The sequence below is a fragment of the Oncorhynchus mykiss genome, chromosome 17 (assembly GCF_057628025.1).
Source record: "Oncorhynchus mykiss isolate SJ-2025 chromosome 17, ASM5762802v1, whole genome shotgun sequence".
Taxonomy (NCBI): Eukaryota; Metazoa; Chordata; class Actinopteri; order Salmoniformes; family Salmonidae; genus Oncorhynchus; species Oncorhynchus mykiss.
In genome coordinates, this window is record NC_143038.1 from 930,954 (window position 1) to 1,003,042 (window position 72,089).

Genomic DNA, 72,089 nt, shown 5'->3' on the forward strand with positions numbered 1-72,089 from the left:
ACTCATCCATCACGCAGAACTACATCTTCTAGTGCTTTTCCCAAACAAATGGCACACTTATTACCTATATAGTACGCTACTTTTGACCTGGGCCCATAGGGTTCTGGTCAACACTTTAGCACTACATAGGGAGTAGGGTGCCATTTGGGACGTTCATCTCGTCATCTGCTCCCTGGCTTTATCAAAGAGCTTTATTGGGTCTCTAAAGTCCTGTGGCTCAGTGTGTCTGGTCCTGTTGATGGGCCTACTTAACGTTATGGATCTACCAGCTGTGTGTGTGTGTGTGTGTGTGTGTGTGTGTGTGTGTGTGTGCGTGTGTGTGTGTGTGCGCGTGCGTGCGTGCGTGCGTGCTTGCGTGCGTGCGTGGAGGCTATCTGACCATCTATAAAGCATTAAATAAGGTTGGGGTGGGGTGGAATGGTGCTTGTTATTTTGGTAATGACCCCCCATGGCCTCTGTATCCCGTCCACCTCTCTAGACTCTCGCTTCCACCACGATCATTTATTACTTTAGAGACACACGATGCCCAAGTTATATTCACGTCTCTAGACTGGCAATAAGGCTTGCCAACGAGGGCCACACAGTTAGTCTGACTCCCCCAAATCCCTTGTCTACGTACCCTAACCCCCCCCCCCCCCCCCTTCCCTCCTCTTTCTCTCTCTCTAGAGGTTTGTCTGCATCACTATGGGGTCGGCATTTTCCAAATCTAAAGACTCATCAAAACATCTCACCAACTCCTACTTTCCCAGTAAAACACGATGTTTCTTCAAGGAACACATAGTCTATACAGCCTACATTCTGTGTGAATTTGAATTCACTGAGAGGGTACCAGTACTGAGAAACTGTCATTCATTCGTCCTTGTTCTCGCTCACATCCTATAATAGGTTGTTATAGTTCTCTAGAGGCCGATTTAGGAGGGACTAAACTTAACCATACCACCCAAGGTAGTCTTATAACCTTTGACCCTTGCGCCGTCCTTATATGTCAAACCTGCGTCACATCAGGAGGGACCGGACCGCGCTACGCCTCGATTCCTGCTCACTGTAGCGTTTTACCATCCTCTCTACTGGGTTTATTTGTCTACCAACTAAAAGCGGATTATCTTCAGCCCCTAGACTACACTAGAAGATGCTGGGACTGTTTGTGTATTTGGGTCTTGGTCCTTGTGGACAGAAAACTGTCCTCTTGAGGAGAATGTTTTCACTAGATGGCTCTGAGAGTTGAGCAGTAGGGGATATTCATCATTTGATATCAGAGAACATTTACAAAAATAGCTCCAGAAAACCATGTGATTGGCTCAAAGCAGGTCTGGTTCTATCCGATGTAGAACAGACAAGAGTCCATTGAAACACTGCGGAGAGAAACAATGACGACAATAAGCAGTAGTTTATTTTCTCCGTTTTCCACTGGACTTATACTGATGAGGGACATGGCCTTTTTGATCTGTCGGTCTGTCACAGCGTAAAATAGAGACAGCCAAGGTGTGACCACATCGATACTTAATGACTGGCTCATTTTGAGAACGTTTATGCCATTTCAAAGAAACCGTTTCTGTACGTGAGTTTTCAGAAACGTAGTTTGAGAGCAAAAGGAGAAATGTGCGAAATCTTGGCAAACACACTGAGTGACCCGTCCTCCCTCCAGACTGATGAGAATTTGTGCACAGTGTCTTTCCAAACCAACGTATCTAAAGTAGAGGCTTTCTGGCCTAAAGACTAAAACCACTATGTACTGAGTGCCAAGATACAGCACATGTTGAGGATTGTTTTGACACAACTAAACGGCTGCTCTATTTAAGTTGTCAGAATGTATCTCTGGGGAGGGATATTACTTAAATATGTTTGCTTGTATGTTTGGCGGGACGATTGGATGACTAAACTGATCTATTCCACCCATACGGTAAATCCATACAGTATATCCATACAGTACATCCATACAGTATATCCATACAGTATATCCATACAGTACATCCATACAGTATATCCATACAGTTTATCTATACAGTATATCCATACAGTACATCTATACAGTATATCCATACAGTATATCCATACAGTATATCCATACAGTATATCCATACAGTTTATCTATACAGTATATCCATACAGTACATCTATACAGTATATCCATACAGTATATCCATACAGTTTATCTATACAGTATATCCATACAGTATATCCATACAGTACATCTATACAGTATATCCATACAGTATATCCATACAGTATATCCATACAGTATATCCATACAGTTTATCTATACAGTATATCCATACAGTATATCCATACAGTACATCTATACAGTATATCCATACAGTATATCCATACAGTATATCCATACAGTATGTTGCACCTCTAAAACCAAGACATTGCCTTCTTTTTCGCTGTAGACTCTTTTATAACCACTAGTGTTTTTTAGAGATCTCAAGCACCTCTTTGGTGCCAAGAATAAGTTCACATTCTGGGGTTTTCATTCAATTAAAAGTACTGGTCTGAGTTAGAAAGAAACGTAATCTCTGTAAAGTCAGCCAGATATGTCCAAGCTATTTCTGGTTGTGGGCTTTTCCAGTAAAACACTAACGGGAATTAACGGGAATTGTCAGAAGGCTGATTTCTGGTTTGAGTCAAAGCCTCTGGATCGGATCTGAAGAAGCGGGACTAAACGTATCACCTCTATCGTGTTATAAATTCTGTGTCCTCTCCGGTTCGTTGTTAGATGCTTGAATCCAAAGAAAAGTAATGTAGCTGAGAGGGATGTAAATGTAGGAAGATATAGGAAGCCCACCTGGCTTAACTTAACCTATGATTGGACCCTATCACGTCCTATGATCCATTCTCTGGAACCCCTGACTCCTCTGTGACCCTGCCTAGAGAGACCACATCCCTGTAGACCAACAACTCTGATCCCCAAACATCAGACTAAAACATTCAAATGTGCAGACATGAACACCCAGTTTGCTGTCAGTTTTCATGCGTTGGGCCGAGCAGAGGGTCTTAGCTGTCCGGAGTGATCAGTCTTCTCATTTCAGAACTCTGGGAGAATTCACGGCCCGGGTCAACGTTGAGGAAGAAAAATGCCTCCTTCAGGACAAAATAGTTCACAGTTCCTGACACCACCACCTCGTATCCCGCAAGCCCCCTCTCTTTAATTAAATGGTCCGTCCGACGTCAGCTTAAAGAGATTCCACAGCATTCTGGAACCTTCTGTGATCCGTCATGATTAGGGGGGTAGAATTAGAATGTTTCTCTATCCTTGGGGTTTGAAAGAGGGGTCAATGTCATCCCACAACGCTATTGGAAACAGGTTGATCATTAGCATTTTTTTGCAGAAAGAAAGAAAAGAAAACCATGCCTGTAGACAGGAGAAAAGAGGGAGAGAAAAGAGGGAGAGGGTGAAAGAGAAACTCGTTATCATCCTTCACAGTTTATTTGCTCTCTGAGAGAGAACGAGAAAGGGGGAATAGAAGAGAAAGAAAAACAATATCATCAATCTCCCGTAATTTGCGATCGGGGGAGTTTTATACAATACACCGCTATTGATTCTTATTTAGTCCTTTCGTTCCTGAGATCAATGACAAAGACATTATCGCTTTGTTTCCTGTCAGACCTCTTACTCAGAATCCAACATACATCATTAACTCAGTATTACCCAGAATCCCCTGCTATTTCCTTTACCAGACAGACCAAACCAGACTCATGCATTGGACGCAATTACACACCAAATAATTCCAAACAAGACCATTCAAGGATTGAGGCCCTCGGACATTACATCTCTGTGAACTCAGATGAAACAGAGTTCAGACTCCCTTTTAAAGACAGTAATAACAGAATAATATTCTCCCTTGGGGCTGTATCAACAAGATAAAACTACTGTCTAGATTCTCAACCCCCTATCGTTGTTTACTGATATGAGAGAATTTGCTACATTAATATCTGTTCTGTTCTGTCGTGTCCTCATGTTCATGTTTCAACACATCTGGACAGCTGCCAGGTGACAGAGGAAGTTAACTTGTTGTTGTTCTTTGATCAAGTGCTTGTTGTTTGTTGTTGAGACCCCTCCAGTGTGACTCCCTGGTCAACCCATTATGAGAGAAATAAATGAGCTATAATGTGGAGAACTGGCCATACTTATGAAGGATGACTGATATGACCATCCCAGAACGGGTTAGGGCATAGCCAAGCTGTACGGTGTGCTTTTGAATAATTTGATTATTTTTCACCTTCTTGCTCAGTATAAATTCCCTACTGTGTCTGTCACCTCAGAACTCGTGCCAAAGGGATTTACAGTAAGGAACACAAACCCGTTCTGCGTTGTTGTAACACCTTGTTGACTACTGTAAATGTTTCAATATTATATAGAGGAGGGGTGGCAGTGTGTGTGCGTATGAGTGTGTGTGTGTGTGTGTGTGTGTGTGTGTGTGTGTGTGTGTGTGTGTGTGTGTGTGTGTGTGTGTGTGTGTGTGTGTGTGTGTGTGCATGTGTGTGTATGTGCATGCGTGTATGTGTGTCTGTCTCCCTTAGTGACAGAGAGGGATGTCAACCTTGTTGGGTTTAGAATCAGCATGTAATTCCTCATGTCCGTCCAGGAACAGGGCCTCACTGTGTGAAAACACAGCCAGAGGAAGAGGCCATGACACTCTCTGTATCCTGTCAGGTATGGAACTGATGATGAGAGTGAAAGGGTCCCTCTCCGGTCTGCACACACACACACACACACACACACACACACACACACACACACACACACACACACACACACACACACACACACACACACACACACACACACACACACACACACACACACACACAGTCTTGCATAACTAACCTTATGGGGACACACATAATTCAGTCCTATTCAAAATCCTATTTTCCTTAACCCTAACCCTTACCCTAACTTTAACCATAACCTTAACACCAAAACCTCACCTTAACCCTAACCCTGAACCTAACCATAGCTCCTAACCCTAAACCTAATTCTAAACCTAAACCCCGTAGAAATAGCATTTGCCCTTGTGAGGACTAAAAAAATGTCCCTAGTTGGTAAAGTTTTTATTTGTTTACAATTCTTGTTGAGACTTCTAGTCCCCACAGGTATAATTAAACACGTCTACACGCACGCACGCACGCACACACACACACACACACACACACACACACACACACACACACACACACACACACACACACACACACACACACACACACACACCGTGTTGTTTTCCACCCTACCTGTTTCCTATTAGCTCCTAGTCAATGGGTCTGGCATTAAGTTGTTCAGAGATCTACAGTAAAGACCTCCAAATCACACCGGATTACCCATGATCCTCGGGACTCAATCACTTTGTTGTCCAACCTCGTTATGTTCTCCGTCTCAGGTGATTTGAGTTGAAGTGTGTGTGGGTGTGTGTGTGTGTGTGTGTGTGTGTGTGTGTGTGTGTGTGTGTGTGTGTGTGTGTGTGTGTGTGTGTGTGTGTGTGTGTGTGTGTGTGTGTGTGTGTGTGTGTGTGTGTGTGTGTGTGTGTGTGTGTGTGTGTGCTGAAATACCCTGATTCTCTTGTGGTTGCTATTTGATTTGAAGCTGGGGAACTTGATAGAGCATCTAAAGAATCTCTCTTTCATTTGATTGTGTCGTTGTGCTCTTTTATCAGTCCAGTGTAATGCCCCTGGCATTGGTTTGTGGTATAGTCAGGGATACTTAGCCAGGTTTCTACAATTAATTCAGAGGGTTTGTTGGACATTACAGCTGTTTTCAATCCTCTGTGAACTAGTCCCAGTGCTTGTTATTCACACAACACAATACATGTTCAAGTACAGTTTGTGAGTCTCTTTGGACCAGGCAAGGCCTTCAGCTGGTATGGGTGTGTGTGTGTGTGTGTGTGTGTGTGTGTGTGTGTGTGTCCACTAATCATTTCTGAATGTGCCCAAGACCCCAAAACGTAACTCGTGACCCTTTAAACGGTTTGGTCCTTGTCTAAACTCCAAGCCACCAGCTCTTGTTCTTGTCCATTATGTGTTAACATCAACATCCAGCCAAAACAGAAAGCCTATACCGCATCCCAAATAGCACCCTAATCCCTATATAATGGGCTACATTTGACCAGGACCCATAGGGCTCAGGTCATAAGTGGTGTAGGGATTAGGGTTCCATTTGGAGCCTATAACATGAAGTTAATCTGCTCTACATGGTTCTACTTGATTAAAGTAGACAGGTTTATGTATCGGTGCTAAATCCCCTCGGTGCAATGGACGGGTAACGAACCAGGACTAATGAATATATTCAATTACACACACACACACACACACACACACACACACACACACACACACACACACACACACACACACACACACACACACACACACACACACACACACACACACACACACACACAACACTACATGAAGCGGAGGTGTTAAACTCAGACAGGGTTGTTAATGGCTCTGGCTCGTTCCTTTACGTCTAAATCTTTCTGCTTCTTTCTGTTTTTCCACCAAGCTTAAGTTTTAAAGGGGAAGTGTCAAGTGACATGGTGCGTCCCAAACGGAACCCAAACTCCCTATTTAGTGCACTGCTTTTGACCTAGAGCCCTATGGGGCTCTAAATGAGAATTAGGGTGCTATTTGGGAAGCACACATAGTCTAGTTGAATTATTCAAACGGCTGGCCACAGATATGTTGCAGTTCTGTTGGAAGCTGAGGTTTAGGCTTAAAGGGCAATTCCGCCACTTTCAACCTCATATTCATTCTCTCCAGCACCACATCAGTGTCTACATCGTGTCAACACGGCACGTCTCTATGATCTGTGGTCAAAAAGATCAGAAGACGGGTCCTGGAAAATGCGTCTCTGTGACATCACAGGGTAGGATGGAAGGTAAGACAAAGACAATGAGTGTCTAGCCAGATGGAGGGTAAGACAAAGACAATGAGTGTCTAGCCAGATGGAAGGTAAGACAAAGACAATGAGTGTCTAGCCAGATGGAAGGTAAGACAAAGACAATGAGAGTCTAGCCAGATGGAGGGTAAGACAAAGACAATGAGTGTCTAGCCAGATGGAGGGTAAGACAAAGACAATGAGTGTCTAGCCAGATGGAGGGTAAGACAAAGACAATGAGTGTCTAGCCAGATGGAAGGTAAGACAAAGACAATGAGTGTCTAGCCAGATGGAGGGTCACGTCACAGACAATCTCATGGTGTTTGAAAATCACTGTAAAATGTTTTTACTTTTGATGATGTCATCGGGTAGAACATTTTAGCGTTGTACTTTTTTCTACACAACGTAGAAATGCGCCGTATTCACATATGTTGACACTGGTATTGTGCTGGAGATACTGAAAATTAGGTTGAAAACGGGGGGAATTGCACTTTAAGTCCTACTGTAGCCTATGGTTTCAGCAGGTATACTGTAGATTCATATGGTGGCTGTCGCCCTGAGCTGCTAACATAGACTTCCCTGGGCCTGGACTCTGTGGAAAACAGAAGGTGTGTGTGTGTGTGTGTGTGTGTGTGTGTGTGTGTGTGTGTGTGTGTGTGTGTGTGTGTGCGTGCGTGCGTGCGTGCGTTGGTTTTATTCCACCTGTCTAGGTTGTGTGTGTGTGAGAGTCTGGTATCCAGCATCTATTACCATCAAACTGGTCTGGGTGATTCTAAGTGAAGTTATTTTGAAACAGAAATATCTACATCCTTCAGTCTTATCTAATGTGACATTTTGTGTCAGTAAGTCTGTAGTCATAATGAAACCCAACTGTGATGGTTCTGCAATGAAGACAGAACAGTAACACTAAAGGAGAAGTAAAACAGTCAAATAAAGTGGAGATGATTCCTAACACACTTCTCTATTGATGCCACTTTCAATAAATACACAAATTATCATTTTCTTAAAAAGAAATGAAACATTCAATTTGATTTTATTTTATATGTTTATTGAAAAAGAGGGTGAGTATCATATCGTTATCATATTGCCCCTTGGTTTATACAAACAGTGAACATACAGAGTTGAATTAAACAATCCCTCGTAGATGAAGGATACTTGTGTCGTAAGCTGCCTCAAAATAATTGAAGGTTTTAACATTTTATTCACATTGTCTGGGGAGAGCACCCATACAGAACAAATACACTTCTGACAAAACACATTTCCACTTGGGATGTTATTGCTTAATGCAATGATTTATTTGCACATGTGGTCCAAATAACAGATATGATAAGTAAAATGGTAACAGCCATGTTGTTTGGTTTGGTTGTGGATCTAACTGTAGCATGGCATTGAACAGAATGGTTCTCAAACACTTAAATAATCACCAAATTCCCTTCCTTTATGACAAACCTTACAACGATGTGATACAGATACTTAATAACCTCTGGACCAAAACACCTGCACTTAGCTCACAGACTAAGATGCCTGGAGATTTGAATGGACCTGGAGCTCTATTTTGACAGTAGAAAAACAATGGCAACAGTAAAACAGTAGAGAAACCCACATCATTGAGGAATGGCTATATCTGGGAGGGAGGGGCTTGATTGAAAACATGTGTGGGTCCCCTGGCTCATACTTAAATGTATTGCTCTCTGTCTTGGCTCAGTGGTACTATTGGCACTTCATATTTTAAACTCTGTGGAACGCTGTCAGGAGAAATAGAACAGAATCCCAACGACATTGTGTTCTAAGGGGTCCTAATGAAGAATTAATTGACGTCTGCCTGAGCTGAATCTGAATTTGAATCGGCCTGAGCTGAGATATCCTAATGACAACAGGAATGTTTGTTTTAAAGTATCTCAGTACGTAGCGTTACATTCCAGATTTATTAGATTTGCCCATCTTGCATCAGTGGATGAATGCCGTCAGATTATTGGTTGATTAGAATAAACCTCCTCAAGGGAGGAGTGAATCAGGGAAAACTATGGCAATGAACCCTGTATCTCTATAATATTCTGTTGTTGTTCAATCTAGACCTGTCGCCACAATTTAATCTGGGGGACTATAAATGTTCATTACATTAACTTCAACATGTTGCAGCTGCACCAAATGAAGTTAATAGACACATAACATGTTTTTTTATGATATGGCAAATAAACGTTTTTGGAAAAGTGATAAATGTGTAAAAATTTGATTGGATAATACAGTAGTACTGCGGTTGGGATACAGTACTCTCTGGTTATGCCTTCATCTAATACTGCTTAAATGTACTTACAAATACTGTGTTACATCTCATTATCTTAGAATATATAAAATATACAAACATATAAAAATCATTACAGTAAAAATACCAATTTAAAAGACTTAAAGTCTTAAAGTGGCTCAACGATCAAAGTAGAATAACTTTATTTCGCCCCCAGCTCAGCAACATTCAGTTTCAATGTGATAGTCAATACTGTAGTATAGTAACAGGTATTTCATGTGGCCGTATACTGGCTTTAAATCCTCAGGATATGTGGTGGTTTATAACTATGGAGTAGGCCTAAAGTGAGCTCCTATGCAATTGATGAGTGAAATCCAATAATCCGACAATGTGATCCTGTATCGAAATGTATGTAATGAATCTTACTATACTTAATATAATACAGCAATTATTTTACGCCAGTATTTGTTAGTAAATACCCAGAATATTGAGGTGAATTAATTTCACATCGCTTGTGTTGTTGAAAAATGACTTGGTGTCTCATTCAATGCCTTTACAGCCTAGACTATAGCAACAAACAACATTACATTCACACAAACTGTATAAAAAGCTGCATTGATATGGAGTTTTATCCCTGTTTTGCATTACAATCTTATCCTACAAGGCCATCGTTCTTACAACCCTTGGCTTTTGCTGAGTTGCTTAAGTTACTTCTAATTGTGTGGGCTTTCCTGTTCGGCACAGGACTCAACTGTAATACAGAATTGTCTGCCTCCAATAAAGGCTGTCGGCTTGTATTACAGCAGATAACCTCCCCTTTATTACAGCAGATAACTTCCCCTTCATTACAGCAGGGGTTTTCAAACCTCTCCTCGAGGTCCCCCAGTCGTTCCATGTATTTGATCTATTCCACAGCTAGCACACCTGATTCAACTTGTCAACTAACCAGCCTTGAATAGGTGAATCAGGTGAGTTAGTTCTGGGCTACAACTAAATTGTGAAACGCCTGGTGGTCCCCGAGGGGAGGTTAGAAACCGCCGGCCTGTACGCATCGTCTGATTCGGATCTTCACTGGTCTGTTCTGGTGAATGGAAACTCCATGTGATTCAGTGCACAGCCTCGCTTCCTGAAAAGTTATGTATCAGTTCAAACTAATGTCTTCTGATCCCCAGAGTTGAAACACCTGAATCAATGCATGTCCTTTGTTATCGTTTGAGGATCTCCATTGTCTTGGCTAGACTGGAATGCTTGTTAAGGCTTGACACAGAAGTTGCCCCTAACCACAGATCTAAGATTTCCTTCCCTACCATCCTAGACTTAACCATCAGGGATTCAACAACATCTGACCTTGGATCAGTTAAGGGTGACTATCTATTTCCCCTGTTATGAATGTTTGACCAGCCCTGATTGGTCGCCTCTTACAGAGTGGGCTCAAGCCATTGGACGGCTCATTCCTGTTCCTATCCTATGACCCCTCAGTCAGAGCCCACCCCTGGTGATACCCACAAGCCCTTGCTGAGCACATTTGAGACGGTGAACCGGGTGTAAAAACTTTAAATGTCCCTTTACTGCCTCTTATAAAAGTAGGAAAAATACTTTATATACAGACGTACACTTACACACTCAGTTCAGACACACTCAGTTCAGACACACACACACACACACACACACACACTAAGAACAACCACACCAAATAAAACACACTGTGCTCACACACTCTTTACACACGTACTCACACATTCCGATATAATTAGGTATATGCACTTGGTGCTAACAGCGTGAGGAGAGGTATCTGCAGCGTGGGGGGCAGGGTGGCTGCGGGGGGACAGCAGCAGCAGCAAGGCATCATGGTCGGTCTGGCGGTGAAGTGCTGGTTTTGCAAGCGTTCCAGAATGTTCCAGAGCGTTCCAGAGTGTTCCAGAGCAGAGACGTGTAGCTATAGAGTTACATATCTGAGTAGTGGAGGAGGAGAGCTGGCCTGGGACTGGGGCACTGCAAGCCGGTCAGGATGGTGTCTCCTTTACTGAGCACGTCTTCTGGACTTCTTCACCCTGGAGAGACAGAAAGAGAGGAATAAGACACTGGTTGAAGAGGATTCATGGGTGTAACTTCATTTTTCCGTGTGGCCACTTGACATCACCTGATTAGGAACAACTCTGGGCCCTAATGTCATTTTATGGTAAATACTTAGTACGGTGCTCATAGTTATATTGATGCTATGTTCTGCATCATGCAGGGTTTTGAAACATGCTTTCTTAGTAAAAGGGTTCCAAAAGGGTACTTTGGCTGTCCCCATAGGATAACATACTTGGTTCCATGTGGAACCCTCTGTGGAAAGGGTCCTACATGCCCCCTAATTTTTTTATACAAATAAATAAATAAATAAAAACAAATGGGTCCTACATGGAACCCAAACGGGTTCTACATGGAACCCAAACGGGTTCTACATGGAATCAAAAGGGTTCTAACTGGAACCAAAACTGGTTCTTCAAAGGGTTCTCCTATGGGAACAGCCAAAGAACCATTTTAGGTTCTAGATGCACCTTTTTCTCTAAGTGTGTAACATGTCACATAGACCTCCAGTATCTACTGTAGTTGTGTAATAATATAGTTGGTTTGTCTGTCAGACTGGACTTATAAACATGATACAGTTCTACGAGAGCATATATACTCAAGCCTTCATAAAGATCATCTGGATATGCATTGTCTTAGAAAGATTTGTACACAGTTTTTTTAGCTCGCTATTTTGAGCAAATGCAATCTTTTGTAAAGATGCCACATTGGGAACTAAACAGCAAGAAAATGCCTAATTTGTGGTAAAATGTTCCTCCATTATAGATGTATTTACTATAGGCGTTTTAAGAGGCAGACATTTTGCATGGTTGGTGAAAACGATCACCAGAGGAATGAGGAATGCACATTTAACACACATTTTAACACATTTAGATTCATTATAATATTCTGTATAGTGTGTCTGTTATTGTTTATTGTAGGTTTTTACAGTTTACTCCTTGGGTGTAAAACCTAGTGGAATTATTTTCCCTTAGTGGAATGAATTTTACTATTTGTAGACAAATTAGTCCTGATCATTTTGTGAAAGTGCCTTCAATTTACACATATTTGTTTATTTATACATAAACTGCTGTCTTTTAGCCATGAAATTAACGAAGTTAGTTCAATTGTGAAAGTAACACCTGTTTTTTGGGCCAAAAGTTTTAGGTAATAAATCTGTAATAAAAAAATAGAAAAAAGTGATGTCATGACATTCTACTCCGTCCCTGATTTCCCAGATACATTCTGATTGTTTACTGAAAGACCTGGAATGCTCCGAATGCCACGCTTAAATTATCAGAGGGATTGCAAGGCATGAGCAGAAAGCCTTCTTTCCCAGTCTTTAATTCACATCTCAGTAGCCATCTGAGTAGCTAGCACGCATAATGAGAAACAAGCACCCAGAAACACCAGTCATTTTCATCTCTTTTAATGAGACACACACATAGCAACAGTTCTAATCATACCGATAAATGAGCGATTTCAGAATGCTATGTGGACAGGTGGCCATAAAATCACACTTAACTGTTGTTACTGTACTTAAGCAGTCCCATTTCTCCCATTTCATTTGGATTTTGCAGATGAAAACAGCAGCGCATTTCATTCCGTGTCTCTCACTGTTACCAGCGAACTAGCCTGGTCCCAGATCTGTTTGTGTTGTCTTGCCAACTCCTATGGTTTGGCGTGACAATAATAAGAGTCGGCAAGTAAGCACAAGCAGATGTGGGACCAGGCTACCCTGCGATCAGCTCTTACTTGTCAAAGAGGGAAGTAAGGTTTCTCCTTACTTGTTAATGGCATTCTTCAGGTACGTCTGCAGCCATTTGGTCTCGGGGTTAATGCACACCTCCCTGTTGTTCTTCAGCTTGGCACTGTGACCGGGAGAGGGATGGAGGGAGGGATGAAGGGAGGGAGAGAGAGAGAGAGAGAGAACGTGAATTAGGCAGAGACTCACTTCAGTGTTCTCCGAGCATCCACTTTCTCTGTTTTCTTATCTGATTCAAGGATGGAATGATCCGAAAAAAAAGTCCAGTAAGCTCTCATGAACTGGCCTAGCGTCTTCTCACTCTGGTGAACATCCAGGGATAGTGTGCTGTGTAGCTGTAACACACAGTAACACACATGCCTGATACGTGGCGTCAACTAGGGTGAACTGTGGCCGTGTTTCGGTCAAACTGTAATGAGACTCGTGGGCCTTGGAGTAGCGAGTTGAATAGAACGAGTGGCACGTTTTTATGACACTTAAATGATATACATAGATAAATAAATATAGATCATTTATAGGTTTCTTTTGAACTAAGCATTCTGAATGCAACTATTTCAGTTGGACCAGTCTGTCTTTATAGACTCAGATACAGTGTGTAATCTTATATATTTGATTTATAAAAAATAAAAACATTTCCAAAGGGTTACATTTGAGGTAATGTTTTTGAAGCCATTAATTTCTGTTTGACACAGTTTTTATAGGTTACTGAAATCTAGTCTGTATAATTCATGTATCTGAAGATTGAAGAGACATCCGATGAACTCTGTGTACTGTAATCTAAAAGTAAATGTGTTCCATCATTTCGATATCGTCTATCTGCTCATTCAGGGTCAAAATAAACAAACACATTAAGATAAATGAAGTTCACTTTCCTTTAAACCAACTACTGTACTGGACTGGACTGTTCACACAAAACAAACATCACTCTATATGATATAAGGCTGCAAAGTCAACAGTAACATAATGCATCTGGAAAAATAAGTTATTTGACCCAAATTATATTTATCAAGTTTATTTATATGTCGCTAATTTCCAGGGACATTTGCAAGACACATATGCCAGTGAACAATCAACACTTTATTAAAATCCCAAACATATATTTTTAAGAAGAACAAACATATTATGAACAAGTTGTAAGAATAACAATTATTAAAACGTGTATTCACAGCATATTTTAACCCACAAAACATGCTTTGCGCCAGTTGTAAGAATCACAATGCATTCAATCACATCAAGTCCCCCCACCACCTGCCACAGGTGGAAAATCCCATCTCTCTCCTTCCACTTAGACAGCTGTTGCAGTGATAATAAAGCATGGTAACACTGATCTCTTTGTTAAGCCGGTGGTACCATCAATAAGGAGGTTTTGATGTCAGGCCATTTAGCCTGGGATTTACAGACTGTGGGGTGTATGTGGGAGTAAGTGGTTCACCTGTAGCGGACTGTAGTGTGTTGATAGAGGGTTGACTTGAGTGTCGACTTGAGAGAGGGGCATTTGTCCCGAGATCGGACACCTCTGTGAGTGTTTCTGATCCATGAGCTTTAGGGGGAGACGGGCTAGTGTGTGTGTGTGTGTGTGTGTGTGTGTGTGTGTGTGTGTGTGTGTGTGTGTGTGTGTGTGTGTGTGTGTGTGTGTGTGTGTGTGTGTGTGTGTGTGTGTGTGTGTGTGTGTGTGTGTTTGTGTGTGTGTGTCAGCACTCTCTCCTCTCCTCCCCTCCTTCCCCAAACATATGGTTCTAACACTTCTGTGTCAAAAGGTCGTGTTTGAGAGTTAACAACTCAGGTAGCGCCTCACCACCTCCCCTCCCTCCCTCCTTCTCTCCCTCCTTCTCTTCCTCTCACAGCCCTGTAAATTAGACACATTCCTCTCCACCTCTGATTCTCTCCTTCATCACTCCTTTACCGCTTTTCTGATTCAATTTCACCTCCCCCAAACTCTCCATCCCTATTTAACACCAACCTCTTCAATTGACCAAATGGCCTACCTACTACCCTTACCCCAATAAGATGAAAGAACAGCTCAAGCGCATCAAACCCCTTCAAATCCCCCCCAAAACCAACATCCCAATCGTTCAGATAAATAAAAGCCGGTAACTGGATTCCCTGTTTGTTTATCTCTAGGATACCCCCTTCCTCCCTCCCTCCAACCCCCATCCTGTCCTCTTTTATATATTTAGTGCAGCTAATCCATTTTACTGTTTTGTTTTGATGTTTCTCCTGGTTTAGGTTTATCCCTCTAGGGTGTGTGTGTGTGTGTGTGTGTGTGTGTGTGTGTGTGTGTGTGTGTGTGTGTGTGTGTGTGTGTGTGTGTGTGTGTGTGTGTGTGTGTGTGTGTGTGTGTGTGTGCGTGCGTGCGTGCGTCTGGACTATCTAGCGTCTGATTGACTCTGTTGGAATTCGCGGCTCTGGGAGTCTGGAGCTTCTAACCCAGTAGGTAGTAATTACTTCACAGCAAGCTAATGCCAACAAGCAGGAGGAGACAGGGGCGTGTAGGGAGGGATGGAGGGGGTGAGGGGGGTGTAGTGTTACCCCTGTTGTCTTTCATCCAAGGACAATAGATATATCAGAAGAGATGCGAGCTCTCTGCCCCTCTCTCCCCTGCTGCTCAGTCATAAATAACTTTAGGATGGGCTTTGGAGGGAATAAGAGGGAAAAGGGGAAGCTTTTGGTGGCGTATGTGTGTTCTTTAATGCCTGTGTGTGCAAATGTGTGTATCTCTTGATGATTGTGGGTCCTGACCAGATTTGTATCCTTACTGACCCCTTGCCATGAGTTAACCCCCTAATGCCCCTTCCCAACCCCCCAAACCCCTCTGGCTTTTTGGCTCTGGCCACCTGGTTTCTATAGGTTACAAATAGGCAAAGCATTTTGGCTTAATGTGTTCCAGGCCATTTAAATTACACTAAATGTGGGCGGCTGGTGAGCGCAGGGAATAAAAGAAAGAAGGATAGAGAGGGTCAGCTGCAACATAAAGGTCATCACATTGACCCCTAATGATTGATTCCTTAACAAGACTAAAATCCCCCCTAGAGCTAGCTTGGAGAGAGACACTCCTCTGTCAGCTTCCTTTCTCCTCTCCTGGCCATTTATCGTGTTGTTCTAATCTAAACATCTCTTTCCATTTGGGGAGAGCCATAGTAACTGCATCTCTTTTCTCCACTCTCTCTCTCTTGCTTTCTCTCGCTTTCTCTCTCGCTTTCTCTCGCTTTCTCTCTCGCTTTCTCTCTCTCTCTCTCTCTCTCTCTCTCTCTCTCTCTCTCTCTCTTTCTCTCGCTTTCTCTCTCTCTCTAGCGCGCTTTCTCTCTGTCTTTCCCTCCACTGTGGTCCTCCAACTGCAATCATTAAAACCTGACAATATGGGACTGATGCTTAGCAGAATGGAATGGGACCCAAAGTTAAGCGCCATTAGAATCCACATGGGATCTTATTAACAGAGGGGCCTTACTGGGCTGAATCAGGCTTTTCTGAACAGGTTTTGCCCTAGGAGATGACTATAGGAGTTGGCAAGACCACCCAAACAGATCTAGAACCAAGTTAGTTTCGCTGTAGCAGCTGATAATAGGAGTTGGTAAGATAGCACAAACAGATCTAGAACCAAGTTAGTTTTGCTGTAGCAGCTGATAATAGGAGTTGGTAAGACAGCACAAACAGATCTGGAACCAGGCTAGTGTATCCCTACTTGACTAGACGTATCAGGCCAAGGTCCTTCTGGTTTCAGCCATGCAGGCTTGTGCTGTGTTAAAGTAAAGATGGTAGATAAATGAAGATGTCACATCAGTCTGCTTAAGGGATGGCTCTCCCATAGGCACCAATGCATTAGCAGCTGGGTCTGGTCTGCTTAGTTCATTGACTATATATGAACAAGAAAAAAACGAGGGAGTGGGATGAGTCGCTTCCTCTTCCACCTCTGGTTAAACTACATTGCAGTGGTCCCGTAGAGCAACATGGACCGTGGCATTGATAGGTGTCTGTCCAGCCCTGAAACAAACACCTGATTCAACAACAGCCTTGACGATTAGTTGATAAGTTGAATCAGGTGCTTCAGTGCTGAGCCCGGGAAGCGAAGCTAACTCACACACTCAACATGCAGCTGTCTCAGACCAGGGTTGCTTACCACTGCTTCACTGGGCCTGTGTAGTTCTGGTTTATCTCCAGGAAAAGTCTGTCTAAAAATAATGAATAGCTTCCCCTTCTGTGAGCAGCAACACTGTGTGCGCTGTGTGGGATGTCCAGTGTTGGCCACCATAGTATTTTCTTATCTGTGCAGTGTAGTGCAGGGCTGAGGAGAACATGGGGTTGTCTCCTACAAAACGTCCCTGTTACTCCCCAGCCTTGTAATGAAAACATTGACTTTTTGGGAGAAGCACTACAGCGATCTAGTTGTTCTTATGAGGGGTGTGGAAGGTTTTTCACATGACAAGCTAAGGAACTTAGCTGTAAGTCTTCTAAAACACAACCCAAAATCAGGGTTAAAAAGCATCCCATAATGCACCAGCAGGTTACTCACATGACTTGGAAAGGGCAGTTGGGTGTGTGAAGGAACTTGAGCTCTCTGATGCTCCTCTGAGGGACGGTGTTCAGAGTGGAGCGACACCAGCACCTCTCTACCAGGCTGATGGGCTTAGCTGAAAACAACAACCACAAACATAGTAAGATACTGTACCAGGTACCAGGTACCAGGTACCAGACACTGAGAGAACGTGAGCTCCGACCATTTCTATGTCTTAAAACTAAAACAACCACAAACATAGTAAGATACTGTACCAGGTGCCAGGTACCGGACACTGAGAGAACGTGAGCTCCGACCATTTCTATGTCTTAAAACTAAAACAACCAAATCCCAGCTCACAACGCATGATGATAGTTAGAGCTGAACCAACAACATGAGACTCAACGCCTCCAAAATGCAACAACTCACAATCACTGCAGGCAGGAAACGAGGATGAATTTGTTCATTTCATATCAGAGTACTTGGAACAAATATGTTTAAACTACTGTCTCTAACCCCGACACTGCATGGGAAAGTATACAGTACATTTAGCTGACTTTAGTCCCAAACTGGGAGGAATTTGTTCATTTCATATTAGAGCTTGTAAGAACAAACAGGATAAAGTAGAAGACAGATTTCTGTTGCAGCTGGACATTGGGGATTAAATCCATCTTCACTGTTACTCCATGACAGCAACAGCTCCTAGTCAGTGGTGTGTGAGATTGGTTTACGCAGTGTTACAACCAGGTCTCATAAATAGCTCACACACACTCTCACCAAACTTTCACGGTACACACTCAACACTACTCTACTTTTACCTGTTGTTAATCATCTTCACATTCACTGGGGTAAACCCCAGTATTTCTGTTAAATCTGTGTACAAAGCTGGGGGAAAAGTCCCGGACTTTCAACTGGCCTGCTGAGCATGACAGAAAACTACACTTTAGATAAAACTAGCAAAAAGAAGCATTTGAAGACGATTACTTGACTCTGTTGTTCAGGGTCAAATACCACTTTGAAAGCTCTGAGAGGAAAATGCATGTCATTTAAATATTTCAATCAAACTGTTATCAGTTATTTATACATTTCAAATAAAATACTGTTAAGACAAAACAGCATTTAAATACATACCTCAAATAATCAACACACATTCCCACCAAGTACAAACTACTGTATTTAACCCGGACAATGCATGAGAAAGTATAAATTTACCTGCCTTTAGTTCCAAATGCAAGGCAATTAAAAAGAGATTAGTCTGCCACACACACGCACACAAGCGTATGCACGCACACATACACACATGCCTACGCACATGCCCACACACACACACACACACACACACACACACACACACACACACACACACACACACACACACACACACACACACACACACACACACACACACACACACACACACACACACACACACACACACAGAGAGAGACTGTCAAACCAGCGCTCATTGTCCCATCCACCGTCATACTGCCTTTTCACTATGAACATTCACGACACAGCACTCTATCCCAGAAGAGTCCTTATCGTTCTACTCCACTGGGGCTCCCAATGTTTTCCTCCTTTCTCAAAGCTCCAAGAGCACAAAGCTTAGATTCTTATCAAAAGAGTCCCTTTAAGAAGTAGGCTACATTCTTCGAATGATTGCATATCACCCCTGGTTCCTACTGGTTCCCGAAACTAAGAATCTTTTTACTCAATAGCACATACTCTGGCTTTTGCCTGAAATGTTCTTAGATTCAGGGATTTCAGAGGGGAAACCCTGCTGGAAATATCACACAAGATTAACATGAAACGTGACATTCTTGATAACCTGTTTCCAACAATGATTTTTATTCGTTTTTCTTTGAAGATGGGAAGAGGTCCATTGGCTAAACATATATACATGTCTCTTCTCCAGTTGCCTTGTGGTTGTAAAACCTTCACGAAGGACTCTCTCTGTTTCCTTTAAAACACTTTGATATTTACATTCTTTTCATTTCTCGAATCTTACATCTTAAACGGAGTACAAACGGCCCCCTTGTTTGACTGTGGGATTAAACCGCGATCACATTAAAACACTGCAAAATAAACAACAACAGGAGAGAGAGAAATCCGAGAGAAGAGTTGAATTGAAGTTAGCTCAACCTCTGCTGTGTTATGCTAAGCATGTTGTTACTACCCCTAGCCAGGGAGACCCTGACTGCATATTAAAGACGACAGGATGGCCGGGGTGATGGAGGGGGTAACTTGTATATTTATCTGCTTTTTTTGTTGCTTTCTTTTAACTAGAAACTAATTAGGGGCTAAACAAGGCGGGTTGTGAAAGAAACTAACTAAAGCCCAAATGGAACCCTATTGCCTATTTTGTGCACTTCTTCTGACCAGAGCCCTATGGGTTTCCCTGTGGGCCCTGGTCAAATGTAGTGTGCCGTATAAGGGAATAGGGTTCTATTTGGGAAGCAAAGGTTGTAGCTAGATGCTCACTTGTGGCCGGGTGCTGTAAGCAGTATGCATAATGACCCAGTATTAGCATGATAATAGAGCCTGATAAGGTGGAGGGTCATTGCTGTGATATTGGTATGGGGGAGACTTAGTCATTTGGGACACTGACTCCCTGACCCATCATCCTATAAATCGTAAGATCTTTCTTTCTTTATTTGACAAATAGTTTTAAATGCTCATTTGTATGCCGTTAAGATGTAAGATTTGAGGAATTAAAGTGGTTGGAATATCAAAGTGTTAAAAGCAAACGTTAAAAGTTTTACAACAGAAGGCAACTGAGAAGATACATAAATAATGGCCAAAGTCAATACAAACCTAGACATTTCCAGAAGAATCCAAATAACTATCTACTTACAATCCAACTATACAAACAACAACAATTCAACAAATGCAACCAGTTTGAGTATAACATCCCCATCACATCACAACAATCACTTACCTATTTTACCAAAACCAGTCAAACATCAAGGAGCCAAAAGACAACCTCCACAACCACAACTCATAACCACAAGTTGTTCTGCTGGGTATCCCTTCTCTCAGCAACACCAGCCAAATGTCACAACCACATCTATTCTAACAACACCTAATCAAATTCAACAAAAATATCAAGACAACCTCCACAACCACATCTATTCTAACAACACCTATTCAAATTCAACAAAAATATCAAGACAACCTCCACAACCACCAAAACGTCCTCCTTTTCTAAAACAAATCACATCCCCAGACATTCTAGAACACATACATAAAGTCTCTCTTTGCTAAGTTACTAAAATGACTCAAATAAAGAGATAGATAAATAAAGATAGATAAAACACTAGAAAGAACACACTAACAGTCTTTAAAAAAGGGTTCCAAAAGGGTTCTTCGACTGTCCCCATGAGATAACACATATTGGTTCCAGGTAGAACCCTTTTTGGTTCCAGGTAGAACTATTTTGGGTTCCATGTAGAACCCTCTGTGTAAAGGGTTCTACATGGATCTCAAAAGGGTTCTTCCTGGAAGCAAAAGGGTTCTACCTGGAACCAAAAAAGGGTTCTTCAAAGGATTATCCCTTTTATGTTTGAGATGGCACCTTTTCTTCTAAGAGTGTAGAAGACATGCCCAGACAGATGAACCATCCCCAGACCAACTCACCCGTAGAGGGAGGTACATCCATGGCCACAGCCAGTAGGGCCAACACAGCCAGTACTTTGACATCCATGGTGGGCTGTATGTAGTAGGATGGAGTTACAAGAGGCTCAGGGCTCAGCTTCTCACAGCTACTATCCAGCAGGGCTCAGTGTAGACTGACTGTCAGCTCCTCTCTACACACTGTTAAAGCTCGGAGGCTGAGGGAGAGAGAGAGGGAGGAGAGAGAGAGAGGAGGGAGGCTCCTAATTTCTCAGGAGGAGGCAGGGGGGGTGGGGGGGTGAGCTGCACTGGCTATATGAAAGGCAGAGACTTTCTTGATTGTAAATGTGCTGGCTGACAATCAAGAAGAAATTCTCTTTCTATTACTTTCATTCTCTTTCTCGCAATGTCTCTCTTTACGTCTCGTTTTCCTTCTCTCTCTCAGGTCTCCTCTCTTTTGCTTTCTGTCTCTTTTTCTCTCCCTCCTTTCACTTTCCCTCCTTCACCTTTCTTTTCCCAAACTCCCAAACTACCCCCTCTCTCCATTTTCCCCCCTCTTTTCCCACTCTCTCTGGGCCTGTCAGTCAGTCTATTTGGAGAGCCTGAGCTCCCTGCTGCTAGCCTAATATTGTTCCTATTACAGCTGAATGGCTGGAGTGTTATTGTTTACAGGGACACTGCCTGCTCCCCCACCTCTCTGGCTGGCCTGTGTCTTCCCAGTCATCTGTCTCTCTGGCTGGCCTGTGTCTTCCCAGTCATCTGTCTCTGGCTTGCCTGTGTCTTCCCAGTAATCTGTCTCTGGCTGGCCTGTGTCCTCCCAGTCATCTATCTCTCTGGCTGGCCCGTCTTCCCAGTCATCTATCTCTCTGGCTGGCCCGTGTCTTCCCAGTCATCTGTCTCTCTGGCTGGCCTTTTATCAGTGTTTCTCCTGGTCAGGATACTGTACGTGGTCAGGAAAAACTGGTCAGGAAAATAATAATAATAATAATTAAATACTAGTTATAGGCTAACTAGGACACATCATTTCCTCTGGTCAGGTCATGTTGCCAGGAAAAACTCTTATAATGATCAAATCGAGAGGATGTAAAAAGCAGCCAAAAATGACATTACAAACAAAACAAAAATGGTTGTACTTTAGAGGGACATTAAGATGTGATGATATGCAGTAATAACTAAATAAATGCTTCAAGTAACAGGTGGGGAATAAATGAAGAAATAACCAATTGAGAAACAGATGTATTTTCTGTACTCACTGGTTCCCAAAGCAATTATCTGGAACCTTCTGATAAAACTAACTTTCCATGAGGGCTAAAAAAAGGGAACTACTAGTGAGGCGCAATCTAACGGGACACAGATGTGTGTGTATGTGTGTGTGTGTGTGTGTGTGTGTGAGTGTGTGTTTGCAAAACAGAGAGAAATATAGTGTTGATTTCACTTTTATTTATTATCTATTTCACTTGCTTTGGCAATGTTAACATATGTTTCCCATGCCAATAAAGCCCGTTGAATTGAATTGAGGGAGAGAGGGAGAGAGGGAGAGAGGGAGAGAGGGAGAGAGAGTGAGTGAGAGTGAAAGAGAGTGTGTGTGCACATTTCCTTATAATTGGCTATTACCACACTGTATCTAAACTGGAGGTCTTGCCAGAGCCAGACGTCTGACAAAGCTGTGGGTGTCAGTGAAAGGTAGGTCTACATAGCCTGGTTAAACCAGATTGACGTAAAGTGAAACAATGGTGAGCACAGCATTCAGTGTGGTTTAACCAGTCTAGGTCTACTTGGCCACCATGCAGTAAAACAGTAGATTGTGTAGTTAGAGAACCATTCCTTCTGTTTACTGGCTCATAAACCTCTCCCTCACTGGCTCAATTACCTCTCCCTCAATGTCAACAACACAAATGAGCTGATCGTGAACTTCAGGAGACAGCAGAGGGAGCCTGCCCTCATCCACATCGACTGGACCACAGTGGAGAAGGTGAAAAGCTTCAAGATCCTCAACATACACATCACTGACAATCTAAAATGGTCTATCCACACAGACTGTGTGGTGAAGAAGGCACAACAACGCCTCTTCAACCTCAGGAGCCTGAATAAACTTGACTTAGCCCCTAAGACCCTCACAAACTTTTACAGATGCCCCATTGAGAGCATCCTGTTGGCCTGTTACGGCTACTGTACCGTCCACAACCACAGGGCTCTCCAGCGGGTGGTGCGGTCTGCCCAACGCATCAACGGGGGCACACTGCCCGCCCTCCAGGACACCTACAGCACTCAGTGTCACAGGAAGGCCAAGAAGATCATCAAGGACCTCAGCCACCGGGCCTGCTACCATCCAGAAGGAGAGGTCAGTACAGCTGCATCAAAGCGGGGACAGAGAGACTGAAAAACAGCTTCCATCTCCAGGCCACTACTCTGGACTCCGACACAGCTCGTCCTAATATTTCAATATTTCTTAATTCCATTATTTTACTTTTTAGAGTTGTGCGTATTGTTGTGTATTGTGAGATATTACTGCACTGTTGGAGCTAGAAACACAAGCATTTCGCTACACCCGCAATAACATCTGCTGAATATGTGTCTGCGACCAACAACATTTCATTTGGTCTGAGGCCGTTAGATGCCATATAAAGCTGTGAGTGTGAGTGTGAGTGTGAGAGTGTGCGAGTGTGTGAGTGTGTGAGTAGATCTAGCAGGTCTGAGGCCTTTAGCCTCCATATAAAGTGAATAAAGCAGACATGGTGTTTATCTCTAGGAGCAGAGAGGGTTTATATACAGTATGTTTATATGCCACCACTAACAGCAGGGAGATCAAACCATGACAAGAATATAAAAAAACTAAAGATTCCACTCCTTTTGTTCTGCATAGCCTAATGTATGTGCATGTTTAGTGTTTTAAAGCTAGAATATTTTATGGAATGAATTGCTAAATATGTGTACAAAATACACGATTCAGACGCGTTATAGACATTACCAAAATTGTATGCAGACTAAGTGCCATATAAAACACCAGGAGTGATCCATTCCCTGATCCCCAGACGTCCCTCATCATGGCAGGCATTAGTGGTAGGCTGTCAATCAGTCCCCGTCTCAGTACAAAGCCTGAGAGCTCCGTTGGCCCTGTTTCCCCGTAACTCTATACAGGGACATGAAACGCTGACCTCTGACCCCATGTGTGATACAAGTGGCAGCGTTGCCACAGAGGTCAGCCCTAACGTGCCGCTAACGCATTCTCAGCCTCTCTTTGCGATTGCCCGACATTATAGGCAAACCGTCAGACACGAAGTGTCCTGCTTTACTGCAGAACAACAGGAGTAGAGTCACTAAACCCATGATGACCTCGGTTTGAGGTCTGTGAATGGATGTCAGTGATTGTGAATCTAGATATATTTTGATAGGGTGTGTTTTAATGCTTATTTCTCATCTATGTTTCATGTCTGACTAATAATACTGACGACATTAGTACAGGCAGAATAACTTTGGTACTGAAAAACAGGAACATTTGGAAAGCCCTAGAGCCCGTTTAGAACAATACACATTCTCAATGTGCTCTATTTGAAGCGTGAGTAATCAAAGAATAATGTATGCATTATACTAGTATATCGATAATCATCTTTTATAAGCAGGTGTGTCATAGCACTCCTAACGTACCCAAACAAACTGACCTTATAATCTTTTAACCATTTTATAATCCCTTATAAAAGGGAAGGCTGCTTCCTTTTTCCTGTTTAGATCCATACTTTGGTTGTGTCCCAAATGGCACTCTATTCCCTATGTAGTGCGCTACTTTTGACCAGCGCAACAGTGGTGCACTACATAGGAAATAGGGTGGAATTAAGCGACGCAGACATTATAATTTCAACAGGATCTAAGCGTTTATTATGTTTGTCTGGTGGCTTTAAGTGTTTGTAAGGTCTGGAGTGGAGTTTATTGTGTGTGTGGGGGGAGGAGGGAGGGGCGTGTGTGTGTGTGTGTGTGTGTGTGTGTGTGTGTGTGTGTGTGTGTGTGTGTGTGTGTGTGTGTGTGTGTGTGTGTGTGTGTGCGTGTGTGTGTGTGTGTGTGTGTGTATGTGTGTGTGTGTGTGCAGTGTGTGTAAAGTCTTTAAGGACTGGAACATGGTTTATTGCAGGATGACAGGACATGTTGAGTTAAGGATGAAAGGTTTCCCTCTGCTGGTCTGTACTGTGGTTAAATAAATAGAAGTACATCATGGTTGGTCTGACAAATCATCCTGTTCCCTTGATTGTGAAATACTTTAGACCAGGGCCCATAGGTTTATGGTCGTAGGTAGTGCACTATATAGGGTATACTTTAGACCAGGCCCCGTAGGTGTATGGTCATAGGCAGTGCACTATATAGGGTATACTTTAGACCAGGGCCCATAGGTTTATGGTCATAGGTAGTGCACTATATAGGGTATACTTTAGACCAGGGCCCATAGGTTTATGGTCATAGGTAGTGCACTATATAGGGTATACTTTAGACCAGGGCCCATAGGTTTATGGTCATAGGTAGTGCACTATATAGGGTATACTTTAGACCAGGGCCCATAGGTTTATGGTCATAGGTAGTGCACTATATAGGGTATACTTTAGACCAGGGCCCATAGGTTTATGGTCATAGGTAGTGCACTATAAAGGGAACAGGGTGCCATTTAAGACAGAGACAACCAGTGCTAGCAGACATGACAGGAACATAACCCAGAATAAACAGGTATGAATCAACATCTGTTAATACTGTTACATCTACAGTATAGTCTGTTAATACTGTCTACAGTATAGTCTGTTAATACTGTTAAGTCTACAGTATAGTCTGTTAATACTGTTTAGTCTACAGTATAGTCTGTTAATACTGTCTACAGTATAGTATGTTAATACTGTTACATCTACAGTATAGTCTGTTAATACTGTCTACAGTATAGTCTGTTAATACTGTTACGTCTACAGTATAGTCTGTTAATACTGTCTACAGTATAGTCTGTTAATACTGTTAAGTCTACAGTATAGTCTGTTAATACTGTCTACAGTATAGTCTGTTAATACTGTTAAGTCTACAGTATAGTCTGTTAATACTGTTAAGTCTACAGTATAGTCTGTTAATACTGTTTAGTCTACAGTATAGTCTGTTAATACTGTTTAGTCTACAGTATAGTCTGTTAATACTGTTAAGTCTACAGTATAGTCTGTTAATACTGTCTACAGTATAGTCTGTTAATACTGTTAAGTCTACAGTATAGTCTGTTAATACTGTCTACAGTATAGTCTGTTAATTAATACTGTTACGTCTACAGTATAGTCTGTTAATACTGTCTACAGTATTGTCTGTTAATACTGTTAATTCTACAGTATAGTCTGTTAATACTGTTTAGTCTACATTATAGTCTGTTAATACTGTTAGTCTACATTATAGTCTGTTAATACTGTCTACAGTATAGTCTGTTAATACTGTTAAGTCTACAGTATAGTCTGTTAATACTGTCTACAGTATAGTCTGTTAATACTGTTAAGTCTACAGTATAGTCTGTTAATACTGTTTCGTCTACAGTATAGTCTGTTAATACTGGTAAGTCTACAGTATAGTCTGTTAATACTGTCTACAGTATAGTCTGTCAATACTGGTTAGTCTAGAGTATAGTTTAGTAATACTGTTACGTCTACAGTATAGTCTGTTAATACTGTTAAGTCTACAGTATAGTCTGTTAATACTGTTAAGTCTACAGTATAGTCTGTTAATACTGTTAAGTCTACAGTATAGGCTGTTAATACTGTTTAGTCTACAGTATAGTCTGTTAATACTGTCTACAGTATAGTCTGTTAATACTGTCTACAGTATAGTCTGTTAATACTGTCTACAGTATAGTCTGTTAATACTGTTAAGTCTACAGTATAGTATGTTAATACTGTTTAGTCTACAGTATAGTCTGTTAATACTGTTAAGTCTACAGTATAGTCTGTTAATACTGTCTACAATATAGTCTGTTAATACTGTTAAGCCTACAGTATAGTCTGTTAATACTGTTTAGTCTACAGTATAGTCTGTTAATACTGTCTACAGTATAGTCTGTTAATACTGTTAAGTCTACAGTATAGTCTGTCAATACTGTTTAGTCTACAGTATAGTCTGTTAATACTGTCTACAGTATAGTATGTTAATACTGTTACATCTACAGTATAGTCTGTTAATACTGTCTACAGTATAGTCTGTTAATACTGTTACGTCTACAGTATAGTCTGTTAATACTGTCTACAGTATAGTATGTTAATACTGTTAAGTCTACAGTATAGTCTGTTAATACTGTCTACAGTATAGTATGTTAATACTGTTAAGTCTACAGTATAGTCTGTTAATACTGTTAAGTCTACAGTATAGTCTGTTAATACTGTTTAGTCTACAGTATAGTCTGTTAATACTGTTAAGTCTACAGTATAGTCTGTTAATACTGTCTACAGTATAGTCTGTTAATACTGTTAAGTCTACAGTATAGTCTGTTAATACTGTCTACAGTATAGTCTGTTAATTAATACTGTTACGTCTACAGTATAGTCTGTTAATACTGTCTACAGTATTGTCTGTTAATACTGTTAATTCTACAGTATAGTCTGTTAATACTGTTTAGTCTACAGTATAGTCTGTTAATACTGTCTACAGTATAGTCTGTTAATACTGTTAAGTCTACAGTATAGTCTGTTAATACTGTCTACAGTATAGTCTGTTAATACTGTTAAGTCTACAGTATAGTCTGTTAATACTGTTTAGTCTACAGTATAGTCTGTTAATACTGGTAAGTCTACAGTATAGTCTGTTAATACTGTCTACAGTATAGTCTGTCAATACTGGTTAGTCTAGAGTATAGTTTAGTAATACTGTTACGTCTACAGTATAGTCTGTTAATACTGTTAAGTCTACAGTATAGTCTGTTAATACTGTCTACAGTATAGTCTGTTAATACTGTTAAGTCTACAGTATAGTCTGTTAATACTGTTTAGTCTACAGTATAGTCTGTTAATACTGGTAAGTCTACAGTATAGTCTGTTAATACTGTCTACAGTATAGTCTGTCAATACTGGTTAGTCTACAGTATAGTTTAGTAATACTGTTACGTCTACAGTATAGTCTGTTAATACTGTTAAGTCTACAGTATAGTCTGTTAATACTGTCTACAGTATAGTCTGTTAATACTGTCTACAGTATAGTCTGTTAATACTTTCTACAGTATAGTCTGTTAATACTGTCTACAGTATAGTCTGTCAATACTGGTTAGTCTACAGTATAGTCTGTTAATACTGTTACGTCTACAGTATAGTCTGTTAATACTGTCTACAGTATAGTATGTTAATACTGTCTACAGTATAGTCTGTTAATACTGGTACGTCTACAGTATAGTCTAGTAATACTGTTAAGTCTACAGTATAGTCTAGTAATACTGTTAAGTCTACAGTATAGTCTGTTAATACTGGTAAGTCTACAGTATGGTCTAGTAATACTGTTAAGTCTACAGTATTGTCTGTTAATACTGTTAAGTCTACAGTATAGTCTGTTAATACTGTTAAGTCTACAGTATAGTCTGTTAATACTGTTAAGTCTACAGTATAGTCTGTTAATACTGTTAAGTCTACAGTATAGTCTGTTAATACTGTTAAGTCTACAGTATAGTATGTTAATACTGTTAAGTCTACAGTATAGTCTGTTAATACTGTCTACAGTATAGTCTGTTAATACTGTCTACAGTATAGTCTGTTAATACTGTTAGGTCTACAGTATAGTCTGTTAATACTGGTTAGTCTACAGTATAGTCTGTTAATACTGTCTACAGTATAGTCTGTTAATACTGTTACGTCTACAGTATAGTCTGTTAATACTGTTAAGTCTACAGTATAGTCTGTTAATACTGTCTACAGTATAGTCTGTTAATACTGTCTACAGTATAGTCTGTTAATACTGTTAGGTCTACAGTATAGTCTGTTAATACTGGTTAGTCTACAGTATAGTCTGTTAATACTGTCTACAGTATAGTCTGTTAATACTGTTAAGTCTACAGTATAGTCTGTTAATACTGTTAAGTCTACAGTATAGTCTGTCAATACTGCTAGTCTCAACTTTTGAAGTGATTTGTATAAGAAACCTTTAGAGATGTTGAACACTTGAACGAGAGCTGAATGAGAGCATTATGTGTGTGTTTGTGTTTATGGCTAGGGGGACAGGACTCCTAAGGGGGTTAGATGGGTGGATGGTTAAGGTAAGGGGGGTTAAGGTAGGTGGGTTAGACAGGGGGATGGGTGGTGGTGTGTTTTTTGGGGTCTGTTGTTATCAGTTAACCCCCCCCGTGCAGCCAGAGAGACCCTCTGGTGCCCCACAGACACCCCCTACACCCCTACCCTCACCCCCATGGCTGGGGGGGGGGGGGGGGGGGCAGGATGGAGGTGTGTGTGTGTGTGCGTGCATGATGATTCAGCTGAAAACAGAAGAAATTCAAAGTCCATGACACTTTTGGGCTCAGTTTTATGAAGGACTTTGATGTGTCGTATTGCATCTAGTAAGGATTTATTAGCCTGAACCATATGGAAACCATTTTTGAAGGACTTGGTCAGGGGTGGTCGGGATAAGCTTTCCTCTTGTTATCCCATCCATCGTATGGAGAACACACACAACACACACACACACACACACACACACAGAGTGAAGAGCCCGGGCTGTCATGTTTTAAGAGCTGGATAATACATTTTTGGTGTTGAGAAGACACTTAAACGCAACTAATGCCTCCTCGTTAGGATCCTGAGTGGCCAATAGTGAGAAGCGGCCGGATTCACACAAAAAACTGCCATCCAGGTTGGCTCTTGTTTATGAAAACTTTGTAAATATTGTGGTATGAACGCTTACTCTCAATTTAACATTTGAGTCACTTAGCAGAAGCTCTTATCCAGGACGATTTACAGTAGTGAATGCATACATTTTTGTACTTTTTCAAACTCACACTCCTGGCATTGCACGTGCCATGCTCTACTAACTGAGGCACACAGGACAGAGAGGGGAGAAGGGGAGAGAATTATCATCAAATAAGTTATTTGAGTTCGTTGCGACATTGTTAGAAGTTTGGCCAACTTTTTATTTCCAGTATATGGTACTGTAACTTTTTATTTCCAGTATATGGTACTGTAACTTTTTATTTCCAGTATATGGTACTGTAACTTTTTATTTCCAGTATATGGTACTGTAACTTTTTATTTCCAGTATATGGTACTGTAACTTTTTATTTCCAGTATATGGTACTGTAACTTTTTATTTCCTGTATATGGTACTGTAACTTTTTATTTCCTGTATATGGTACTGTAACTTTTTATTTCCTGTATATGGTACTGTAACTTTTTATTGACAGTATATGGTACTGTAACTTTTTATTTCCTGTATATGGTACTGTAACTTTTTATTTCCTGTATATGGTACTGTAACTGGCTTCAAATCAAGGATTATATATCATCTCTGAAAACGAAAAACAATGTCTAAAAAATCCACCTGTTCCTGTAGGCTACTTGACAAAGAGTGTCTGTCGACATCACTGACGTCTCCATGGGGACCACAGACCATAGCCCGTGAGGACGGTTGCCAGGTTACGTGCATCTACAACATCTACAATGTTCCCGAGACTCAGATTGAGCAACGTTTCAGACCAGTAACTTTGTTTACTTCCAAGAAAGGAACATTTTGTCATGTTTTCCAACAATGGAAAAATATTCTTCAAATTCCCAACATGACCTTAAAAACTGTGAGTCTATAACAGTCCATTAACCTGATAAAAACACAAGGGTAAACAGAAATCCTGCGTCACCTACTAGTCGTACTGGGTCATGAGTCATTTGAGAATTACATAAACATTCGCAATATTTGTAACGCCAATAATACCTTGAGCAGAGCCCCAATCTGCTTCACGGCCAAGAGCACGACTTTAAAACATGAATCTCTTCATCTCCTTGTCTTTCATTCAGAGAGAGGTCAACAATTATTTCAATACAACCACGCTATCCCTATCATGGGCTAGAAAACCTCAAACAATTGTAATCACCAGCTCTAACAAATGAGTGTACGGCCCGTTACATTAAAAGACTTATCACTGCCTCTGAGAGGAAAGTGCAGAGTGAGATCACCATCTTCTCTGTTGATTTATCTGACGATGTCCTCTGCTGAGAATAGAGACTAAAGTATAGAATCTTCACGGAGAGCTTCGCTTCTCTGATAAATGGACGCTGCCTGCTTCCAACGTGTGTGTCTGTCTAACTGTCTGATGCTGTGGTATTAAGCCTGCTTGGAATTGAACAATCAGGAGAGGAGGTGAGGAGGATGAGGTGAGGGAGCAGAAAGAGGAGGGGAATGGAAAGCGGTAGAGATAGAGGAAGGGCAGAAGGAAGTGGAAGGGGAGATTACAAGAAAATAGGGAAAGGGGGAGGAAATGGAGGACAGAAAGAGGAAAAGTAGAACACAAGAGGGACATGGAGGAGAGGAAGTGGGGATGGAGAGAGATGGAAGAGAAGACAGGCTAGAATGAATAAGGGGAGGAAGAGAGTGATAGAAAGAGGGGGAGGAACATACAAAGGAAAGGAGAGTTTAAAGTCAGGAAGATGAGCTTGAGGACTATCCCTCTATCATGTCAGAGTGTGAGGTCTGACCAGAGAGGGAGTGGTGAGGAGAGCAATGTGAGGAGAGGAGAGCTCACACTGAGTCTGGCCGTCCCATCTGTAGAGGTCACGACCTCAGCCTGGTACTGGGACACGGAACATCTCATCCACGATTGGCCTCGGCACCACCTGGTCCCAGAATGCCGCTGTGCTCGTCCGTGTGTTCCTGTCAGGAGGGCCGCCATGCGAAGCTGTGTGTGTTCTCTATACGTCTCCACAACCCCATTATAAACCAACAGAGTAGTCCTGATGTGCCAGACACACATCACACAGTCTGCCTCATATCTAAAATACAGGAGAAACACAAAGTTAACTCATAAAACACTCAGGAATATCACACAGTCTGCCTCATATGTAAAATACAACTGAAACACAAAGTTAACTAATATACCACTCAGGACTTACAGCTTTGTTCCATCAGAAAATGAACCAATAGCAGAAATCTATATGTTGATGATATGTATTTAATGTATTGTGAGGGATACCAGTCCAACCGCTAACAGTCATCTAGATGGCAAGGCTTGAAATGACTTTCATAAGTCACCTGTTATGTAGTGTATTCTGCCATCAGAACCAAGGCTCTAGTCCATGTTTTCAGTTCCTTTCTCTTTCTATCAGTGTTTTCTTGGCTCATGTCAACTCCAGCTTAAGCAAATTTCGGGGGAATCAGACTTGTCACTTTGAAAGTGAACCCTCGAAGAGACGGTTACCATGGGACTGCTTGACAACGAGGGAGAAACACGAACAGCGATTTGTTCGTCTTCTCAGAGAGAATTTAAAGAGCTGATGAAGAAATGTTACGTTCAGACAGGTTCTTTTGTGTGTGTGTGGGGGGGGGGGGGGGGTGCATGTGTGAGTGCAATGGGACTGCTTGACAATGAGGGACAAACATGAACAATGACTTGTTCATCTTCTCAGAGAGAATTTAAAGAGCTGATGATACAATGAAGAAATCACATTTTTACTTGCTTTCATTCGTAAAAAGAGAGCAGACACCAGAACACGTCCCCACCCCCCGTCCCCCCCGTCCCCCCCGTCCCCCCCGTCCCCCCCGTCCACCCCGTCCCCCGTCCCTTCTCCTCGCCCCTTGACTAACCTGGGAGAGGAGGGTACGGTTGGAGGGCACGATCAGACCGCACGTTCTCGGTCATCGAGCGTGCACAATCCATCTAATCTAATTAGAATTAGAGTCATGATGATTGACCTTGGTCTTGGTCCTGGCCTCTGAAGTTCTGGGGAGGAAGCCGTACTCCCAGGCCTCAAAGACACACACACACACACACACACACACACACACACACACACACACACACACACACACACACACACACTGTTCCCAGACCAAATAGGTCCCCTCAAGACCACCCTCTCCCTCCCCAACATCCCATAATATATACAGTAAACACAGATCCCGTCCAGTAGATTGACAGTAACCACGGCAACCATGGCATTGGACACAAACTCTGCTCTTGACAAACACACGGTAGACTAGAGGATCTCAATGTGTTGTCAGGGAGGTGAGGGGCTAAAGGGGAGGAAGGGGTGCCTTATTTTCTGTGTGTAATAAAAAGCATCCATTGACTGGTGCTTGGTGAGAAGCCAGGTTTCTGTCTATAGTCTATACAGCACTAAGTAAACTTGGATTGTCTTTGAGGAGGCTTTTCTTCCTGACAACCAAGAAGAAATCACTTAAAATATTTAAAACAAGTCTATCTAGGCTGTTCTATTTGTGAGTCGTAGATTGAGAAATGCTGATACAAATTGAAAGGGGGTTATGAAATACAGAACGGGATTTATTTTCTAAAGTTAACATCATTATGAAATTACCATTGACAAAAACACAAACCAAACATTTGTTACACTCATCATGGCTCTCTATCTTACAGTCTGCGATTAAAAAAAATAATCTATATTGTATGGCTTGGCCCATTAATCAGAGGCTAATCTCTGGGGTCTGCAGTGAGGTGTTTAGGGGCCACGCGTACAACATGAGGGATAGCTTTTGAGCACAGAGAGAAAATAGACACACACACACACAGTAGTGACGATGGCCTAACTAACATAAACATTTGTTCCATAAAGGCCGTTAGCACAGGCTTATGAATCACAAAGCTCGTTAACTAGATTCATAAATAAACAGAAAGTAAGACCAGGCGCCCTGCGCTGAGCCCTCTCTCCTTCTCTTTCCTCCCTCTCTCCATCCCTCCTTCCATATTTCAGTCTGCTCGTTGACTGGCCGCAGACGGATATATTCCCCTCATCCACCTGAAAAACAGGTCTTGTTTAGTTTTTTAACCTGCTAGGCATGACCAGCCCAGAAAACAGGATGTTAATGAGTTTGATTGTAAACTCGTGAAACAGTTCATTTAAGTTGTTTTCTTTCTTAAAGGTAAATGTATTTTACAGATGTCACAGTTGGGACGGGGTCATGACCTTTATGGCTCAGAAATGATGTGGTCCTAACATGGCCATTATGGAGAATAGAGGGAGAGGGGTGAAGGGCTCTACAGGGGGTGCTTGGAGGGTGTTTATGGGCGCACACTCACGCATATATACACCCACGCACACATACACTCACACACACACACACATACACACACCTAAACACACACACCCAAACACACACACGCACACACTCAAGCACACACACACACACACACCCACACACACACGCAGACACACACACACACACACACACACACACACAAACACACACACACACACACACACACACACACACACACACACACACACACACACACACATAGGTATGTACGGTAGGACCAAATCGGAAAGATAGGTAGGAGCAAGCCCATGTAATGCTTTGTAGGTTAGCAGTAAAACCTTGAAATCAGTCCTTGCCTTAACAGGAAGCTAGTGTAGGGAGGCTAGCACTGGAGTAATATGATTTTGGGGTTCTAGTCAGGATTCTAGCAGTCGTATTTAACACTAACTGAAGTTTATTTAGTGCTTTATCCGGGTAGCCGGAAAGTAGATCATTGCAGTAGTCTAACCTAGAAGTAACAAAAGCATGGATTAATTTTTCTGCATCTTTTTTGGACAGAAAGTTTATGATTTTTGCAATGTTACGTAGATGGAAAAAAGCTGTCCTTGAAACAGTCTTGATATGTTCTTCAAAAGAGAGATCAGGGTCCAGAGTAACGCCGAGGTCCTTCACAGTTTTATTTGAGACGACTGTACAACCATTAAGATTAATTGTCAGATTCAACAGAAGATCTCTTTGTTTCTTGGGACCTAGAACAAGCATCTCTGTTTTGTCCCAGTTTAAAAGTAGAAGGTTTGCAGCCATCCACTTACCAGCGATTTTGGGGCTTCACCATGTTTCATTGAAATGTACAGCTGTGTGTCATCCGCATAGCAGTGAGAGTTAACATTATGTTATGGTTGAAGTACAGTACTTCATCCATCAACTCAGACATACCTAGGCCTAGTGTAGGTGCCCATATAGAGAACTCTGCATTGATGAATGGCATGAGATCTTGAGCTGTGTGACATACAGTATGGCTCATTATATTGCTCTTAGGAATCTTGAAATATAGCAAAGATCCTACTTTAAGTATGTCAAACGCTTGATAAAATATCATAGACATACCACACCAGGAAAATAATTGACCTGTTCAATTCATCCATCTATCCATCCATCCATCCATCCATCCATCCATCCATCCATCCATCCATCCATGTAGGTGTCAACAAGATGACAGCTACACTAATAGACATCCTCCAGTCCAGAGCTTTAGTAAAACAACTTAACAAATTGAGAGAACTAGTTTGAAATAGTTTGACGCCCACAATACAAACACTCTTGTCTTTGGACCATATAATCCACCCAACTATTTTCTCCTCCATTCACACTAAGTGCCCTCCTTGGTGTGACTATAGGGCTCCTAGTCTTACCTCCAACGCTCTCTAGTTTGTCTGGCCCTGTTTGGTTGACGTGTTGACCTCGTGACCCCTGCTGTGATTGTCTGCTCTGCTAAGTGCCTCCTGTCTGTGGGCATACCAGAGGAGAGATAATGTCTACCAGACAATCTAGTGTGTTCTCATGTTCTCGTGCTCTCTCTGTCTCTCTCTCTCTCTGTCTCTCTCTCTCTCTCTCTCTCTCTCTCTCTGTCTCTCTCTGTCTCTGTCTCTGTCTCTGTCTCTCTCTCTGTCTGTCTCTCTCTCTCTGTCTCTCTCTCTGTCTTTCTCTCTCTCTCTCTGTTTCTCTGTCTCTCTCTCTCTCTTTCTGTCTCTCTCTCAATTCAATTAAATTCAATTCAAGGGGCTTTATTGGCATGGGAAACGTGTTAACATTGCCAAAGCAAGTGAGGTAGATAATATACAAAAGTGAAATAAACAATAAAAATGAACAGTAAACATTACATATACAGAAGTTTCAAAACAATAAAGACATTACAAATGTCATATTATATATATATTATATATATACATTATACAGTGTTGTAACAATGTACAAATGGTTAAAGTACACAAGGAAAAGTAAATAAGCATAAATATGGGTTGTATTTACAATGTATTTACAACAATCTCTCTCTCTCTCTCTCTCTCTCTCTCTCTGTCACTCTCTCTCTCTCTCTCTCTCTCTCTCTCTCTATGTCTCTCTCTCTCTTTCTCTCTTTATCTCTCTGTCTCTTTCTCCCTTTGTCTCTCTCTCTCTCTGTCTCTCTGTCTCTGTCTCTCTGTCTCTCTCTCTCTCACTGACCTCACCCCCCCCCTTCACTCTCTCAACCATCAGTAAATAGGTTGACTAAGCCTGTGAGGATTCTGAACATTTTCACATGGACAGAAGTGCCCTTGTCAACAGTGAGCAGAACTCATGTTGACGACCAGATGCTGGGGCATGTCAACTCTTATTCTGATGTTTGCTTCTGGTGGTAAAACAAACTCATTTTCTCAGTCTGCCTGGATGTCAGTGAAGTCAGTAAGCCCCCCTCTTGACTTGAGTGAAGCAGGAGGTGTTACTGGCTAATGCTACTTCATGCCGTTCAGAAGTGGTCTCCTGCACTTCGGCTGAAGCTGCTGACCTGAAAACCTCCGTTCTGCTTGGTAGCTTCACCATCTACTGTGTCATGACATAACTATGACAATTCAGATAGTCTTCCAGGCAAAGTGATCTGAAAGGATTGATAAGGTGGTTCTGTCCAGGTGAAGGTAGAATGTTGGAGTACTCTGTTGTGTCCTTTAGAGACCGAGACCTTCGCCTCTCCGTTCTTATTCTGGCTCCCTGCTGTCGGTGACTCAGTTGGGACATTCCTTCAGGTTTAGTGACACCAACGGTGTAGGAGACGGGAAGAGGGGGGAAGGGGAGGCTCATCACCCCCCCCCCCCCCCCCCACCCCCATACACCCCCCTGACTTGTACCCTAACCCCAGTAACCCCCGCCTCCACAGTGGTGACTTTAACTGTCAGCAGATGGTTGATCCCACACTGCTAGTGTTGACTGGCAAAGACAGGAAAACAAACCAGGTGCCCTTCCCATTCTTCCCCTACCCCTGTCCTCCTCTCCTCTCACTCCTCCAGTACCCCTGTCCTCTTCTCCTCTCACTCCTCCAGTACCCCTGTCCTCCTCTCCTCTCACTCCTCCAGTACTCTGTCCTCCTCTCACTCCTCCAGTACCCTTGTCCTTCTCTCCTCTCACTCATCCAGTACTCTGTCCTCCTCTCCTCTCACTCCTCCAGTACTCTGTCCTCCTCTCACTCCTCCAGTACTCTGTCCTCCTCTCACTCCTCCAGTACTCTGTCCTCCTCTCACTCCTCCAGTACCCCTGTCCTCCTCTCCTCTCACTCCTCCAGTACTGTGTCCTCCTCTTACTCCTCCAGTACTCTGTCCTCCTCTCACTCCTCCAGTACTCTGTCCTCCTCTCCTCTCACTCCTCCAGTACTCTGTCCTCCTCTCACTCCTCCAGTACCCTGTCGCCTCTCCTCTCACTCCTCCAGTACCCTGTCGCCTCTCCTCTCACTCCTCCAGTACCCTGTCCTCCTCTCACTCCTCCAGTACCCTGTCCTCCTCTCACTCCTCCAGTACCCTGTCCTCCTCTCCTCTCACTCCTCCAGGTCTCTGTCCTTCTCTCACTCCTCCAGTACCCCTGTCCTCCTCTCACTCCTCCAGTACTCTTTCCTCCTCTCCTTTCACTCCTCCAGTACTCTGTCCTCCTCCCACTCCTCCAGTACTCTGTCCTCCTCTCCTCTCACTCCTCCAGTACTCTGTCCTCCTCTCACTCCTCCAGTACTCTGCCCTCCTCTCCTCTCACTCCTCCAGTACTCTGCCCTCCTCTCCTCTCACTCCTCCAGTACTCTGTCCTCCTCTCCTCTCACTCCTCCAGTACTCTGTCCTCCTCTCCTCTCACTCCTCCAGTACTCTGTCCTCCTCTCCTCTCACTCCTCCAGTACTCTGTCCTCCTCTCCTCTCACTCCTCCAGTATGTCCCTGTCACTCTGTCACTCCTTAAACATGATTTTGAATCCTGTGTGGTAGTCAAAATTGCCACTGTTGGCAATACTGGTTGATGATTGACAGGAAGTCTTAATCTCCCATTATTGAAAAAAACACAGGTCTAGGGTAAATGTATCCTCCCGTAATCCTAACCTTAACCATTAATGGGTACTCTGTCCTCCTCTCACTCCTCCAGTGCCCTGTCCTCCTCTCCTCTCACTCCTCCAGAACTCTGTCCTCCTCCCACTCCTCCAGTACTCTGTCCTCCTCTCCTCTCACTCCTTCAGCACCCTGTCCTTCTCTCCTCTCACTCCTTCAGCACGGCGGCAGCGTAGCCTAGTGGTTAGAGCGTTGGACTAGTAACCGGAAGGTTGCAAATTCAAACCCCCGAGCTGACAAGGTACAAATCTGTCGCTCTGCCCCTGAACAGGCAGTTAACCCACTGTGCCTAGGCCGTCATTGAAAATAAGAATTTGTTCTTAACTGACTTGCCTGGTTAAATAAAGGTAAAATTAAATAAAATTGCAAAACAGACCCTAGATCAGTTTCTACAATTCTGTGTTGTGATGGGAAACCATGGGGTTCCGTGAGGGTTGCCAAAGCAACCATGGTGTCATGGAAACATAGTGCTGAAAGGCAGAGCTAAGGTCAGGACGGGCCATCTCAGGGCTACTTTATCATACTAGGCATATCTGAAAACTCGGGGGATTCACAGAAAAATTAATTTAGCCTTAATTCAATGGAAACTTTGTTGTTGTGGGGCTGTTTATAGCTGTAGGGTGGAGAGACAGGGATGGGATGGTGCATGGGAATTATACTGCTAAGTTTCAGGATGAGACATCAATGAAGTGAAGATTCTGAGCTAGAATCAATGCCAAGTTCTCTGAGAATGTTCAGTTACCTGCCAACTTCTGAATCCCCTCACTTCAATCCATTCACCCTTTATAATCAATTAGACTACAGCTCGAGCCAAACAGTTTAGGACATTGATATTGTGTGTGTGTGTGTGTGTGTGTGTGTGTGTGTGTGTGTGTGTGTGTGTGTGTGTGTGTGTGCATCTGTAATACTGTATGTGTGTGTGGTTCTGTAAATGTGTGTGTGTGTGTGCATGTGTGCGTGCATCTGTAATACTGTACGTGTGTGTGGTTCTGTAAATGTGTGTGTACGTGTGAATGGTGGTGATACATCGAGACAGACATCAGCGGATATGTTAGATATACCACTCTGGCTCACCTTTAAAAGAGTCCACAGCCCATTGGTATAACACCAGTAGATAATCAGTTAGTGGGTTGGTTACACATGCTTGGGCTTCATCAGCCTATAGTTGAGCAAGAGCCTGATTCACAATGAGGCTTACTGCAGCAGCGGCAGCTGTCTTCAATACAATTCCCCAATGTGACACTGAAGGATTGAGACTGACCCATATCCAGCTCCAGATGTCTCCTGTGTGGGCTATGAACCAGGCGTTTCATGAAGTCATGCACACAGGTAATATAATTCACATAGCAAGGCTATTCTTCCCCATTAAAGGCCCCCTCTGTGATATTTACTGCCATTTTAGATTTTCTTCAAATATGCCTATTAAAATACAGCCAAGCACTGTGGTCCGGGTGGGGGTGCTTTGGGGTCAGCTTTAGGGTCAGCTGACCAACCTCTTTAGAACACCCTTTATGTCGGCCATCTTGCTGAGTCTTTCTTCCTCTTCTCCTCCCTGTTGGTTTTCTTCTTTAGGTTTCTATGGAAGCGACGCCTTCACCATCTGTTGTTTCATTCAGTAGAGTGAAGGGTAGAGAGGTGCATGGCTATAAGGGGTCACTCTCTGTAGAACTGGACAATGGGACCACGACCCCCAGCCACTTCAAACACACTGCACATGAGACCCTATACAGGGCACTGCAGAGGGCAGCCTAGTGTGTGTGGAGTGGGAGGGTTATGAGTGTGTGTGGCGTGGGAGGGTTATGAGTGTGTGTAGAGTGGGAGGGTTATGAGTGTGTGTGGCGTGGGAGGGTTATGAGTGTGTGTGGAGTGGGAGGGTTATGAGTGTGTGTGGCGTGGGAGGGTTATGAGTGTGTGTGGCGTGGGAGGCTTATGAGTGTGTGTGGCGTGGGAGGGTTATGAGTGTGTGTGGAGTGGGAGGGTTATGAGTGTGTGTGGCGTGGGAGGGTTATGAGTGTGTGTGGAGTGGGAGGGTTATGAGTGTGTGTGGCGTGGGAGGGTTATGAGTGTGTGTGGCGTGGGAGGGTTATGAGTGTGTGTGGCGTGGGAGGGTTATGAGTGTGTGTGGCGTGGGAGGGTTATGAGTGTGTGTGGCGTGGGAGGGTTATGAGTGTGTGTGGTGTGGGAGGGTTATGAGTGTGTGTGGCGTGGGAGGGTTATGAGTGTGTGTGGCGTGGGAGGGTTATGAGTGTGTGTGGTGGGAGGGTTATGAGTGTGTGTGGCGTGGGAGGGTTATGAGTGTGTGTGGCGTGGGAGGGTTATGAGTGTGTGTGGCGTGGGAGGGTTATGAGTGTGTGTGGCCTGGGAGGGTTATGAGTGTGTGTGGCGTGGGAGGGTTATGAGTGTGTGTGGCGTGGGAGGGTTATGAGTGTGTGTGGTGGGACGGTTATGAGTGTGTGTGGCGTGGGAGGGTTATGAGTGTGTGTGGAGTGGGAGGGTTATGAGTGTGTGTGGCGTGGGAGGGTTATGAGTGTGTGTGTGTTGATTGTCTCCTGTGTTCCTCTGCAGTATGCTCCAGATATAAGAACTGCAGATACAGTATATTAGGTAGAGAGAGAGGGAGAGAGAGAGAGAGATAGAGAGAATGATGTGAAAAAGACAGGAATAGAGATGGAGATAGAGATGGACAGGGAGGGAACGTAATAGGAGAGGAGGATGATGAATAAGGTGAGAGAGAGTTGGACCAGAGAGAGACACACAGTAATGATACGGTCTTTGGAGGAAACGAAAGAGAGGGAGACAGAGGGAGACAGAGAGTGACATAGAGTGAAAGAGAGAGTGTAAGAGGGAAAGAAAAAGGGAGGTGATCCCTGGCTGTTATCCAACGCTGGGATTCTCAGGAAGCCTTAGTGCTCTGCTTCCCATTCACTCCAGCCCATGGTGATTTCTCTCTGTCCCTGTCTCCCTGTTCAGTGGCTGCAGGGGGGTAACATGATCAGACCTCAGCTGCTGAACACACTGGTGGAGTCTCTGGTGGGCCAGAGAATAATGATATAATATAGTAATAATAAAGTCATCTGTAGTACTGAGATAACACACAGTACAAAGGCATGCTGGACACATCCATGCAAGCAACCCTGATTTAGGAGGAGTAAGGAGGCAGTCATGGTGTTGATTAATGACAGATGAATATTCCTCTATCTACCTAATGTAGAACTTGGCTCTCTCTTAGCTCTCTCACACAAGCAGATGCAGTGATCATTTACTAAGTGATGATAATGACTGTTTCCAGCTGTAACACCACAAAGCCATAACCTCCAACAGTCAATGTATTTAGATGATTGCACACAATTATCTGGACGTTAAGAACAATGCATGTCGCTTTCAATTGGTTTATTCTTGACTGATTTTTATTTTCACTTTGAGCCAGAGAGTTGAAAAGAGGATTTCCTCAGACATGTGTTTTTTTAAATCCTTTATAACCCATGAATGACCCCTTAATAAACCCTTAATAACCCGTTATAACCTTGTCCAGACCTCTCTCTGTATCCTTATCACGTTGGAGCTGGTCTACCTACTTAGTTCCAATCTGTCTCCCATCTCATCCTCTTTGATCTAAAACGACCTCGATTTCCAGAGGCTTCCAAGGCTTGGAGATATGACTAATCTGAGTATAATCAGGACACAAAAATCCTTCCTCTACCTCACTATATACTCCGTCCTGCCCAGTCACCCCAGCCAACCCACCCATGTAACACTATGGAGTTAGCCTGTCCTTCCCAGTCACCCCAGTCACCGTAAGCCTACGGAGATAGCCCCTGTGTTCCGAGGGGTCATCGTAATTTATAGGGGGAGGACAACCCTAAAACTCACTGCTCTGCTCTGTTCTATTCTAGGACTTTACAAGTATAAAATAAACAAATATCTGAGGTAATGTGACTGACAGTCACTTATTACAGCAATAACTCATGAACACATACCCAATATCACCAGACTACAGTATATACCAGACACTACACATCCCCATATCGCCAGACTGCAGTATTTACCAGACACTACACATCCCCATATCCCCAGACTACAGTATTTACCAGACACTACACATCCCCATATCCCCAGACTACAGTATATACCAGACACTACACATCCCAATATCACCAGACTACAGTATATACCAGACACTACACATCCCAATATCGCCAGACTGCAGTATATACCAGACACTACACATCCCCATATCTCCAGACTGCAGTATATACCAGACACTACACATCCCCATATCACCAGACTACAGTATATACCAGACACTACACATCCCCATATCACCAGACTACAGTATATACCAGACACTACACATCCCCATATCACCAGACTGCAGTATTTACCAGACACTACACATCCCCATATCCCCAGACTACAGTATTTACCAGACACTACACATCCCCATATCCCCAGACTACAGTATATACCAGACACTACACATCCCCATATCACCAGACTACAGTATATACCAGACACTACACATCCCAATATCACCAGACTACAGTATATACCAGACACTACACATCCCCATATCACCAGACTGCAGTATTTACCAGACACTACACATCCCCATATCCCCAGACTACAGTATTTACCAGACACTACACATCCCCATATCCCCAGACTACAGTATATACCAGACACTACACATCCCCATATCACCAGACTACAGTATATACCAGACACTACACATCCCCATATCGCCAGACTGCAGTATATACCAGACACTACACATCCCCATATCACCAGACTGCAGTATATACCAGACACTACACATCCCCATATCACCAGACTACAGTATATACCAGACACTACACATCCCCATATCTCCAGACTGCAGTATATACCAGACACTACACATCCCCATATCCCCAGACTGCAGTATATACCAGACACTACACATCCCCATATCACCAGACTGCAGTATATACCAGACACTACACATCCCCATATCTCCAGACTACAGTATTTACCAGACACTACACATCCCCATATCACCAGACTACAGTATATACCAGACACTACACATCCCCATATCCCCAGACTACAGTATATACCAGACACTACACATCCCCATATCCCCAGACTACAGTATATACCAGAGACTACACATCCCCATATCAACAGACTACATTATATACCAACACCTACACATCCCCATATCACCAGACTACAGTATATACCAGACACTACACATCCCCATATCACCAGACTGCAGTATATACCAGACACTACACATCCCCATATCCCCAGACTACAGTATTTACCAGACACTACACATCCCCATATCCCCAGACTACAGTATATACCAGAGACTACACATCCCCATATCAACAGACTACATTATATACCAACACCTACACATCCCCATATCCCCAGACTACAGTATTTACCAGACACTACACATCCCCATATCCCCAGACTACAGTATTTACCAGACACTACACATCCCCATATCCCCAGACTACAGTATTTACCAGACACTACACATCCCCATATCCCCAGACTACAGTATATACCAGAGACTACACATCCCCCATATCCCCAGACTACAGTATATACCAGAGACTACACATCCCCATATCAACAGACTACATTATATACCAACACCTACACATCCCCATATCCCCAGACTACAGTATATACCAAAACCTACACATCCCCACATCCCCAGACTATAGAATTTACCAGAGACTACACATCCCCCATATCCCCACACTACAGTATATACCAGAGACTACACATCCCCCATATTCCCAGACTTCAGTATATACCAGAGACTAAGATATAGATAGAGATGACTCTGGTAGGAACCTCTTGGCTCCTGATGTAATTATGACATCATGGATCCCAGCCACCATTCCAAATAGCACTCAAAACATTCTAATCGAAACCCAGAGGGGAGCAATAGAGCATATTGAGTGGTTCAGACAGAGATCAAGCATCTATTGGCTCAGACATGTCTTTTAATAGCTTATGATTGGCAGCTCCAGGGAGCTCCATCCATTAGGAGAGGTGGACCAGGAGGTTTGACCTCTCCTAGTCCATAGAGAGGGCCTTCAGTGGGGGAGAGAGACCCAGGAGAGTCACTAAGAGCTCCATGTGTAATGAAGGGTAATAAACAAGGGTTGACCACGCCCTCAAAGGTCACCAGAGGTCACCAGGAAGAGGAAATGAGGTGTTGACTTAGACCTCAAACTATGGCCTTTTATCAATTAGATTTGCTCACCTCCTGCGTCCTCTCTCTCCTCCATCCTCTCTCGCCTCCTTTTGAAAAAGGTCAAAGCTAATTGAGGAGAGTCGGCGAGGAGAGTGAACGTGGATGGAAATCCGCTTGCTTGAAATGAGACGGTCCTTCTCCACTCGCACATCATTAGGCAAAACATGTTTACAGGAGTTGGTCCCAAAATAAATGTGCTCAAAACAAATTAAGTTCGCTGTGTGCAAGACATTTTGTAGATAAAATGATAAGTACCATATTGTTTTTACACATGTGCATCGTCCGGATGGGAGCCACAGTTCTCATCCGGACCAAATACCCACCGTTTCATCAGATCTGGAAACTGTCAGGAAGCTATGCTTCCATGCTAGATGTCCAATACAACAGCTGATTCACAGGGAGTGTGGCAGATATAAAAACGTTTCTGTGGTAGGATACACTTGTGCTTCCTCGCCTAAAGGAGGCAAACGAGGAGGCGAGGACACTCCTTCGTTTGCCTACCAATGAAATAACAATCCTCGACCACATATCAGTTTCCGGGTCACGGAGGAGAGAGGATGGAAGACAGACTTTTACCCAAACGAGAACACCCCTATGCCTGGAGATTATTGGTCAATGTATCTATTGCCTCATCTATCTCTGTCTCCCATCTCATCTGTATGTTACAACACTGACGGTTACTGTTAAACTATTCACTAATCTGGTATTAGGATTAGACAGGATTGTTTCTGAAAAACAAGTGAAGAGGTATTACCTTGAAAGGTTATATGACGACGAAATCTGGTAAAGACGTCTGCCCGATGAACAGCTCTCATCTGGACCAAATACCCAACGTCTCATCAGATCATCTGGAAACTGTCAGGAAGATATGGTTCCATGCTATATGTCCATTTGGTGGACGGATGCCACTGGCTGCTTACTTGCTCATGTGATTTTTCTAAGACAATAAACAGCCTGCAGGCTGAAGTCTCTACTGAGAGACACTGATGGATTTACCATCAGCACTGCATGGGAGGTGATAAAATAGCCAGACTGCTGAAATGGCTATTCGCCACACACACACACACACACACACACACACACACACACACACACACACACACACACACACACACATACACACACACACACACACACACACACACACACACACACACACACACACACACACACACACACACACACACACACACACACACACACACACACACAGACGCAGATACACACACACACACACACATGCCCTTGTAAACACCCATCACTCATCACCTCTACCATAGAGTGAACCCTGGCATTCCTACAAGGCCTGGAAAGAAGGGTGTGGAAACACTATCATTGAGACTGTATTGTTATTTCTATAACGGTTCTGTTACTCCATAATGTCTGTTATAACGGTACTGTTACTCCATAATGTCTGCTATAATGGCTCTGTTACTCCATAATGTCTGTTATAATGGTTCTGTTACTCCATAATGTCTGTTATAACGGTTCTGTTACTCCATAATGTTTGTTATAATGGTTCTGTTACTCCATAATGTCTGTTATAATGGTTCTGTTACTCCATAAACTGTTACTCCATAATGTCTGCTATAATGGTTCTGTTACTCTATAATGTCTGTTATAATGGTTCTGTTACTCCATAATGTATGTTATAATGGTTCTGTTACTCCATAATGTCTGTTATAACGGTTCTGTTACTCCATAAACTGTTACTCCATAATGTCTGCTATAATGGTTCTGTTACTCCATAATGTCTGTTATAATGGTTCTGTTACTCCATAAACTGTTACTCCATAATGTCTGCTATAATGGTTCTGTTACTCTATAATGTCTGTTATAATGGTTCTGTTACTCCATAATGTCTGTTATAACGGTTCTGTTACTCCATAATGTCTGTTATAATGGTTCTGTTACTCCATAATGTCTGTTATAATGGTTCTGTTACTCTATAATGTCTGTTATAATGGTTCTGTTACTCTATAATGTCTGTTATAATGGTTCTGTTACTCTATAATGTCTGTTATAATGGTTCTGTTACTCCATAATGTCTGTTATAACGGTTCTGTTACTCCATAATGTCTGTTATAACGGTTCTGTTACTCCATAATGTCTGTTATAATGGTTCTGTTACTCTATAATGTCTGTTATAATGGTTCTGTTACTCTATAATGTCTGTTATAATGGTTCTGTTACTCCATAATGTCTGTTATAATGGTTCTGTTACTCTATAATGTCTGTTATAATGGTTCTGTTACTCTATAATGTCTGTTATAATGGTTCTGTTACTCTATAATGTCTGTTATAATGGTTCTGTTACTCTATAATGTCTGTTATAACGGTTCTGTTACTCCATAATGTCTGTTATAATGGTTCTGTTACTCCATAATGTCTGTTATAATGGTTCTGTTACTCCATAATGTCTGTTATAACGGTTCTGTTACTCCATAAACTGTTACTCCATAATGTCTGCTATAATGGTTATGTTACTCCATAATGTCTGTTATAATGGTTCTGTTACTCCATAATGTCTGTTATAACAGTTCTGTTACTCCATAATGTCTGTTATAATGGTTCTGTTACTCCATAAACTGTTACTCCATAATGTCTGCTATAATGGTTCTGTTACTCCATAATGTCTGTTATAATGGTTCTGTTACTCCATAATGTCTGTTATAATGGTTCTGTTACTCCATAATGTCTGTTATAATGGTTATGTTACTCCATAATGTCTGTTATAATGGTTCTGTTACTCCATAATGTCTGTTATAATGGTTCTGTTACTCCATAATGTCTGGACTTCACTATTATAACGGTACTGTTACTCCATAATGTCTGTTATAACGGTACTGTTAATCCATAATGTCTGTTATAATGGTTCTGTTACTCCATAATGTCTGTTATAATGGTTCTGTTACTCCATAATGTCTGTTATAATGGTTCTGTTACTCCATAATGTCTGTTATAATGGTTCTGTTACTCCATAATGTCTGCTATAATGGTTCTGTTACTCCATAATGTCTGTTATAATGGTTCTGTTACTCCATCATGTCTGTTATAATGGTTCTGTTACTCCATAATGTCTGTTATAATGGTTCTGTTACTCCATAATGTCTGTTATAATGGTTCTGTTACTCCATAATGTCTGTTAGAACAGTACTGTTACTCCATAATGTCTGTTATAATGGTTCTGTTACTCCATAAACTGTTACTCCATAATGTCTGCTATAATGGTTCTGTTACTCCATAATGTCTGTTATAATGGTTCTGTTACTCCATAATGTCTGTTATAATGGTTCTGTTACTCCATAATGTCTGCTATAATGGTTCTGTTACTCCATAATGTCTGTTATAATGGTTCTGCTACTCCATAAACTGTTACTCCATAATGTCTGCTATAATGGTTCTGTTACTCCATAATGTCTGTTATAATGGTTCTGTTACTCCATAATGTCTGTTATAATGGTTCTGTTACTCCATAATGTCTGTTATAATGGTTCTGTTACTCCATAATGTCTGTTATAATGGTTCTGTTACTCCATAATGTCTGTTATAATGGTTCTGTTACTCCATAATGTCTGTTATAATGGTTCTGTTACTCCATAATGTCTGTTATAATGGTTCTGTTACTCCATAAACTGTTACTCCATAATGTCTGCTATAATGGTTCTGTTACTCCATAATGTCTGCTATAATGGTTCTGTTACTCCATAATGTCTGTTATAATGGTTCTGTTACTCCATAATGTCTGTTATAATGGTTCTGTTACTCCATAATGTCTGTTATAATGGTTATGTTACTCCATAATGTCTGTTATAATGGTTCTGTTACTCCATAATGTCTGTTATAACGGTTCTGTTACTCCATAATGTCTGTTATAATGGTTCTGTTACTCCATAAACTGTTACTCCATAATGTCTGCTATAATGGTTCTGTTACTCCATAATGTCTGTTATAATGGTTCTGTTACTCCATAATGTCTGCTATAATGGTTCTGTTACTCCATAATGTCTGTTATAATGGTTCTGTTACTCCATAATGTCTGTTATAATGGTTCTGTTACTCCATAATGTCTGTTATAATGGTTCTGTTACTCCATAATGTCTGCTATAATGGTTCTGTTACTCCATAATGTCTGTTATAATGGTACTGTTACTCCATAATGTCTGTTATAACGGTACTGTCACTCCATGATGTCTGTTATAATGGTTTTGTTACTCCATAATGTCTGTTATAATGGTTCTGTTACTCCATAATGTCTGTTATAATGGTTCTGTTACTCCATAATGTCTGCTATAACGGTACTGTTACTCCATAATGTCTGTTATAATGGTACTGTTACTCCATAATGTCTGTTATAATGGTACTGTTACTCCATAATGTCTGTTATAATGGTACTGTTACTCCATAATGTCTGTTATAATGGTACTGTTACTCCATAATGTATGTTATAATGGTTCTGTTACTCCATAATGTCTGTTATAATGGTACTGTTACTCCATAATGTCTGTTATAATGGTACTGTTACTCCATAATGTCTGTTATAATGGTTCTGTTACTCCATAATGTCTGCTATAATGGTTCTGTTACTCCATAATGTCTGTTATAATGGTTCTGTTACTCCATAATGTCTGTTATGATGGTTCTGTTACTCCATAATGTCTGTTATAATGGTTCTGTTACTCCATAATGTCTGCTATAACAGTACTGTTACTCCATAATGTCTGTTATAATGGTTCGGTTACTCCATAATGTCTGTTATAATGGTTCTGTTACTCCATAATGTCTGTTATAATGGTTCTGTTACTCCATAATGTCTGTTATAATGGTTCTGTTACTCCATAATGTCTGTTATAACAGTCCTGTTACTCCATAATGTCTGTTATAATGGTTCTGTTACTCCATAATGTCTGGACTTCACTGTTCATAAGGGACTTCTGATCCCTAGCATTGACACTGTACTTTACTGACTCTATTCCCTCCATGGGGAAATGTTGTTGCAGTGTCATGTACAGGTTTAAAGTGGTGTTTAAATACAAAACAAATGGACAGTACAACTTCCATAACAGTTAAATGCTAATAAAAAGAGACCTTCATGCTGGCCTTTCTGGGTCGATAGGACCATTAGCCCAAGCTTTTTTAGGAGAGATATCACACCTGGCACAAACGATTGTCTTGTTTTGTTTTTCTTGCCGTGGGGTGCCCTATACCTGCGCCCAGAGCGATGTATTGGAATAAACGTCTGCAGAGAGAACGGGGACAGGACAACATGGTAAGTACAGTGCATCTCTGAATTAAAACAATTAACATGTTCCCATGTTGCACAGTGTTCAGTATCAAGTGCACGTGAACCATTCTCTTAATTGGAAGATCTTCCTAAAGATGAATGATTTAAAATGGTTAGAATCATTACCATGACAATTGGAGTGGTAGTCCTCTAGTGCTGAGGGAATATTCTTGGCGTTGTTGGGGCCTGAATGAAAGATTGATAAATGAGGAGTGTGTGGATAAGTCCACTAAGTGACTGTGAGCTGCATGCGGTTTTAAACTACTCCTGGTGCTGCAGAATATCACGTCTGGATCATCTTGATAACACCTCCATTAAGACTACTTAATGTTACAACATTACATTAAAAAGGTCCCTATGTTTCCCCTGACTGGCCCCACATAATGTAGTGTAGCGTTCTGTAGTAAGAGTAGATGCTGTCCCTGAAAATGAAAAGGAAAAGAACGTAGAGACAACAGAGAAGTGATGAAAGGTGTCTAGTGGTGCTGACCAGGGAACGTAAACACATTTGGGGTTAAACTAGTTCATGTTCCCATGAGAAGGTGCTGAAAAATTGAGGATTTGGTCCAATAAAGAAAATGATGGAACGGATCAAGGTATATTTGCATTTTATGACTGCAGGCTGTTGACATTTAACTATTAATTTTCTAAGATTTGAAAGATTAATCTCCTCATATTAGGATAGAAACAACATCCTCAGGCTGGCGCGGGAGCCAGATCTGTTTACACAAATAAACAGGCTTTATGGGAAATTCCTGCTCCGTCTAATTGGCAGGATTCTTGACTGCAGTCAGCGGGGCAAGCAGGATGAGTGACAGGCCCAGAATGCTGTGCAACGATGTGTGTCAGGTACACACATGGGATGGAGCCCCTCAGTCTCTCTCTCACCCCCCCCCCCCTCTCCCTACTTACTCCTTCCCTCTCTCTACCCTCCCCTCTCTCTCTACCCTCCCCTCTCTCTCTTTCTTTCTCTACCACCTTTCCCCCCCCCCCCCCCCCCCCCTTCCCTGTCTTGTCCAGGCATTGGGTTGAGGTAGGGAAGCAAGGAAGCGTTGATCCCACTTGTTCCGGGTCACTAAGACCTGGAATTCCCATTTGGATAACCAGAAATCCTCTCTCCTCTCCTCTGAGGAAGCGAAAGGCTGTCTGTTTTCAAGGGGGGAGTTGTAAACCTGTCGAAATCAAGGGTGTCATTTTACTATGAGTCAGAGAGGAGTGCACCAGCACCCATACCCCCAGCCCAGACTCTCTCCTGTTTAAATGAAGTTGTATATGTAACCCACCGGGCTCAGAGATAATGAAGGGTTTACAGGCCAGCAGTAAAATGGTGCTGAGGTTCGGGAGCCCCCCGGACAGCACTGCCACTCTTCCTGCCACTAAAGATTCTAAACTCACACAGCCAAAGACTTCTCTGTTCTCCTTCTCCCTCCTTAAGCCCCAGCACTATAATGTGTGTGTGTGCGTCCTCCACTACTCAAGTTGGTTTTTACGAGCCGGGGTCTGGTAGGTTTTGACCGTGTCCACGACCTCGTGTCCATCATATCTGCTTGTGGTACGTCACAGCGGTCTACTTTGTGGACATCCAAATGCTAATGCCCTCCCGGTGGTTTACAGTTGTATGTGTTGGGATGATTTCATGTTAGAGCCTTTATATGTTGTTTTTAGGCTTTCTTGTTAAAGTGTCACTCAACAGAAGAGTTGCGAGGGTCTCTTTCTCTCTCAAACACTATGGTCAGGGTCCGCTCCTTCTCACCGTCTTCTCACCGCCCTCGCTAACGTACAACATGGTGTTTTATGCATTATTTAAGTGTCCATTTTATGTGGTCAAACTTTTAGCGGTCAAACTTAATGACGTATGACCCCTTCCTCTCGTAATGTCCAAACACACAACCCTGTTTTAATACCGGCCTTCATGTTCCCACACATTGGAGGTGACAGTTTTAGACCAAAACAACTAAACCTAGACTGGGTTCATCCATAAAACCGATTGCTTGGGTCATTGATACAATGACAGTTTTAGTCCAAACAGCTCAGCTATCTAGACTCGATCCATAAAACGGATTCCTTGGGTCACCGATACAGGTTTATCACAGTTTTAGCCAAAACAGCGAAACCGGGATTTGAAACAATCCATAAAAATGATTGCTAGGGTCACGGATGCAGGCTGCTGCCTTCACAAAGACTTGAAATCATTGGCCACTTCAATAAACAGATCATTAGTCACTTTAATAATGCCACTTGAATAATGTTTACACATCTTGCATTACTCATCTCATATGTATATACTATATTATATACCATCTATTGCATCTTGTCTATGCCTCTCTGTCGTTGCTCATCCATATGTTTCTATGTATATATTCTTATTTCATTCCTTTACTTAGATTTGTGTGTATTAGGTAGTTGTTGTGGAATTGTTAGATTACTTGTTGGTTATTACTGCACTGTCGGAACTAGAAGCACAAGCATTTCACTACACTCGCATTAACATCTGCTAACCATGTGTATGTGACCAATAACATTTGATTTGATTTGATACAGGTTTACATCTCAGGCAATGATTTTAAACGACACAGTAATGATGTACAGCTAAACCAACATGGTTCCTCACGTCTCTATACATCAGGCAAAGGGTGAGAGGAGGAGACCTTGCTCTGGTCCAGATGCACAGAGCACGCCTGTGTGTGTGTAGTGTGTGTGTGTGTGTGTGTGTGTGTGTGTGTGTGTGTGTGCACATGCGTGTGTGTGTGAGAGTCCATCTTTCATGCCTGTCTTGAAGGGCACAGACAGCCCATTACTCCCAGCGAGACTTGAGGCTAGAGGAGGGTGTATTTGTCGAGCCAGGCCATACTGGGAGACTGAGAGGTGGAGGATGGAAAAAACGTCCACAGAACCCACCATAAACCATCCGTAATCCATTAAGTCACGTTAATTCAACTAGTTTTTTCTTTGAACATGGTGACGATGCAACACGTTGAGGTAATGGTTCTGTAGGTCAGATAAAACACATTATCTAGAGATACAATACCAGTACGTAGATACAGATATACACGGGACGCACTGTTTTAGTTTCAATGACTCAATATTCTGAAGAAAAACGGACGACTGTAACTAAGGTTGGGAATGTCAATACAATCAAACTAACAAGGGCAATAAGCTCGCGCACAAGGCCCGCGGGCCGAATCGGACACACAGGCGAGTGATATGAGTCAACAGTTGAGTCATTTACTTTATAAAATTACAGGAGTGTGTACGTTAGCTAGCTAGCTGCTAGGAGGATGTCGTGTCATTGGAGGAGTGGGTGAGTGGGTGACTTGTTCCCCTCATATCGTTTCTCGGTGGCTACAGCTTAGAGATGCAGGTGTCATGTAGGTGTCAGCTAGCAAGAAATGTGAATCGCTTAAGCTTCCTAGATATGCTGAACTTGAACAACTATTATCATATTTACTGCAGTGTCTAGTAATTGTCAAAACGCACGGCCACTTTCCCACTCTATATTGCAACAGAGATTTCACAAATGCCTTAGTATACCTCATTCCCAAACATTCTATGAATTTATGAAAACGTGAAAGTGACCATATCCAAGTACTTGCAGATAATGTAAAGAAGGGTGTGATATTCTTCCTGGGGGCGTATATCAACAGATTGTCTTAAGATTTCATGTTGCTAAAACGCTCAGTTCCACTTTAACTCTCTCAAACCTCACAACAACAACACCATTCAAGGCTTTTAGCGATAGAGATTCAGTGGATAGATTGCTGCTTCACTTGTTTAAACACTCAGGGACATGTCTGTGCTGCCCTGTTAACTGCTGTAGAAATATGAATGGGTCTTCCCATAAGGACTATCCATTTCATTTTATTGTCATATTCCTCAGGAAACAGTTCATATCAATTATGGAGTGCTGAGGGATGTTTTGTGCGTGTGTGTGTGTGTGTGTGTGTGTGTGTGTGTGTGTGTGTGTCTGTATTGCTGTAATTAGATGAAGATGTGAGTGGTGTCAGTGGAACAGCAGAACACACACTATAACACAGGACCGTGTTCTCTATGGGCTTGACATGTATCCTCCCACATCACTGTTTGTTTAGTGGCTGTTGAACATACAGCTCTCTACAATCTCTCCATTCCTCTTATCTACGATCTCTCCATTCCTCTCATCTACGATCTCTCCATTCCTCTCATCTACGATCTCTCCATTCCTCTCATCTACGATCTCTCCATTCCTCTCATCTACGATCTCTCCATTCCTCTCATCTACGATCTCTCCATTCCTCTCATCTACGATCTCTCCATTCGTCTGTGTGTGATTAGTAGTGTTGGATTGGAGGAGTTTTGATTTATTTCAGAGTAGTAGTTTCAGCTGTAGCAGCCAACCATCTAGGTGCTCAGAGCATCTGTGAGGGAAGCCAGCATCTCACTTGAAAAATGTTTAGTCCTGGAAATGGGACTTCTGGAACTGAGCCGTTGTGTTTCTTTTCTGAACATCTTACGTAAACATCAGCCGGGAGTCGAAATTAAAATCGAATTTGTTTATGACTTGGAAATCAATCAAACTTATTTAGAGGGTTCAAACCCATCAAAAACACCTGGTTAAAACACCAAGGAATTAACTGAAAGTAAATAATCTAATCAGGGACATGGCTAATACATTGACGGATAGCTGTAAAGCCCCACAAACACTTTCTCTGGGAGTGTCTAACAGATATTGACCCTGCGCTCCAGCTAAGTGGAGCCATAACTCTAATCTACTCATCATGTTTACAGCCACGGGGGTCTAAAGAAGAGAGTCGTTTTCAAGTCTTTTTCCACCATCTCCTCCATTCCTTGGAAAGTTATCGCCAATCACTCACCCAGCGTTGGGGGGGATCTGAGTGTGTGTGTGTGTGTGTGTGTGTGTGTGTGTGTGTGTGTGTGTGTGTGTGTGTGTGTGTGTGCGTGCGTGCGTGCGTGCGTGCGTGCGTGCGTGCGTGCGTTCGTGCGTTCGTGTGTGTCTATGCACGCGAATTTGTGTGTTTTTTCTGTGTGTGTCGGAGTGACAAGTTTACCATCACACAGAGTGATTATGGGCATGGGGGTCTGTCAGCGATGAAACACAGATCTGAGAGGGCTCTAAGATGGGCCTGGTGATAAGACCGAGAAGAGCTGTCGGGGAAGAGAGAGACACTCCGCAGTGAACAACAGAGCTGTGTGTATGTGATTTATAGATAGATAGATAGAGAGAGAGAGAGAGATAGAGAGATAGAGAGAGAGAGAGAGAGAGAGAGAGAGAGAGAGAGAGAGAGAGAGAGAGAGAGAGAGAGACAGAGAGAGAGAGAGAGAGAGAGAGAGGCAAAAACAAATAATAGAGAAAAAGAGACTAATAATTAAAAGTCTCCACTCTACCAGACAGCCTTTTGACTCTTTACCTGTTTTACTGAGATGCCCTCGACCTTCTCTCTACTGACCACCTCCAGAGGTTTCTGGTTATTATGAGACAGGGGACAACGTGCTACAACTGTGAGCGAGATACCAGATGTGTTATAGGGTGGCCATTTGAACAGTTATCCCCACTTTGTAGACTTGACTGCTGGACCAAGTGCTCCATATCGGCCGTCTTGAAATGACATCTGTGAGGTCAAACTAGACTAGAGACACATTGGTATGTTAGCTGCAGACCAAGTGATGCTTAGCAGATGGATGTGTGTTATCACTGGGCGGACATTTTGGGGTGATAAAGAGATGGAGATTAGTAATCTGCTATAAGGGGTGAAACGACCACAGAGCTGGTTTTTATCTGAAGGACAATAGAGGTGGCCGTCTTTAGCCTTTAGACCTTAGTGTGTCTCAAGTTGTTCTTAATGGGATTTCATTCAAAGCGTTAAGATGACCATGGTTAGACCTTAGTGTGTCTCAGGTTGTTCTTAATGGGATTTCATTCAAAGCGTGGCTCATTCACGCTCTGTGATTTCAGAGGGGGACCATGGACTTGAAAAAAAAAACGGCAGAATGTTTTCTCTCCATTCTGTCTTAATGGCAGTTTCTCAACCATTGTGGCTCGGCCATTGGAACGAGATGGGATGTGAATGATGTTTTTCCTGTTTGTATTGAATGAAAGCGAGAGATGAAAAGAGGGAGAAAAGAAGGGAGAAGAAGAGGACCCTTGATTTGGACAAAACTAACATCCAGTGTTGCTTCTATAGAAGACAGTTCTATAGAAGACAGTTCTATAGAAGACAGTTGTATAGAATAAACTTTTGTGTCCCCAGAAGTCAGGGGGTTAACTGAATCCTGGTAGCATCCGGAGTCCCAGTCATTTGTTCGATCTGGTGAAGTGTTCCTTTTGAAGTGTGTGTGTGTGTGTGTGTGTGTGTGTGTGTGTGTGTGTGTGCCTCTCTGTGTGTTTATTTCATCAATCCAACCTACTGACCAGCCATTCTCTTTCTTCTCACTTCCAAGTGGTGTCTTACTTTCATAAAAACCCAGCGGTCCATTCACACTTCCATCCACTTTTATCTTCTCCTCATTCCAAAAGGGTTGAAATGTCATCGCTGAGGTAATGCTATACCTCCCTCCCTCCCTCCCTCCATCCCTCCCTCCCTCCCTCCCTCCCTCCCTCCCTCCCTCCCTCCCTCCCTCCCTCCCTCCCTCCCTCCCTCCCTCCCTCCCTCCCTCCCTCCCTTCAAATGCCGATACACAATCAGCCAACTGTATTCTATTTCTGAAAGGACAATCCCAATCAAACAGAATCGTACAACGACACATGCCACAAATCCATTAAAAAAAATCCCTTTAGTTACAGTGGGGCAAAAAAGTAGTTAGTCAGCCACCAATTGTGCAAGTTCTCCCACTTAAAAAGATGAGAGAGGCCTGTAATTGTCATCATAGCTACACTTCAACTATGACAGACAAAATGAGAAAAAAAATCCAGAAAATCACATTGTAGGATTTTTAATGAATTTATTTGCAAATTATGGTGGAAAATAAGTATTTGGTCAATAACAAAAGTTTATCTCAATACTTTGTTACATACCCTTTGTTGGCAATGGCAGAGGTCAAACGTTTTCTGTAAGTCTTCACAAGGTTTTCACACACTGTTGCTGGTATTTTGGCCCATTCCTCCATGCAGATCTTCTCTAAAGCAGTGATGTTTTGGGGCTGTTGCTGGGCAACACGGACTCCAAAGATTTTCTATGGGGTTGAGATCTGGAGACTGGCTAGGCCACTCCAGGACCTTGAAATGCTTCTTACGAAGCCACTCCTTCGTTGCCCGGGCGGTGTGTTTGGGATCATTGTCATGCTGAAAGACCCAGCCACGTTTCACCTTCCATGCCCTTGCTGATGGAAGGAGGTTTTCACTCAAAATCTCACGATACATTCTTTCCTTTACACGGATCAGTCGTCCTGGTCCCTTTGCAGAAAAACAGCCCCAAAGCATGACGTTTCCACCCCCATGCTTCACGGTAGGTATGGTGTTCTTTGGATGCAACTCAGCATTCTTTGTCTTCCAAACACGACGAGTTTAGTTTTTACCAAAAAGTTATATTTTGGTTTCATCTGACCATATGACATTCTCCCAATCTTCTTCTGGATCATCCAAATGCTCTCTAGCAAACTTCAGACGGGCCTGGACATGTACTGGCTTAAGCAGGGGGACACGTCTGGCACTGCAGGATTTGAGTCCCTGGCGGCGTAGTGTGTTACTGATGGTAGGCTTTGTTACTTTGGTCCCAGCTCTCTGCAGGTCATTCACTAGGTCCCCCCGTGTGGTTCTGGGATTTTTGCTCACCTTTCTTGTGATCATTTTGACCCCACGGGGTGAGATCTTGCGTGGAGCCCCAGATTGAGGGAGATTATCAGTGGTCTTGTATGTCTTCCATTTCCTAATAATTGCTCCCACAGTTGATTTCTTCAATTCCAAGCTGCTTACCTATTGCAGATTCAGTCTTCCCAGCCTGGTGCAGGTCTACAATTTTGTTTCTGGTGTCCTTTGACAGCTCTTTGGTCTTGGCCATAGTGGAGTTTGGAGTGTGACTGTTTGAGGTTGTGGACAGGTGTCTTTTATACTGATAACAAGTTCAAACAGGTGCCATTAATACAGGTAACGAGTGGAGGACAGAGGAGCCTCTTAAATAAGAAGTTACAGGTCTGTGAGAGCCACAAATCTTGCTTGTTTGTAGGTGAACAAATACTTATTTTCCACCATAATTTGCAAATAAATTTTTTAAAAAATTTAAAATCCTACAATGTGATTTTCTGGATTTTTTTCCCTCATTTGGTCTTGTTGAAGTGTACCTATGATGAAAATTACAGACCTCTCTCATATTTTTATGTGGGAGAACTTACACAATTGGTGGCTGACTAAATACTTTTTTGCCCCACTGTATGTCTAAACGTTCATAGGTTGTCTTTTCTGGCTAGTTTTATTAAGGTATCAGGGCTGGACCGCTGACAGAGAAGTGGTATTCAGGGATATCTGATGGCAACAGAGATCTTGGTGGTGGTGGGGATTTCTGTGTGTGTGTGATTTCTGTGTGTGTGTGTGTGTGTGTGTGTGTGTGTGTGTGTGTGTTGGAGTAAAGAAGGAGAGAGAACATAGTCTGAGCGCCAACAGACAGTCTTAATCCCAAATCCAGAGACATGACAAGACTCCTAAACTGCATCTATACTAGACACAATTGATACACTGATTAAACTATTAAGATGAGGTCTTTATGTTCAGTCTGTTCTGTATTCTGACCAGGACAGCCAGCTGTTTAAGTAGCTGGTGTATGTTTGTCTGCCAGTGGAAGAATGGAGCTTTTATATAAAATGTTATATTTAGTTGCTTTATGAGATCTCATAAATGTTTTATTGCAAATAAACAATTTATTATGCAAATAAACAATTATTAAAGCTGACTTCGACTTTTCTATGGGATGGGTACCTCTTGCCTTGCATTTAGCTGTCCAGTAAAACTATTGGATGGATACATCTTGCTTTTATAATGAGGATTACAGAAAAAATACCTTTGAGTCCGGTTTGCCGATAGTGATGGACTTTAGGCTTACAATTCTTTAACAATGCGTCTTTCCTACAACGGCCGAATAAGTAACATGCGCTTCACAAAACACCACGCAGAGATAAATTATCGCTAAGTGAGTCGTTGGAACATGTCTCTATATTGATAGGATCGAAAGAAAGGATGCGCTGCTCTCAGATCCATTCTAATCTTACCTCAACATTATAATTATTATTATTATTATTATTATTATTATTATTATAATTATTTCACAATACTGACGTCAGATCAGCTCCTAGTGAGATATTACCACCTATGGTTGCAAATATTGAGAATGCCTGTTCTAATGCTTACCCAATAAAAATGCACTAAACCACTGATTTAAACATCAGCATGAAATATATTGCAGAGGGTAGCCTACAAGTAGCAAAATAGAACTCAATTGATTGAACGTGAAATGCATTCCAATATAATGGAAATAGGCCTACAGCCTACTGTTTATGTTTTAATGAAGTCATCACCGTTTTAAGCATATTTTTTATACGGCGCTTGTTTGTAACAATTACAACTTTGGTTCAGAAGGTCACAGAGAGACAGATAAACCATGTGATTCTACGTTTAGCAGAGATCTTCTGTGTATAAAGTGACGATGGAAAGCAAAGAAGCATCTAACGACGCACGTACCACTGGGCACAGACGTTAAATCCAACGTCTATTCCACATTGGTTCAACGTAATTTCATTGAAAATGACACGGAAACAACGTTGATTCAACCAGTGTGTGCCCAGTGGGTTAGCTGTTCTACAAGTGGTCTGACGCTTCGATCACACCGGCATCATTACATTTCGGTACACCAGAATTACATTCATTTCCAATGAAACGCTGAGTTTGCCTTGCAGCATTGCGTTGCAGAGGCAGTTGCAGTGCGTTTGGATTTATCAAACGTATGCGTCAAACTGTATGCGTAGACGGCTTGACAGAAATGGTAGCAGAATGTAAATGTTGAACTTTTGTTGCACACATATCCAGCTGATGCTGTGTACTGTTTTGCGCAAATATGCTGTCGGTGTGTCCGAAACTTGAGGCAGGTGTTAGATTACAAGTGTTTTCAATTGCAACATTAATAACGATGGTTTTGGGAAACAGCTGAGTGATTTAACGGTGATCCTACGAAGGTTCTAATGATGAACTTAGCCTTCAGATAGTTTTGGGAAACAGGGTCCCTTGTGAAACAACTTTCTGTTATAATGATGATTACAGGGAAATAGCTCTGGTGAAACAATGAGGTTGGACAGAAGTCCAGTTCAACTCTGTACAAAAATGACTTTGGATACCGGTAGAATATTATTTGGCCCTACACCTACAGTAAAATGTTCTGTACCACTGGAATGTGTATTGGACAATTCCACTGCACAGCTGTTCAGACTATTTCCCCAATCCCTGAGCAGCACTTGAACAGGTGACTTTAAAACTCCTCACTAATTAAAGCAAACAGCAGTAGATAGAGAGAAATCCATTGTTTATATCTATGGTCACATTCACTCTCATTCAGTGAATTAGAACAGCATGTGTGATTCTGTTGAGGTACTTTCTTGTTCTATTTCAGTGTTTGGTTCCATAGAAAATCACAGAATAGAATAGAATAAAGTAGAATAGAAAAGAAAGTAAAAGTAATGGGGAAAAAATATAGAACAGAACAGAATTTAATAGAATAATTGTTCGCCTGTAACAATTAATGTTGTGATCGAGGGGTTGGAAAGTGTGCTTTAGCATCACAGATACCCCAAGCATCTGTTCCTCACACATACCACACAAAAAAACTCTCGCAAATTAAATTAACCGCCATACAAAATCACATCTGAAGCAGTACTGTGGGCTGAGTGCCAAAAACAATAAACAAGCAACCGCAAGCATCTGGAGCCCAACCCACAACCCACAACTCTCTCACTCAGCCACATCTCCATAGAAGACATGTCCAAGTCCCTCACTGAAACCACACCAGACAGCTGACAGACAACCAGGGCTGGGTCCCTTTACTTCAGCAGTCCAAATAGACACATCTCAATTCAATCGCAATTTAGAAGGTTAAAACTGTAAAAATATTTGGATTTTGGTTGTTGTTAATGTAAGGTTCACTGTTATCGTGGTGTGTAGTTATCTTTCCCATCGTCCGTCTGTCAGTTTAGCAGTTTAGTGGTTCGGTGTTATCTGGGGTGAGATCTTACCTAAATGGACTTCAGTCGAGACTATTTTTACTGTATCTTGAGGTGATGATGACACTAATGTGCTGTTCAAGGTTATTCATAGTCAGTGGAAATAAACACAGAACTGGAGATTCAACAGAAATCTCTCACAGTTTATTTTAATATGGTGAGTTGTACCACTGTATTCTGACATTTTGGGATCCCCCTCAAAATGCACAAGCAAACTTCTCTTGCACTATTTTCATTCATCCCCCTCCTCTCCCCTGTAACTATTCCCCAGGTCATTGCTGTAAATGAGAATATGTTCTCAGTCAACTTACCTGGTAAAATAAGGGTTAAAAAAAGTAAAATAAAATTAGGCTCAGCAAATACAGTATGACCACCATTTTGTCTGACCACCTCATCAGAGAAATTGCGTTACCACAGAGTCTCTCCTAAATTCCAAGAGGGAGTTGGTAATTAAACAGGCTCTGTCTGGGTAGTGCAGCAGCAGACCAGTCAGACTGTGACAAAAGCCTTAACCACCATGCTGTAACCTCACCAGGTCAAGCGAGGTCTGTGTGCATGTGTGCGTGTGCGTGCGTGTGCGTGTGTGTGTGTGTGTGTGTGTGTGTGTGTGTGTGTGTGCATGCGTGCGTGCGTGCGTGCGTGTGTGTGTGTGCGTGCGTGTGTCTGTGTGACAAAATAACTACACATTTGTGTGTGGGTGTGTGTGTGGGTGTGCATGTGTGTGACCTGGGCTCTATCAAAACAACTGGACAATGTCCCTGTCCCTGAGTCCTGCTGGAAAAATAGACCAATCACAGTCCTGCCAATGCCAATCAAACTGATGAAAAACTTCAACAGATGAATATAACTAAAGTGACTAGAGAGTGATTATAGCCGATAGAAGATCTGCTTTAAGATAGTCAGTATCAACACACCAGAAGTCTTGTTGGTTATAGTCAACAAATTGGAGAGGGATTTTAAGACATGTAGTAAATAAAGATGTAAAAACACAATCCTCTCAAAACCAAGTAGAGAAGGTAAATTCAAGCTCAGAAAACCTAAACGGCAACATTACGATCCACATGCCACCATATACCCGTCCTTTAAATCTACCACAGACTATAGTTTCAAAAGGACTCAAATGATATCTGACATTTATCACATGAGAAATCATGATGAATGGAGATGTAGGGTTCTAAGGAGAACCAGGTTCCCTCCATGCAGACTGACAATCACTTCCATATGGTCTATCAGAGAGCTGTGAATGATGGTGATGACACACAGACACACAGACACACACACACACACACACACACACACACAAACACACTCTCTCTCTCTCTCTCTCTCTCTCTCTCTCTCTCTCTCTCTCTCTCTCTCACACACACACACACACACACATACACACACGCACACATACACACGTGAATGAATAATGATGTGCTAGAGGTATTATTTAGGATCTTGGATGTGAGTCAGAGTAATGTCAACTTATCCTGATGATAGATCGTCCAGGGATGAATAGGTGAGCCATGTTGTCAAATTCAGCGCAACTATATATCACTGGAGTTGCTGCTATGAAGCAAGGCCAATATGAGGAAATTGGTGAAAAATATATTTTCTATGAAAATACCACACACCAGCATTTTAGCACTTTGTCTAAATTTGTTGACATTCGCTGTAAGAAATGTTTGTTTTACAGGTATTTCCTTTGGTTATTCCCCAGTCATGTGCTGTTCAGCCACTAGAAGTTAAGCTGTCAAAGACGTTTAGAGAACCAGAACGTTCTGTAAAAACATTTACACTTCCAACGTCTTTTATACCATCATATCATCATTGTAGTCTAGAACTCTGTTTCCGATGAGAAGATAAGTCTTTTATACCATCATATTATCATTGTAGTCTAGAATTCTGTTTCCGATGAGAAGATAAGTCCTTTATACCATCATATTATCATTGTAGTCTAGAACTCTGTTTCCGATGAGTCGATAAGTCCTTTATACCATCATATTATCATTGTAGTCTAGAATTCTGTTTCCGATGAGTCGATAAGTCTTTTATACCATCATATTATCATTGTAGTCTAGAATTCTGTTTCCGATGAGAAGATAAGTCCTTTATACCATCATATTATCATTGTAGTCTAGAATTCTGTTTCCGATGAGAAGATAAGTCCTTTATACCATCATATTATCATTGTAGTCTAGAATTCTGTTTCCGATGAGAAGATAAGTCCTTTATACCATCATATTATCATTGTAGTCTAGAATTCTGTTTCCGATGAGCCAATAAGTCCTTTATACCATCATATTATCATTGTAGTCTAGAATTCTGTTTCCGATGAGTCGATAAGTCTTTTATACCATCATATTATCATTGTAGTCTAGAACTCTGTTTCCGATGAGTCGATAAGTCTTTCTCTCTTAACATGTGAATCTAAGGGGAAATGTTTCCTTTCAAATGACAACTCGATAGACTGGGTGTGTTGTCAGTATATATCCTTCTGTAATATACATATATGCGTGACGTCTGGGCATCCATTTTGTGTCCGACTCTTGACTGGTGTTCAGTATAGTGTCTGGACATGTTGAAAATGTATCCCCGGCTCAGGCGGGATTTGAATACTATGTTGGTAATCCACAGCTGGAAGACCCCCCTCGGTTCTCTCACAAAGACTGGCTATTGTTTTAATAAAACATATATTGTTTCCATACACAGGGCCTTGGGAAAGGCTGCACACAGAACAGCTTGAAACTACAAGTAGCGGTCAATCTGAAAAGAAAACGATGGACAAACGTCAAACAATGCAGTGAGTTGATGAGTTCATGTTGGACTTTTTCCAAATATCACCTCTCATCAAACGTTTTCAACTTTTCAAAAGAAAAAGGATTTGTGGGTAATATACTAAAATATGATGATAAACAACTACAGTATAATAAAGTGGGACTTTCGGGAGCCAGTGGTTTGAGCCAAGGCAGTCATGTTCTGTGTAGTACAGTATGTATGTATCAGCCAGGGGTTCAAATCCTATTTGAAACTATGTCAAATACTGAATTTGTGCTTGATTGAGCTTGCCTGTTGGAATGGAACCAATAGAAATGTCTCAAAAGTGCAAACCCCGCCCATAGCACTCCAGGCAGGTTTAATCAAACACTGAAAGCATTTGAAAGATTTTCAAACACTATTTGAACCCAGGTCTGGTCAGTACTCAAAGGAGATGAACTGCAGACGGGGGAACAATCTCCTCACTGTGATTGATCAACGAGCTCCAAGGTCATGGAACAACATCCAGGAGGTTTAGGATGTGGTCTCTGGACTCCACAGGCTGATGTTTAAAAGAACCAAAGGAAATCATGCTATTTTCAAAACGCTGCCCAAACTTTGACCAGACTAGGCTTTCTATATAATTCTATAAATATACAGTATTTAACTACAAAGGTCATAGATGAAAACCAACTGGCTGGTCTGAGAAACCTCGCTCCAAGAGCGAGGCTCCTTAGGGTCCTCTCATTTTAGAAGTGAAAATGTTTATTGTCTCAATCAAATTAATCACACCGGACCTCTGTGATTAACTGACTGTTTTACTTCAGTACAGTCAAGCAGGCTTACGCGTGTGTGACTGAGAGTGAGTGTGTGTAGCCTTTACTGTCTTTGTCCACCTGGGCTTTGTATAGAATCAGGGAATGTAGGACTATGCCCTGAGGGATGCACTGGTAGCACAAACCCTGGCTTACAGTTAACACACCAGGAAATCAATCTAGGGCAATACAGGAAGTAAGGTTGCTTATTTTATCCTCCCACTCAATGTATCTCTTTTTTCCTTGTTATTATTGAGATACCATGGAGGTCTGTGTAATTCCGATTTAATTAAACACGATAGAGGAATGAATAAATGGGTGGTTTGCATGAAGGAGTACAGTGTGGATTTCAAAGACCGAGAGAGAGAAAAGAGAGAGAGCAACAGAAAAAAGAGTGAGAGGGGGATACATTTCAAAACAGCTCTACCCTGACCCCTACTGACCAGGCATTCTGTGAGGTCACCTATGTGAACCGGCAGGGTCCTACTATACAACCGGTGAATCAACTTGATGATTGTCTCACTCTCACCGTGTATAAAAAGTATATCTAACATCAGACCTTAAAGTAAAAGGACACTAATCTTCTACCCTTACACCCTCATACCCATATCTTCCCATCTAACCCCCTATGACTCAGTGGTGTGTATTCATGAATGCCGAGGGGAGCCAGCGTTCCCAAAATAATTTACCACCAAAAATAATACAAAACATGGCATTGGCTTTTCTCTACAAGTATGATGAATGCGAACGCGCACACACACACACACGCGCACACAGAAATCAGCCACATAATATTTAACGTACGTTGTTTGGACTAAATGTTTTTGGTATCTTTTAGTTGTCACTGTATTACACTAAGCAAAGGTGATTTGATGATGTTAAGTGGAGGCAACTCCTGTTGTTTTTTGCATCTTGCTGGTAACTCTCTGTGGTTCTTAATCGCTCGTTTTTAATGGTCCGAAAATGTCAGAAACATGAACTTGCTTGACCCTGCTGTAGGTCATGTAACTGTCTGTAAATGTAAATGTCTGTTACATTCTATATGCGTAGTGGACTTCACCAGACAGAGGTTTCTATCCGGTTTTGTGATAAAACAAAGGTGTGGTTGAATTTATTCTGCCACTGTCTTGTTATTGTCTCGGCCTTTAGGCCTGTATATCACGATGTCAAGACATATCAATTAGCAGGTTATAGAGCAAATAACGCAATAGGTTGTAATATGGCCGTTTATCCTTCCTTCTATGTCCGCTTTAGGGGTACTGAGCTCTAGTGGTATCTTGGCCTGGGTATAGAGCCCCAGACTGGTGCCTTGGGTCTGGGGTAACCACCAGATGGCTGCTTCATAGTCTCTAGGAGAGTCTTAACCTTCACAGTTCAGAACATGGCTTAGTTTAATGATGCTTTCTTCACAGTCAGACAGTAATATATTATTAATCTACAGGCATTCAGAGACACTACTAACAGTCAGTATTTTCATTGACTTTGGGTCATATTTTCACATCGATATAATCATTTCCTTGTCTTGTTTAATAGCAAGGTCTAAGGTTTATGTCTGAGAGATCAGATGGTTTAGATTTTCCTGTCATCATGGTGTTGTATTTAAATGCAGAAGTCGTTTGAGAAAAGTGAAACCTATACTCCCTGTACGGACGACATGTTCGTTAATGGTCTAATGGCTGTGTCAGTCTCCCCCCAAAACGAATACACACCTGTTAAAACAAGACAGGACTTATTGGGACTAACACAGACTTATGGGGACTGTCAATACTGTAGAATACGGTCCTTATGAGTGCCCTCAACATGTACTTCCTAACACAGGACATGTTTTAGAAATGTTAAGCTTTCGTATGGGATTTGCTAATCAAATTAAGATGGCCGCCGTCCTTTTGCGGTGATGTGATGCGATCATCACCGTAGAGACGCCTTGTCACCCTGGGATGTTTTCCCTAACTTCCCTAACAGGTTGCTAATAGGTTGCCAATAGCGGAAGCTGACTTGTACTAATGTCACGACCACTTAAAAGTGATATGTAACTCATTAATTAATTTCCTCTCGTTCTCATAATAGGAGATTTTCACGTTAAGGCGTGGAGGGAAAATAAATACATTCCATTGGAATATCAGGTTTAGACTAACTGAGTTAAAATAATAAACTTTCCCTCAAGTTCATAACTGTTAGCCTGGGAGGGGGAATGATAGCTAAGCTAACAGTGCCATGGGTCTCTGGGTCTGGGGTCTGACATGCTAGCTGCTCCTGTATGTACTGTATATTCAGGGGCGATACTGTGAAAACGTTAGCTGTAACACTCTGGGATGTTAAAATGTACTGGGAAAGGACTCTGTGCGAGTGTTACATAGATCTGGTTTTCACAGTGCTAAGTTCTTTAAGTGGTGTGTTAACAGGGTTTGTGTCTGAGCTATGTGGTGGGAGTGGTGTATTTATGGCCCTAAGGTCATTTCTGCTTTATGTTTGACCATTCTCGGGTGTGCAGTGCTCATTGTATCCATGAGAGACACCTCCATGAAAGTGGAGTCCCTTGTAAAGAATCAGTCATAGTTCAACATTCAACTCATAGGACCAGCAGAGAGTTATATAAATATGACTCTGAGTCAACCTACAGTTGATTCATAGGTGTGCCATGACAGTTGTAGTGACATGGAGTCGTCCCTTGCCATGTAATTCTCATGCAATGGTGTTCACAGTCCGCTTGTCATGTCATGGTGGAATTCAGACCTCCTAACCTAAAGTTTCACCTCGGTGTTGAAAAGCAAATCTAAAGATGAGTTAGTCATCTTTTAGAAATGAAAGAATGACATCTTATATAATTGTGAAGTGTGAATGGCACACATCTATTCCAACAATATTATCCCTCACAATTACATTTTAAACTTGATTGAACATCCACTAAGTCTTTAGAAAATTTACTTAAACCATAATGTGGCCATAAACCATATGTCTTTACCTTGTTGCTTTACAATAACGTCTTTGCAGAGTAAACTAACGGCAGTCTATGACTTCCTTCCTGTCTAGGCAGTATGGTATATTTTTTATGGCTTACGATGATCTGTATAATATCAACATGGCGCCGGTCCAAATTGTAAAAATAAACAGCCAATAGAGAAGTTTGAGGACGTAATGACTTACTACAGATAGGGACGAGATAGGGACTAGGCTGTTCAGAAAATGCTATATGTATATGCATTTTCAGAAATGTTGTTTTAAATTAGCTTTTATTGTTTAAAGATATTCTGAAAGAGATTGGTGTGTTTTTTCACTGTCTCATCATGTCATGGGGTTGTTCAATGACAGACATGTGTTTGTTTAAAATCTATCACTTGGTGGTTTCAGAGAGACAAATAATCCTTATTTTTTGCATAATGCTATATATCCACCTCACTCTCAGATAAATACATAGTACTGCCAGGCTTTACACAGTCAAATGTAACAAATAAAATAAAAAATTATAAAGACTTCTGATGAAAAACCACAAATGTGAAACGTTTGTGGATGTAGCGTTTTGGAAATAAACTCATGCTATTAAATCATGCTATTCTTACGCTTCATTGGGATTTCAATGGTGCCGAAAATGCTTCACTTGTGGAGAATAAATAAACGTAGTATTATCATTTTTTTACTGAGAACACATTGACTTATTAGGCCTAGTCATGTCTGTCTGTCTGTCTGTCTGTCTGTCTGTCTGTCTGTCTGTCTGTCTGTCTGTCTGTCTGTATTGGCAGTGTTTTCTGAACAGGATTGTCTAAGATTCCATAACTCATTTCAACCTTCAGATAGGTTCTTAATATTCCATGACGGCAAATATGTACTTTTAGAGTGACTGCCATCCATCTTGTCCACCAACAAATATGTACTTTTAGAGTGACTGCCATCCATCTTGTCCACCAACAGTCTGATGAAACACTTAGCTAGGAGAATGATAACATGACACTGATGCAGAATATGAGATCTAAAGTATTGAAGAATTGCAAACGTACAGAGTTCCTTGCTTTCCCTGGATATAGACTAAATGCTACTTTAAACGACAAACCTGACAAACCTATAATCAATCATTTTCAGTGGAAAGAGCTGACATGAGAAAAAACTCAGAGGAGATTTAAAGTGCTTAAACACTGCAAACATAGAGAGTGCTTATGGAGAGATAACATAAACAGATTGTTGTAGGGGTAGGTTGTACAGAGACATGGGCACTAGGTGATAAGATCATTGTGCTTTGTGGCTTAAAGGTTAAAGGAATCTCCACCCAAAAACAATATTTTAGTACCGTACTTGTTTCATTAGTCAATTGATGACATAGTCCAAAAATGTTTTGGTTGTCGTCAATCAAGTTTTCAAGATATGTAAGTTTCAAAATACAAAAAGCATCCCCTTATGATTGCGTTTTGTATCACATGATGTTGCTTTTTGCATCACATGATGTTGCGTTTTGTATCACATGATGTTGCGTTTTGTATCACATGATGTTGCGTTTTGCATCACATGATGTTGCGTTTTGCATCACATGATGTTGCGTTTTGTATCACATGATGTTGCGTTTTGTATCACATGATGTTGCGTTTTGTATCACATGATGTTGCGTTTTGTATCACATGATGTTGCGTTTTGTATCACATGATGTTGCGTTTTGCATCACATGATGTTGCGTTTTGTATCACATGATGTTGCTTTTTGCATCACATGATGTTGCGTTTTGTATCACATGATGTTGCGTTTTGTATCACATGATGTTGCGTTTTGTATCACATGATGTTGCGTTTTGTATCACATGATGTTGCGTTTTGTATCACATGATGTTGCTTTTTGCATCACATGATGTTGCGTTTTGTATCACATGATGTTGCGTTTTGTATCACATGATGTTGCGTTTTGCATCACATGATGTTGCGTTTTGCATCACATGATGTTGCGTTTTGTATCACATGATGTTGCGTTTTGTATCACATGATGTTGCGTTTTGTATCATGTGATGTTGCGTTTTGTATCACATGATGTTGCGTTTTGCATCACGTGATGTTGCGTTTTGCATCATGTGATGTTGCGTTTTGCATCATGTGATGTTGCGTTTTGCATCATGTGATGTTGCGTTTTGCATCATGTGATGTTGCGTTTTGCATCATGTGATGTTGCGTTTTGTATCATGTGATGTTGCGTTTTGTATCATGTGATGTTGCGTTTTGCATCATGTGATGTTGCGTTTTGTATCATGTGATGTTGCGTTTTGCATCATGTGATGTTGCGTTTTGTATCATGTGATGTTGCGTTTTGTATCATGTGATGTTGCGTTTTGTATCATGTGATGTTGCGTTTTGTATCACATGATGTTGCGTTTTGCATCATGTGATGTTGCGTTTTGCATCATGTGATGTTGCGTTTTGCATCATGTGATGTTGCGTTTTGTATCATGTGATGTTGCGTTTTGTATCATATGATGTTGCGTTTTGCATCATGTGATGTTGCGTTTTGCATCATGTGATGTTGCGTTTTGCATCATGTGATGTTGCGTTTTGTATCATATGAGGTTGCGTTTTGCATCATATGATGTTGCGTTTTGCGTCATGTGATGCAAAATGCATCATACCGGGTTGATTTCTGCATTTTGGAAGTTTAACATTAACAGTATCTAACATGAACTGTATCTATACATCATTTAACATCAACCGTATCTATATATCATTTAACATGAACTGTATCTATACATCATTTAACATCAACCGTATCTATATATCATTTAACATGAACAGTATCTATACATCATTTAACTTGAACAGTATTTATAAATCATTTAACATGAACAGTATTTATAAATCATTTAACATGAACAGTATTTATATATCATTTAACATGAACAGTATCTATATATCATTTAACATGAACAGTATTTATATATCATTTAACATGAACAGTATTTATACATCATTTAACATGAACATTATCTATATATCATTTAACATGAACAGTATTTATACATCATTTAACCTTTATTTAACTAGGTAAGTCAGTTAAGAATCAATTCTTATTTTCAATGACGGCCTAGGAACAGTGGGTTAACTGCCTTGTTTCAGGGGCAGAATGACAGATTTTTACCTTGGCAGCTCGGGGATTCAATCTTGCAACCTTTCGGTTACTAGTCCAACGCTCTAACCACTGGGCGACCTGCCACCCCACAACATGAACATTATCTATACATCATTTAACATGAACAGTATCTAGACACGATATAAATATTTCTTCAGTAACAGCTTTACTGGAGAGATCAGCATATGTGTGACTTTCAGAATATGAAGTTATTTTGTTTGGTTCTTCTTTTCATGTCTTGTACCAGGTGAATCCAGGTGAAAGCCATGATCCCTTATTGATGTCACTTGTTAAATCCACTTCAATCAGTGTAGATGAAGGGGAGGGGACAGGTAAAAAACATGTTTAAGCCTTAAGACAATTGAGACACGGATTGTGTCTGTGTGTCATTCAGACAAACAATGTGCCTTAGAACAGGGTATGGTAGTAGCTGCCAGGCACACCGGTTTGAGTGTGTCGAGAACTGCAGTTTCCCGTATGTATCAAGAATGGTTCATCCAGCCGACTTGACAACCGTGGGAAGCATTGGAGTCAACATGGGCCAGCATCCCTGTGGAGCCCTTTCAACACCTTGTAGAGTCCATGCCCCGGTGAACATAGGCTGCTCTGAGGGCAAAAGGGGGTGCAACTCAGTATTAGGAAGGTGTTCCTAACGTTTTGTAAATTCAGTGTATATCACTGTATTAAGTTTCCTAACTACAAGTCTTCGCTCATGAGAGTAGACTAAGGAGACTTCTACAGAATATAGGCCTATCAATACATATAATGCCAAATACCTTTTCCAGTAGAAGTTGACAGCGTAATTTGTTATCGTTGGGGATATGTCACAGTATGACAATGTGCACCTGGGATTAGGAGGATGGAGAATATAGTTTTCCCTTCATAACCAACTGACCATCAAGTTACATATCCTGGCGTTTCCTATAGGAATACAGTGAGGCATATGCAGTGAAAGCCAACCTGATCCTGTAGGCTAGCTCTCTCTCTGTGTGGGTAACCACAATAGACCCACTAAACACAGTGAAAACCAACCTGATCCTGTAGGCTAGCTCTCTCTCTGTGTGGGTAACCACAATAGACCCACTAAACACAGTGAAAACCAACCTGATCCTGTAGGCTAGCTCTCTCTCTGTGTGGGTAACCACAATAGACCCACTAAACACAGTGAAAACCAACCTGATCCTGTAGGCTAGCTCTCTCTCTGTGTGGGTAACCACAATAGACCCACTAAACACAGTGAAAGCCAACCTGATCCTGTAGGCTAGCTCTCTCTCTGTGTGGGTAATCACAATAGACCCACTAAACACAGTGAAAACATTCCTAATGTGACAATGACCTTTTTACACTTATGTATCATTGTTTATATTGAATTACTTCAAATCTTATTATTATAAACGCTA

At 41.8% G+C, this 72,089-nt stretch overlaps 1 protein-coding gene across 1 annotated transcript; it reads right to left on the reverse strand.

Annotated features, from left to right (window-relative positions):
- Positions 1 to 11,136: 11,136 nt before the first annotated feature.
- On the reverse strand, positions 11,137 to 21,125 carry cxcl12b (chemokine CXCL12b). Its single transcript, NM_001281409.1, is given in 4 exon segments — positions 11,137 to 11,167; positions 12,956 to 13,039; positions 17,441 to 17,558; positions 21,059 to 21,125. Coding segments are annotated over 4 exon segments (300 nt in total).
- Between the last annotated feature and the right edge of the window lie 50,964 nt (positions 21,126 to 72,089).